General features: G+C 44.4%; 8 protein-coding genes across 12 annotated transcripts in view; 4 read left to right on the forward strand and 4 right to left on the reverse strand.

Annotated features, from left to right (window-relative positions):
* Nucleotides 1–967, forward strand: part of zmiz2 (zinc finger, MIZ-type containing 2) — a 29352-nt gene extending 28385 nt beyond the window's left edge. Inside the window, 1 exon segment of the mRNA XM_069166346.1 lies at nucleotides 1–967. This exon segment is cut by the window's left edge and continues 1481 nt beyond it. The gene's annotated coding sequence lies outside the window, so the exon portion shown is untranslated.
* A 1130-nt stretch (nucleotides 968–2097) lies between these two features.
* On the forward strand, nucleotides 2098–5069 carry ppiab (peptidylprolyl isomerase Ab (cyclophilin A)). 2 transcript variants are annotated; one of them, XR_011179104.1, is made up of 6 exons: nucleotides 2098–2237; nucleotides 3068–3098; nucleotides 4143–4231; nucleotides 4372–4544; nucleotides 4663–4866; nucleotides 5007–5069. XR_011179104.1 is itself a non-coding variant. In XM_069166444.1 (5 exons), the coding sequence occupies exons 1-5, from the start codon at nucleotides 2169–2171 to the stop codon at nucleotides 4796–4798; spliced, it is 498 nt and encodes a 165-aa protein (XP_069022545.1). In that variant the 5' UTR covers nucleotides 2098–2168; the 3' UTR covers nucleotides 4799–5069. The 2 variants fall into 2 exon arrangements, 1 of the variants encoding a protein (XP_069022545.1); XM_069166444.1 differs by having other exon boundaries at nucleotides 4663–5069.
* Nucleotides 5070–10266: 5197 nt separating this feature from the next.
* Nucleotides 10267–13242, reverse strand: LOC138208503 (dual specificity protein phosphatase 26). 2 transcript variants are annotated; one of them, XM_069166433.1, is made up of 4 exons: nucleotides 12926–13242; nucleotides 12490–12673; nucleotides 11990–12201; nucleotides 10267–11055 (listed from the first exon to the last, which is right to left on the reverse strand). In XM_069166433.1, the coding sequence occupies exons 2-4, from the start codon at nucleotides 12666–12668 to the stop codon at nucleotides 10844–10846; spliced, it is 603 nt and encodes a 200-aa protein (XP_069022534.1). In that variant the 5' UTR covers nucleotides 12669–12673; nucleotides 12926–13242; the 3' UTR covers nucleotides 10267–10843. The 2 variants fall into 2 exon arrangements, with proteins under 2 accessions (XP_069022534.1, XP_069022526.1); XM_069166425.1 differs by having other exon boundaries at nucleotides 12814–13242.
* A 742-nt stretch (nucleotides 13243–13984) lies between these two features.
* On the forward strand, nucleotides 13985–21510 carry ddx56 (DEAD (Asp-Glu-Ala-Asp) box helicase 56). Its single transcript, XM_069166412.1, has 14 exons — nucleotides 13985–14085; nucleotides 14587–14748; nucleotides 15000–15154; nucleotides 15581–15751; nucleotides 15895–15985; nucleotides 16582–16823; nucleotides 17465–17599; nucleotides 17762–17875; nucleotides 17974–18068; nucleotides 18944–19017; nucleotides 19122–19211; nucleotides 19303–19408; nucleotides 20325–20425; nucleotides 21106–21510. Exons 1-14 carry the CDS (start codon nucleotides 14029–14031, stop codon nucleotides 21184–21186), a joined length of 1674 nt encoding a protein of 557 aa, XP_069022513.1. The 5' UTR covers nucleotides 13985–14028; the 3' UTR covers nucleotides 21187–21510.
* Nucleotides 21511–21577: 67 nt separating this feature from the next.
* On the reverse strand, nucleotides 21578–39743 carry aebp1a (AE binding protein 1a). The gene is made up of 21 exons (XM_069166399.1): nucleotides 39241–39743; nucleotides 34971–35204; nucleotides 34834–34878; nucleotides 34092–34157; nucleotides 32406–32477; nucleotides 31660–31719; nucleotides 31508–31567; nucleotides 30217–30294; nucleotides 29921–30030; nucleotides 29186–29325; nucleotides 28410–28494; nucleotides 28166–28310; nucleotides 25930–26009; nucleotides 25706–25829; nucleotides 25390–25586; nucleotides 24619–24792; nucleotides 24390–24515; nucleotides 24060–24306; nucleotides 23559–23698; nucleotides 22708–22807; nucleotides 21578–22609 (listed from the first exon to the last, which is right to left on the reverse strand). Exons 1-21 carry the CDS (start codon nucleotides 39461–39463, stop codon nucleotides 22011–22013), a joined length of 3105 nt encoding a protein of 1034 aa, XP_069022500.1. The 5' UTR covers nucleotides 39464–39743; the 3' UTR covers nucleotides 21578–22010.
* Nucleotides 39744–43930: 4187 nt separating this feature from the next.
* pnx (posterior neuron-specific homeobox) lies at nucleotides 43931–46370 on the reverse strand. The gene is made up of 3 exons (XM_069160392.1): nucleotides 46331–46370; nucleotides 44452–44568; nucleotides 43931–44343 (listed from the first exon to the last, which is right to left on the reverse strand). The coding sequence occupies exons 1-3, from the start codon at nucleotides 46368–46370 to the stop codon at nucleotides 43931–43933; spliced, it is 570 nt and encodes a 189-aa protein (XP_069016493.1).
* A 2473-nt stretch (nucleotides 46371–48843) lies between these two features.
* ash2l (ash2 like, histone lysine methyltransferase complex subunit) lies at nucleotides 48844–59315 on the forward strand. 2 transcript variants are annotated; one of them, XM_069166459.1, is made up of 17 exons: nucleotides 48844–48902; nucleotides 50256–50322; nucleotides 50926–51071; nucleotides 51174–51262; nucleotides 51406–51500; nucleotides 52135–52230; nucleotides 52315–52410; nucleotides 52757–52832; nucleotides 53766–53783; nucleotides 55724–55823; nucleotides 56606–56823; nucleotides 57252–57419; nucleotides 57527–57720; nucleotides 58384–58476; nucleotides 58584–58682; nucleotides 58786–58845; nucleotides 58984–59315. In XM_069166459.1, exons 1-17 carry the CDS (start codon nucleotides 48844–48846, stop codon nucleotides 59089–59091), a joined length of 1782 nt encoding a protein of 593 aa, XP_069022560.1. In that variant the 3' UTR covers nucleotides 59092–59315. The 2 variants fall into 2 exon arrangements, with proteins under 2 accessions (XP_069022560.1, XP_069022572.1); XM_069166471.1 differs by lacking the exon at nucleotides 53766–53783 and having other exon boundaries at nucleotides 48846–48902.
* Nucleotides 59316–60898: 1583 nt separating this feature from the next.
* The window catches only part of grk5 (G protein-coupled receptor kinase 5), an 8590-nt gene continuing 2818 nt past the window's right edge, over nucleotides 60899–66670 (reverse strand). For both annotated transcript variants that reach the window (XM_069166484.1, XM_069166492.1), the window contains 9 exons: nucleotides 66453–66593; nucleotides 65281–65471; nucleotides 65167–65204; nucleotides 64213–64302; nucleotides 62734–62942; nucleotides 62473–62610; nucleotides 61697–61834; nucleotides 61480–61611; nucleotides 60899–61342 (listed from right to left, as the gene is read on the reverse strand). In XM_069166484.1, coding sequence (XP_069022585.1) covers nucleotides 61253–61342; nucleotides 61480–61611; nucleotides 61697–61834; nucleotides 62473–62610; nucleotides 62734–62942; nucleotides 64213–64302; nucleotides 65167–65204; nucleotides 65281–65471; nucleotides 66453–66593 — 1167 coding nt within the window. In that variant the 3' untranslated portion in view covers nucleotides 60899–61252. The remainder of the gene's footprint in view (nucleotides 61343–61479; nucleotides 61612–61696; nucleotides 61835–62472; nucleotides 62611–62733; nucleotides 62943–64212; nucleotides 64303–65166; nucleotides 65205–65280; nucleotides 65472–66452; nucleotides 66594–66670) is intronic.

A 66670-nucleotide genomic window follows, 5' to 3' on the forward strand; every position in this document is an offset into this window, starting at 1 on the left:
TTAAAAAAAAAAAAAAATACATACATACAATATCGCGATGCTTTTCCTTGAATACGTGCTGAGGATGATGCGAGACGAAGCCGTAAAAGAAAAGAGAAGTCTTTCGGCCCCTGAAGGCACGGCCCACATGTACAGTAGACATTTTTAATACGCGAGCGCTGAGGTTCATTGAATTCCCCCCACCCCCTCCCCTCCCCGACACCCTTCAGCACTGTGAAATATACGAAACCCCCCCCCCCCACACACACACACACCCGCCCGTCCCTCCTTCGTCGGCTCACCCTCCTCGGTGGGAGGGGTTTCGAGCATTCTGTAAATGAGCTGTGTGTCGTGGCATTTTCTGCCATTCGAAAGCTATTTGTATGTTTTTCAATGGTTTGACATGTATAACCCATCATGACGCGGGTTTGTGTACTGTATAATCAGCTGTTTTCATTAGAGAACGTGTGTGTATCAAACGAATTGTTAACCATGGTCATTTTAATGTTATTAGTTGGATAATGGATCATCGCTGGCACTGTATACATACTGTATGTTAGAAAACTATAAAGCAATTGTAAAAACTTCGAGGTCATACGTACATACGGTCAGCTGACGTCGAGTGATGCAGTTAAAGATGAAATTATTCTTAATACCACTTTTTAAAGGCTGACGTTTTTTTCTATGAAGGATTTGCGGTCCGACGAGGCGTCGACACGGCAACAGCACGTCATGCTCTTTGCCAATTTGAGCAACACAATAATGTTATATTTGGAAAATTATGGACTATTTAACTGCAAATTTGCTAGGAAAAAAAAAAAAAAAAGATGTTTTTTAATATGTAAACTATTCCACATATTTTGTAAAACATTGTAATTGACATTATTTTCTATTTATTTTTTAATCATAACCATCATTGTACCTACAGTTACTTTGTCCCCTTCCTGGAACTCTGAATCAGAATTAAAAATCACTTTATTTGACAAAATGAGTTTTGTTTTGGACATAGAAGCAATGAGTTGTGAAATGTTTTGATTTCTGTGGGCAACTGACATTTAATCTCGCCTGAATGTTCAATGTAGAAATGTCAAATTCCACTGAATTTACACCATGAAAATGATTTCACTTTTAAACCATCTGTTCGGGGCCACATTTAACGATTACTATCATCAACGATGTCTTAAGTGAGGCTACTTTATTTTGTGACCCGGTCGAGGGGTCTGAAGGTTCGAATCCAAGCCAGCTACCGGAAGCAGCTCCAACAGTTAATTCTAACGAATGATTATTTCTATTTATTTTAACTGTGTAATAATCACTTTCATCTATTTAATCTATTGTTGGTTGCTTTTTTTTTTTTTTTTTTAAACTTACTTTATTCATCAGTATTAGCTCTTTTATCGGTTTATTATGTTCAGCTAGCTTTTTATTCATTTCTGTTTCATGTTCATCTATAACCTAAAGCCAACTATTTCAACCAGCTGTATGATTATAGGAAACTAATTCTTTATTTATCCATCCTTTATTTGCTACTTTTAGCTAATTATTTTTAGGTTTTTTTTTTTTTTTTTTTTTTTTTTTTTAATTATTAAACTCTTGATCAATTATTTCTATTTCACATGTATATATTTTGCTTTGAGCTTAACTATTTCAACTAGTTAGCTGTGATTTGAGCTAACTTGCCTAAATATGATTGTTTTTAACTCATGTTTATTATTATGATCGGCTGCTATAACTATTTATTCATTACTTCGAGCTAATGACTTCAAATAATCGTTGAGCTTACAGTAATGAGAAGAAGAACACAAAAGATGGATTTATTTTCTAATTAAATCCCACGGTGTTTTGTTTGTTTGTTTGTTTGTTTTAATTGATCATTAGCTCGATCTTCCCTCGTGCCTCCAGGAAACAAAGCTTCGGGAATCACTGATGTCACTGCTGCGGGGTTGCCGTGGAGACGCACCATCAGACCCGCGGCTCGTCAAAGTTAACCCCCACCCACCTCGATCCCTATTGGTCCGCTACGGAGCCGCTCAGAAGCACCGGGGCTTGCGATTGGCTCGACAGCGGGCGTTACGTCACCGCTGGCGGGCTCGCTATATAAACGGACCCAAATACACGAAGCGCAGCTGATGCGTCGTTAGGAATCAATTCAAGTGCAGTTTGCTACCAGCGCGAGCGCGTTTGTGAACATGGGAAACCCCAGAGTTTTCTTCGACATCACTATCGATGGCGCCAACGCCGGCAAGATTATAATGGAGGTAAGATAATATCCGCTTGTTATCACTCCGGTTTATTTCCTCTACATTCAGGTTAACGTTTAAAATCAGCCCTTCCGCGTCCGTTTGTGCGGTTTCTATCGAGCACGCAGCTCTGACATGTTGCAGTGCGTCAACTTCTCTCATGCAGCTTTTCTTTTTTTTTTGGCTTCCATTTTGGCTCATTTCTCATTTCTAAATCTGTCCTTTTTTTTTCTTTCTTTTTTTAAAAATCTTAATATAGTTAATAGTAATTGCATATATGAAGATGGTGGTAAATAAATAGATAAAGGCGACTAGCTGCTCATGTTGTGAGCTGGAAACGCCCATCAGCAGCAGCAGCAGAGGAACCAGTTTTACTGTGTTGTAAATCACTGGAGGTTCAGCTTCACATTTCTGCTCAGATCAACTCCAGTCGAAATGATTTGTCAATTCATTGATAAGTGAGCAAAGAAAATTATTTTCATCCTTTTTTTTTTAGAGTCACATTTCAATAATAATATGTTTTCAGCTGTTCATTGTTTTTTTTTTTAATCAGCATTTGTGACACTAAACTTAATATGTTTTGATTTTGGGTTGGTGATAAAACAACACATTTTAAATCGATCTTATTTGATCGTATTTTTTTTTTTTTTTTTTTTTTTTTTAAATCTCACGTTTTATTAATAGATTAGCTGAACAAGTGACCCTGATATTGATCAATATTGAAAGAAGTTGCAATCGTAAACAAAATCTGGCAGTTTTAAGGCTTTTGTGTTGTCAGTGCCGCCCTCCTCTGTGCAGCTTCCCTTTCACTAACTGAACTCTATGTTTTTCTTTTTTTTTTTTGGCAGCTCCGGGCTGACGTGGTCCCGAAGACTGCAGGTAGGTGAGCTGAAGCGGAGCTGTTGGCTGCACGGGGCCTTCGATTCTGTTGGGGTGGGAGTAGTATGCGCCCCCATTAATCCTCCGCAGTATTTATTCTAAATATGGGTCGAGGTTTATACAAAGCAGGGACGCAACACACCGATGGACAGAGTCTCCCAGTGTAAACACGTGATTCAAGGAGCTCTGAGGAGGAGAAAAACAAAGGAAAGGAACTCGTCACCAGCTCTCAACCGCCACGATGCTCGTAACCTGCATCCCTGCCTGACTGCCTCTGTCCCACATAATCCATTGTTAGTTATATGACCTATTTACAATCACTGGCTGCGGGATCAATAGCCCACATGCCTCTTTTTAGTGCGTGCAGTATTTTCCGCAGGCCATTTAGCCTGTCACATACTTGCTAAAGCCAGAGGTCAGAAGATGACCTGCGGCGCAGAGGCAGCGAGAGGTTCCCTGTGTAAAGCGTTAAATGTGCCTTTTTGTCTCGTCTGCAAGGAGAGAAGTTGGAAACTAAAACCTCAGCAGCGAGGGGCAGATTACTGAACGGAGCTACCGGGCATATGGCCAAGATGCAGAGAGACGAGACAGCAACCAGAAGGAGATGGAGAATTACTGCAGAGAGGCACAAAACAACCAGAAGCAGACGCAGAATGATTCAAAAGAGACACAAACCGACTCCAAATAGATGCAGAATGATTCAAAAGAAAGTTCAAATGACCACAAAGAGACAAAGAACTAATACACAAGATGCAAAACGACCACAAAGACTCTTAAAAACGACAGAAAACTACCACACAAGACATTTTAGGGACGACGAAGATATAAAAAAAAAACTAGAAGAGACAGAAAATGAAATTGCAAAACGGTCTGAAAGAGAATTGGAAATGACCATGAAGGCTTTTTCAGTCTGAGGGGTCCATTTACTCATAATAGATATACGGAGCAGTATGACGGATACAAGGGAGGCAGGAGGGAAACTTCTTTTTAGTCATTGCACGTATCTCTCAGGAAGTGACGCTGTCTTTTTATTTTATTTGACAGAAAATTTCCGCGCTCTGTGCACCGGGGAGAAAGGTTTCGGCTACAAAGGCTCCTCCTTCCACCGCGTCATCCCTAAGTTCATGTGCCAGGTACAGTGAAGGCAAGGAGTGTTTTCCTTGTTTACACCTCTCAGATTGATTTATGTATTTATGATTGCCACATGTATATTGAGGCTGTTGTTTTGGTGGGGCGTTTTTTTTTTAAATTTATTTATTTATTTGTTTGTCAGGGCGGAGACTTCACCAACCACAACGGAACCGGAGGCAAGTCCATCTACGGAGAGAAGTTTTCTGACGAGAACTTCCAGCTGAAGCACAAAGGGCTGGGGACGCTGTCGATGGCCAACGCCGGGCCCAACACCAACGGGTCGCAGTTCTTCATCTGCACCGCCAACACCGACTGGTGAGCTCGTCCCTAAACCCCCCCCCCCCCACACACACACACGCACACACACACACACACCTTGCCTCGAGGGGGGGGGGGGGGTCCTCCCGTACTAATCGCCCGCTCCGCTCCGCAGGCTGAACGGGAAGCACGTGGTGTTTGGCTCCGTCGTGGAGGGCGTTGACGTCGTCAAGACGATGGACAAGCACGGCACGAAGAGCGGCACTCCCAAAGCCAAGGTCGTCATCGCCGACTGCGGAGAGCTGAAGTAGCGCTCCGTCGGTTCGACCCGCTCGCCGGTCAGATTGGATCCTTCGTCCCCCACGGTTCAGCTTGAAATGTGCGTATCGGTAATAAGCCACCCAGCGACACCCCCCCTCCCCCCGCCCCCTCCCTCGCCCGCCCCCCCTTCCTTAAAATGTTCGTCTGCCGTGTTTATCTGTTCCGTAACATTTTGTACCTTCTAATTTGTCTTTTCAGGACCACGTTTGTCAACAAAATCTGAGTAAAATGACGGTGTAAATAAAATAACTTGAAAGCCTGGCTCTGTGTATGTCAGTGCGAGTGTGTCGGTGTAAATTTAAAAAACAAATTAGGGCTCAGTAAATACGATTTTTTTATTTTGTATTACAGTTCACACTATTGTACCACTAGAGGGAAATATAGGCCTTAATAGTATGCATTAAATCAGATAAAATACTGTTTTTCTTAACTTTTCCTTGTACTCTGGTTGCACTGGTGAGTTTATCATAAATTGAATCTAGAAAATGGAGATTACAGGAAAAATATTAACAATTAAGAGCAATATTAGATTTGTTTACTGACGTTTTCAGATGACTTTAAGGAGATTTTTGCGTCTTTACACCGAGAAGATTAGACGCTAAACCATCAGCATATCTGATGATATTTTATCAGTGTTGTTTGTGTGATAATTTGGAAGATGATCCTTATTATGAAGCCTTATGTATGATTTTGATATTGATCGCTTGGTGGTAAATTGATGAAAACCTGCCTCAGACATCACTGATAACGGTGTGTTAGCTAAAACATTTAGTGAATAAAATATGGACTACACTGACAAGTATGTTGAAATTTTTTAAAACAAAATCAGACCTCGGGCCTCATTTAGTGATTAAATTTAAAAAAAACATTAATGAAGTAAAAAAAAAAAAAGTTTGCGTTGCAATCGGATGACACAAAAAAGTCCAAAGAAAATCAAAACCATAAAAATACATCATCAGCTTTACAGCTGGTAAACTTTAAATGCTGATGAAAGTCATGTATACTGGAAAGGTCCGGAAAAGTCTAAATGGACTTCTGGGTGCTTTTCTGAAAGTCAAGAGCAAACTTTGAAATTGGAAATATCAGCTAATATGAAGACGAAATCCTTACAGACCTAAAAAGCAAAAAATAAATAACATTTATTATTTTATTAAAGTTGATAAAAACAGAGGATGATCATGTTATGCGTTTAGAAAGCACCAGAAGAGATACTAAATCGGACTTTAGTTGAGTCTGTTTCTAACGTCAAGGTTTTGTACAAAAGAACAAAAATGAAATTATTGCAAACAAGATTAATCACAGAAAAACAGCTGAGATTTTTTTTTTTTAATTTTATTTCTGATTGAGTACAGAATTTATCAAAACAATGCTCAGTGTTGTTCACAATAAAAAGATAACAGAAGAAAAGTCTAAAAACCAATTTGAAGTACGCAGATTAAGGCATCAACATCTCCTTTTGCCAGTTTCTCCTTCAGTGAACCTCAAAGAGAGTGATACAAAAATAAATCCAAAAGAATTCAAGTTTTCCTATAGAAAGGTCTCTGTAAGAAAACAAGGAGGTTTACGGGAATAGAAACGGGTATTCAAGACCGACGACCAATCACAGCACGATAAAACCACGAATACAAAACGCACAGATCCAATACAGCGAAGGTAAAGATGCTCAAACGCGGCCCGTCCACAAGCGACCCCATTAATTCTTTGTTTTTTTAAGTTCTTCCTCTGTGTTTTCACTGAGTAGTCTGAGGAAAGCTTCTTCAGAAAGGCAAGATTTTTTTTTTTTTTTTTGCTGTCAAACGGACATCATGATATGTAACTCTGTTTTCCCGACACAAAATGTCTCCAGAGAGGGCTTTCGGCCGGCTGATTCTGGTCTTCGGGAGGAACTTCGTACCTTTTAAAATTCAATATGTCGTACAAAATGTGGAAATTTTGATTATGTCGGGATGACGTAAAAGTTTTTTTTTTTTTTTTTTTAAATGTCGGGCATAGATTGTATAAAGATGGACGACGTGACAGCTCAGCCAGAAGCGAAGTCAAAATTCTCTTTGGCTGGATGCAGTAACGGTCATAGGCTCCGCCTCCCACCTACGTTTTAGCAGACATGACTTGGTATGTGAGTTTTGGGCGGGTCAGAAAGCTCCACCCCCTCCAACCCACAACCCCCCCCCCCCCCCCCCCACTGCGCACGCTGCCTCCAAATCGAACTCGTTACGTGAGGTAATGCTCGGCATCGACGTAGTTACGTCGCGAAAACACCGTTGCCGGGCAACAGCAACAAAGGGCGGCGTGTAGAAGCCAAAGAGGCGGACGACGCGGCAGCCCAGCTGTCGGGTATCGTAACGACGGAGGGACGAGGTGGAGCCACGGTGAACGTCGTATATTTTCCTCAAACGTGACAACGACAGAAATAAAAACCCCACGCGACAAAATCCTGAAATTCCTGATGTCCGAGGTCACGGAGAGACGCGAGAGAGCTCGTGTGGACTTTTGTCGTGAACGTGGTAGACGCGGCCCCGTTTGAAGGCAACAACAACAACAACAAAATAATCACCTGTGTAAGACCATATTTTGGCTTCCCTTCGGTTTCGGCGGAAAGAAGCTGTCGCGGGGTTCGTCCACCTTTATACACACACGAGTCTACGGTATCGAGACGCGGGAACCAGTTGAGGCCCGTCGGGTCGTCTCGTTGGTCCCCAACCGGCCAGCCAGCTAGCTATGCTGCAAATCGGCAGTCAGTTACCACGCGACGCTAACGTTGTCCCGTCACCTCGTAGTTGCGTCTAGATTGTTTGGCGCTCCGCCGCGATTCAAAACACACTTAATTGAGTGAAATACACTCGATCGCTCTCTTGCTTCGGGAGACGAGAAGATCAGTTCTCTGCGTCTGTTCATTTGGAGCTGGGAGGCAACTAGCTTAGCTTTAGCTTAGCTTTAGCTTAGCATTAACTTAGCTTTAGCTTAGCATTAGCTTAGCTTTAGCTTAGCCTTAGCTTAGCCTTAGCTTAGCCTTAGCTTAGCATTAGCTTAGCTTTAGCTTAGCTTTAGCTTAGCCTTAGCTTGGCGAAGCAGCGAGTCTGCCTTATTTCAAGTTTTAAAAAAAAAAACACTTCAAAAAGGAAATTCATTGACGTCACAACTACCCGAGTTCAGGATGATGAACTGTACCAACCTGTTCAAGGACCAAATGTTTTTGATTATTCAGCTATTTTCCAAGAAAACCATCCGTCCGCAAACGTCAGCATGCTAACTCCACAGCGTTACCTGCCGAGCCGAGGAGCATCAGCTCGCTACATTATCACGCAGGTTACGTTACGGGAAAAAAAAAAAAAAAAAAAAAAAAAACCTGTCGATGAGCTACACGTCCGCTGTTCTGGAGCCGAGATGCTATTTCAGAGTTTAAGGTAACATCCGCGCTGTTAGCTTTAGCCTCACTCTGTCAGCGTTGATCTGCGCGCCTGTTTTCGCAGAGTTCTTCTGGAGTCGTCTTTAAACGTAAAAACAAAATAAATAAATACCGACAGGAGTTTTCCGCCAACTCAAGGAATTAGCATCGAGAAGGCAGTTAGCCGCAGCCGATCAGCTAGCTTCAATTCGGCTTCGCTACTTTTGCGTTATTTTTGTGCGCGTTCACACTCTCGTATAAAAAGTCCACAACTTGACATTTTTACATTTCTGTTTTTCTGCGCACGAGACACACGAACAAAGCTAACTTTCGGCCAGAGCCGGGCTGGCCGTTTCCCAAACCCGCTTCGTCGTCACGCTGAGCTGAGTTAAGCGACGCTAAGTCCATCTCCAGGTAGAAATGATCGGTTATCATCTGAAACCTCTCGAGGAAAGCAACTGAGCACATTCACAGGAATTTCGAAACGACACTTTTACATCCCCGACGGACCGCGCAAAAACCACAAATCCGCATTTTTTTTTTAACGTAAATTTTTCTGCGATAAACTGTACGATGGCGACGTTTGAAAAAAACAACAACAACAACAACAAAACGACAAAAAGACCACAAGTCACAACAATTATTATTTTTTGGTTTTTTTTTTTGTTTCAAACATGGTACTTGAGGTAATCAAAAAAAAAAACTGGTTTTAAATCTCAGCATCGGATCTTCTATCGTTTTTTTTGTTTGTTTGTTTTTTTTCTCTGGCGTGAGAACGCGAAACAAAAGAGCGACTCGTCACTGGAGCGTCGTCGCGTTCATCCGGGCAGTTGGTAGCTTTTTTTTTTTTTTTTTTGCGCAATGGCACATTTGTGGTTATTTGTCTTCCCACTTGTGCGACTGTTCTCCAAAGACTTCTTGTGCTGGCGTATTAAATCATCGCTGAAGAGAACTCCTCCGGGACAGGTAACGGTCGCCGTGAAAGTTGGCGCGAAACACCGGATGTTTTTTACCAGAGTACGATGTCGAGTCCGTAAGTCTGCGTCATTGCACACCATATATCCGATAAATTAAAAAAAAATACAATAAATAAAAGGGACCGTTTGAAATACGCTGGACTGAATCGATACATTGAAATTACTCAACATTCAATTAAAAGCAAAACAAAATAAATAAATTCCACCGTATACTGCACATTGCTATTCGCAAACAGATAAATAGTTGTGTACGGACGATACTGTAATACTCTACGCTACATAACTGTGCTGGTTTTAAACCTGGGCTGCAACCGGAGTAGAAGTTCAGGGCACTTGATGAATGTTGAAGGAGGACCTGCGCCGACGGAAACGACGAAAGGGGGGGCTGGAATCGCTGAGAAAGCATTTTTTTTCTTTTCTTTCTGAGGGCCGGCAGATAGAAACGGTCCCTTATAAATAAGAAAAACAATTGTTGATTGTAAAATATATAATCGTCAGATTGACCATATTTTTTTTGTCCCCCGATATCAAACTACATTTCACTCGTGGCACCAGGACGAATGTTAATAAAGTCCAAAATCGTTAAAAAAATAAAATAAAATCAGGACGATTGAAAATAATCCCCCAGAAACTTTAAAATTGTTTCTACTTTTCCAGAAGACACGTTTGTAACGGAGTTTAAAAAATAAATGAAATTGGTTTTGTGTCTTCTTGTTTCAGAGGAATGGTTCTGAAGTTTAATTAAAAACCCGATCTCGTCGGAGGCTTTTTTTCCCTGCGAAAGATATATATATATATATTTTTTTTTTTTTTTTTTTTGGCGGGCGGACTTTTTCTTGAGGTGAATGGAGGTCGTCGGCCCGGCGACTCCAGGAAGCAGCAAGGCTAAATTCAGCCACACGTCTTTGCGAAACTTTGGCGACGTTGCGAGGACTCGCTTGATGCACCGCGGTGGCTGGCGAGCTAATGGCTAACGAGCAAGCCCGCCGAGACTGCGCTTAATCTCTTTAGTGAGTAGTTTTGTTGTTTGTTTTGATCTGTACTTCAGTTCTTACAAATGTACAGAATTTTAGTTCCCGCCCCCCCCCCCCCCCAAAAAAAAAAACCGTCTTTTGTCTTTGTCCTTGTCTTTTGTTTTAACAGTTCATACTCCGATGGAGGAGACTAGATAAAGTGTAACGCACTGTGAAGATGCTTGCCGGCGGTCGGAGGTACGAATTTTGTCGTTAAAATTTTGACGTTGCAGCGAAATTTTGCCATTTTAAGTGCTGCTGCGACCAAACTCGACTAAAAAGATCGTAAAAGACCTTTGAGGCAAATTTGCGACTTTCGATTCTTCGTTCATAATTTCCGCTGATATTAAAAGTCTTACGCGTGAAGGCCGCTCTTCTGTATCTTAAATAAAGGGGTCTTCAGTGCTTGAGAGTTTTACTACGTGGTGCTCGTGTTTTTTTCAAAAACTGAGTGATTAAACAGAATAAAAATAATTATCTAAAGATACTGGTGTCACTCAAACACCATGCGATGCCCCTCAGAAACCCACAGGTGGCTCCGAGATTGGTCCCGTGATCTCCCTCACTGCAAGTGGCTGCTACCTCTGGGTGTGTGTGTGTGTGTGTGTGTGTGTGCGCGTGTGTGTGTGTGTGTGTGCGCATGCGTGTGTATGTGTGTCTTCAACTCTGCGGCGGCGTCTTGCGGCTCTCCCTCAGGATGCCGTCCAGGCCGTTGAGCTGGCGGAGGAAACCCCGGTTGGGGATGACGCCTCGGTGGTCCTTCACCGTTTTGATGGCCTCCACCAGCGTCAGGTTCTGTCGGATCATCAGGTAGGCCAGAACCAGCGTGGCGGAGCGGCTCACCCCCACCGTGCAGTGGACCAGCACCTTACCTGACACACAGAACAGTGTGCACTTAAACCTGCGTCCAGTTCTGTAAATCATCTCAGGACTTTTTTCTTTTTTTTGAGTCTGTTGTGTTTTGATTCTGTTCTTTGTTGTTTTAAGTCTGATTGTTGTTGTTTTGAGTCTGTTTGTTGTTGTTTTGACACAGTGTTTTGCTGTTTTGATTCCATTTGATGTTTTGAGTCTGTTTTTGGTTGTTTTGAGTCTGTTTTGTTGTTGTTTTGAGTCTATTTGATGTTGTTTTGAGTATGTTTGTTGTTGTTTTGATTCCATTTGATGTTTTGAGTTTGTTTTTGGTTGTTTTGAGTCTGTTGTGTTTTGATTCCGTTCTTTGTTGTCTTAAGTCTGATTGTTGTTGTTTTGAGTCTGTTTTGTTGTTGTTTTGAGTCTGTTTGTTGTTGTTTTGACACTGTTTTTTGCTGTTTTGATTTCATTTGTTGTTGTTTTGATTCAGTTTGTTGTTGTTTTGGGTCTGTTTTGATTTCATTTGTTGCGGTTTTCAGTCTGTTTTGTTGTTGCTTCGAGTCTTCTTTTTGTTGTTTTGATTCCAATTGTTGCTGTTTTGAGTCTGTTTGATGTTCAGAGTCTGTTTGTTGTTGTTTATGGTCTCTATGTTGTTGTTTTGAGTCTGTATGTTGTTTTAAGTCTATTTTTCGTTGTTTAAAGTCTGTTTCTTGTTGTTTTGATTCCAATTGTTGCTGTTTTGAGTCTGTTTGATGTTGTTCAGAGTCTGTTTGTTGTTGTTTACAGTCTCTATGTTGTTGTTTTGAGTCTGTATGTTGTTTTAAATCTATTTTTGTTGTTTAAAGTCTGTTTTGTTGTTGTTTTGATTCCATTTGTTGTTGTTTGGGTCTGTTTGTGTTTGTTGTGAGACTTTTCAGTCTATTTATGGGGACTTTGCACACACATTCAGCGACTAACCTCCACTCGTGAGGGCTTTGTGGATGAACTCAGCAGCAGGATAGAAGTTGACACTCATGTCGAAAGTCGGGGAGTCGTGCGCCTCGATGCCGTGATAGGTGATGTTCATCCCGGAGTAATACTCGGCCCCGCCGCGCCACTTGCTCTGCGCACAGTTGATGATGTGCGTGATGCCAAGTTTGGCCAGCTCACGGCGATCTGAAGCGATGTCTCTGCAGAGGGGAAAGGTTTTTACAGCGCGGTCAGTCAAACTGACTTAATTTTTTATTTTTATTTTATTAATATATTATATGGTTTCACAGGACTTAACAGAAACATGACAGTAGCAGGGTTCACATTGAGGGGGGAACCAGGGGGCCCACTGGATAGTTTTGCCCAGAGGCCCCTTAAAAACATGAATCCGGTCATGTTTACTCTGTACTTTTACTTTTTGTACTTTAGGTGTTCAAATTTCTGAATGCAGGACTTTCAATCTGCAGTTTTTAGGTTTAAGCACTCACTGGTCTCCGATGTAGAGTCTCGGCCACACTTCGTCCGCGTGGTTGCACGCCGTCTTGCCCGTGTAGAGGAGCCGCTCCAGCTCGGACACCGTCAGGTTCGGGGAGGCGCGCTCCGAGTCTTTCCGGCTTGGAGATCTGGAGCTGCTCCGGGACCGAGAGAACCGGGACATGAACGCCATTTAGTCTGGGGGGGGGGGGGGGGGACAAACAAAAACAAAGAAGAAAAAGAGAGATAATTAACACACAATATTTGAATAGAAAATAATACAAGCTGATTTTTGCAGCCTCTATTATTTGAAATTAGATTATATAACAAGTGTTTACCTGTAGCTTTCTTTGGGTGAATGCAGGCAGGTTGTCTCCGTGTGTTTGAGGCTACAATTAAAGCAGGTAGGCTCCGTATTTCCCCCATGAGCAGCACATTTTTTTTATTTACCTGTGTGTTGTTTGAATCCGTGTTTCAGTGTCTGTGCAGGGCGAGCTGCTCCGCGGCCATGTTGACTCATTTATTTGCTGTGGGAGGATGGATGGGCTGATGAGACAGCTGCTGCTGCTGCTGCTGCTGCTCAGCATCCACCAGACATCTTCCCCTCCAGCAGTATCACCATCCTCTCAACAAGTCCTCATGACGGAGACCCGGGACTCTACACCGACATGACTCCCGTTTTCAGGACACATTTAAGTCCACGTTCACAAAGAGCGTCCCCGGTTCCTCTGTTCGGTTTGTTCCAGTCGGTTCTTGCTGAAATGATGGTGGTTTATTTTTATATTTATTGTTCACGGCGGGCTTCGCGATCAGCGGCTGCGGTGTTTGGCGCCATCTGCCGGTCAAAGGGAGGAGATGCATGAAAACACTCAAAATGTCCATTTTCTCTGGGGCAACTTAATAAACAATGTTATTAAACACTGCCACAGTTTGTACTTCCTAAGACATAATCATGACAAAACGGAAATTGTAGGTAAAACGCTACAAAAGAAAGTTAGAAATATGAGATAAAAAAATTAAAAAAAAAAAAAAAAAAAGTAAAAACACTCACAATTCTGAGATTTGTCAAAAAGTTTAGATTATTAGATAAAAAAAAAAAGAGTGAGAAATATTGAGTCAAAAGGTCATGTTTTTGGTATGATAAATGACAAATGAGAAACATCTAAGTTCTTTGTCAAAATCAAGAGTCATGTGTCAAAATATTGACATACAAAGTTAAAAAATATGAAATAAAGTTACATTTTTTTGTCAAGATTTGAAATGATGACTTCAACACTTAATAAAAAGAGTTAAAAGATCTAAATTTGTACTTATTATATAAAATATTATTGACTAATTAGAGGTTGCTCCGTTTTTTTTCCACGAATAATACCTAAAATGAAATGCGACCACTTATTCTTTATTTTTTTTTTTTATCCACGTCAACTCGAAAATAACGTTAGATAAACGTAAATAAAGCGTATTTAGCAGATGTTTCTTTGTTTCTCGGAGGGGCGTGACGTCGCCGTGACGTCAGGATCCTGCGACACACGTGTGAGCAGTACAGAGGAGAAATGGGTGACGAGCAGCTGCAGTTTCACGAAATGGGCCTCGACGACCGTCTTTTAAAGGTAACAACCTTCTTCATGTTGTCAGTAAATCTTTATTAAACTGTCGGAGAGACTTTGAACGTTCAGTCGGAGAAGAAAAACCCGCAGAGAAGTTTGGAAAGTTGAAATAATAACGCCGTGCTAACTCGTGTTATGCTAATACATGTGACTTGAAAACCTCTAAATAAAACGTGAGAATTGTGTTTTCTACGAAAACTGTATTTTAAAGTTGACACTTATAATTGTTTTCTTTTCATTTTCTGGTGTCAGCTGTGTTTTGGTCTTTTTTTTTTTTTTGAGAACTTACGCAATTAAAGAATAAAATTCTGGTCCTGTTTTATATTTAATATTATTATTACTTCGTATATTTTAGCCCCAATGTAAAAACTTTGTATTGTGCCCACTTTTGTAGAGGAGTCATTAGTGCATTAGTTAATGACTGGATTTCTAGTAAGAGCTGCTTTTTTTTTTAAAATCTGGTTATTGATCAGTCTGTACAATCACTTCCTGTTATTGACTCAGGCGGTCGCAGACCTGGGTTGGTCCAGGCCCACTCTGATCCAAGAGAAGGCCATCCCTCTGGCTCTGGAGGGGAAGGACCTGCTGGCCAAAGCCCGGACCGGATCCGGAAAGACCGCAGCCTACGCCATCCCCGTCATTCAGCGTATCCTGACCTCCAAACAGGTGAGCGAGGAGTTTCAACTGGATTCAAGCTTTAAATCGACACGTCGGCGGTTCAGAGTGGAACACCGGATTTTTGTTGCGAACATTTCTCGTTGTTTTGTACAATAAACTGTCAGAAAATTGTGGGAGAACATCCGTTTCATGTCCCTCGATCCAAGATGCCGTCTTCTTTTGTCCAAACTGGAGCTGCTGTTCGTCCTCCTCACCGTTCGCTGTCGCGTGTTTGGTGTTTTTTCTCTTCTCCTCCCCAGAGCGTTCGAGAGCAGGACGTGAGAGCTCTGATTCTGGTTCCGACCAAAGAGCTGGGTCTGCAGGTCCAGACCATGATCCGACAGTTAACGATGTTCTGCTCGAGGGACGTCCGAGTGGCCAACATCTCCAGCAAAGCTGATCTGTCAGCGCAGAGGTCGGTGAAGGGCTCAATGTTTGTGCGGAAGTTTTAGACACTAAAAGAACTAAATGCGATGAAGCGATTTAAGACGGCTCCAGTTCTCTTGCAAACAGTTCTCAAGGCAGTTTGTTCAGCATCTCGGAGATCTTTCCGCAGTTCTTCTGTCTGTCTCGGTGTCTCGCGTCTCTTCGTGTGGTGCAGACTGACTCATGATGCTGCGATCAGGACTCTGTGGGTTCAGATCATCTGCTGCAGGACTCCTTGTTCCTCTCGTTGGTTCTTCGTGAATCTGCTTGGACCCGTCGTCCTGCTGCAGACGATCAGACGCCTCCTTGGTGGATCAGAACTTTTGCACCGCGCTGCACACGCGTGATGTTTTTCAGAGTGTAAATACGGTGCAAGCGTCGTGTTGATCTAACGAATCGCCGTGCGCTTGAACAGGCCCATCTTGATGGAGAAGCCCGACGTGGTCGTGGGGACGCCGTCCCGCGTGCTCGCCCACCTCAGCGCCCAGAACCTGGTCCTGCATTCCTCCCTGGAGATGCTGGTGGTCGACGAGGCCGACCTCATCTTCTCCTTCGGCTTCGAGGCCGACCTGAAAAACGTATCCTGGTGAGAACGTTAAAAGTTATCCACTCACTCCACGCGGCGACTCCCAAAACGTTTTTTTTTTTGTTTTTTTTGGCCTGTGACTCCTTCATTCCTTCTTTGAATGAATGTTTTCTGTTTAAAACTGTGTTCTTTTCTTTTAACAGCCACTTACCGAAGATCTACCAGTCCTTCCTGATGTCGGCGACTCTCACCGAGGACGTCCAGGCCTTGAAGGAGCTGCTGCTGCACAACCCTGTAACTTCATTTTCACATTCAGAGACTGAGTTTCCGTCACAAAAGAAACCGTACGAGCTGCAGGGACACAGGACATGATTCGAGACTAGACGTAGTTTGACACAGATTTTATTGGAGCTCTCATGCACTCTGTGACATTTAATGAAGTTACACGATCTTCATTTAAAGGTGCCATTGGTCATTTGCTCTGGTCCTGTCCAGGTTCAAATTAAAGAACACGCACACAAATGCAACTTTTGTTCAGAAGTGGCTTTAATTTTGAGGAAAAATGCAGGAAAAAGAGAAATGAGTATGTATTAAGAAAATTAACGGTGACTAGTTAATACTTGGGGGGAAAAAAAAACTGCTGACAACTGTTGAAGTCTACAGAAATTATTAGGAAAAGATGGAGAGCAGAAAAAAAAAAAAGGCCTAAAATATGAATCTACATTTTAGTTGGAGCATCTTTTACTAACTGAAAGATGAAACTATATTTATGTATGTTTGTATTTACAGCATTCGTATCTCCTGACTGTATTTATTACACACAAAAAAGGAAATGAATGAAAAGCGCTAAATCGATTTCGTTCCTCGCACCCGATCCGCCGTCCTCCCAGGTGATCCTGAAGCTGCAGGGCTCCCAGCTGCCGGACAGCAGCCAGCTGCAGCAGTACGGCATCAAATGCGAGGAGGAGGACAAGTTCCTGCTCATCTACACGCTGCTGAAGCTGCGGCTGATCCAGGGGAAGACGCTGGTGTTCGTGGGAGAAGTGGAGCGATGCTACAGACTCAAACTGTTCCTGGAGCAGTTCGGGATTCCCGCCTGCGTCCTCAACTCTGAGCTGCCCATCCACTCCAGGTGAGAGCCGAGGTCCCGTTTTTTTTCTTTTTTTTTTTTCTCTCTCGTCGTTTTTGAATTTGAACTTCTGAGCAAGTGCGACGTTCGATCAAAAAGTTCAGAGAGTGTTGAACGCAGCACAGTGATGCACACGGAGCAGCAGGAAGCAACAACCTTCACGAGGAACCGTTCCTGAGCCCACGCAGTGATTCCCACCACAGAATTATGTTTTTAAAGCAGCGCCACCTGATGGCTCGAAGATCACAGCCTCGTCCCTCGCATCGAGATTTTGGGTCAAATTTTTGGGGAACAGAAAGGAGTCGCAGGGTGTCAAATGTTGAGGGGTGAGAAACTCGGCCGTTTTTTCAACGCGCCGCGCGTTTGAGAACCCTGTTGCCATGGCGCCACAGTTCAGGTGGTTTGTGTTCTCGAAAGACGCAGTAACGGACAGGTAGCTGAAGCAAACTGACAAAGAGGGAAGAAGAAGAGCGCACGGACCAAATACAGCACGGAGGGAAGGACAACGAGGGACGGGTGAAACTAACCAGGGGGGGCGGGGCCAACAGTCATTGGAGTCATTTCAAAAATCAAAACGGGAAGCACGAAATCCCAATATTAAAAGTCCACCAAAGTTGATTCCCTTCTCTTCTGTCCCGCTGCAGGTGTCACATCATCACCCAGTTCAACCAGGGATTCTACGACTACATCATCGCCACGGACGAGCAGTGTTTGGCCGACCCGGCGGCGGCGGCGGGGAAACAGAAGAAGAAGAAGAAGGTGTCAGAGAAAGGAGGAAGGTGAGTCAGACGCTGATGTTTAACAGTCGAATACGAAACTGTGCAGAAGAGCAGCAACTTAGGTCATCGAAGAACCACACATCTTGAAATGGCGTCTGTTGACATGGTAACGACGTTGTCTCTCTCTGATTGGTCCTTTTTTTTTTTTTTTTTTTTTTAAAGGGGTAAAGACAAAGAGTACGGCGTCTCCAGAGGCGTGGACTTCCAAAACGTCTCCAACGTCATCAACTTTGACTTCCCGCCAACCGTAAACTCCTACATCCATCGAGTTGGACGGTCTGTAAACTTCAATCCACGTTTCCGTTTGGTTCTTTCATCTGATTATAAGAAATAAAAAAAATAAATAAAAATGAATTCCTGGTTTGACTTTATAGAACGGCGAGAGCGGACAACCCGGGCAGCGCTCTGTCCTTCATCTCGCACACCGAGCTGGAGAAGCTGTCGGAGGTGGAGGAGGCGCTCGCCGGAGGTAACCACGACTTCCTCTAGCCTCCTTTTAGTGTTTTAGATGTTTATTGGTTTTACATCTAAACGATGTTCATTTTTCAGTCAACCTTAAACTGTTTGTTTTCAAGCTTACCCAGCGTAGGTTTTCTTTTCAGTACGCTCAAGCTTCAATATCGCGAGACGTAATTTTTTCGAGGCGAAAAGATTACTTGATGAATCGAATCGTCAGTTGACAAAAGAAAATTGTAATTTTTCAAGTAATTTAGTGTTTAAAAAAAAAAAAAAAAAAAGGCCAAATATTTGCAGATTTCTGAGTCTCGGAAAAGAAGATTTGTTGCTTTTTGTTGTCGAAGACGTTTTTTTTGAAAAAAACTACAGAAAACATTTCTGACTTTCAGCTCGGGGAGTTTCTTGCCAATATTTTGGTGTTTCGTACACAAAAACAGTGGATTAATCGTTGATATTATAATCATTACCTGCCGCTGATCTCATCAGTTTCAGGAGTCACGTTGTTCGAGTTAATATTTTCAATCATATCAATCAACAATTTCGTTAATAAACACGATTCTTTTGAACTTTCAGCACTTTTTTTTTTTTTTTATCATCAATAAGATCCATTTAGAAGTTAGCAGCTTTCGTTTAAGTGTTTGAGATACATGTTTAACCATCCAGGTAAATATAAACATCAGATCGGAGAAACCGGGCACCAATACCAGTGTTAATTAATGAGTTTTAATGGTACTGATAAGTGAATTTTATTAGAATAAAACAGAGCCAGGCGAACAGTTTCCCGCTGCTGCTGGACAGACGTGAGCCTGTTTCTGATCTTCCTGCTTATTTTCTTTGTAATAAGTCGGTTCATAAATTCTGATATGTTTATGTTTGGTTTGCGTTTAGACAAGGCCGATTCTGTTCTGAAGCCGTACGAGTTCAAGATGGAGGAGATCGAAGGCTTCAGGTACCGGTGCAGGGTGAGTAGCCTCATTAAGTAAACCTAAAATATATATTTTTTTAAATGGTTACATGCTTCCTGTTAACACCGATGTTTTTTGTTTTTTGTTTCTCTATTTTGAAGGATGCGATGCGTTCGGTGACGAAGCAGGCGGTGAAGGAGGCGAGACTGAAAGAGATCAAACAGGAGCTGCTGAATTCCGAGAAACTCAAGGTGAGAGCCGGTCGTCCCCCCCCTTTCAAGAGACATAAAAAAGGAGGTTGTTTGGACTCGTTCTGATTGGATGCTCCCGCTTGTCACTCAGACGTATTTCGAAGACAACCCCAGAGATCTGCAGCTGCTCAGACACGACAAGGACCTCCACCCCGCCGTCATCAAACCTCACCTGAAGAACATACCGGAGTATCTCGGTAAACCACGAACGCGCAGTCGGTTGTTGGAACGGGTTTTTCGGATTCGTTACTTAACGCGGCCGCAGACAGCGCCCTCTGTGGGCCGCAACCAGTAATTACGGTGAACTTGCGGCCGCAGACAGCGCCCTCTGTGGCCGCAGCCAGTAATTACGGTGAACTTGCGGCCGCAGACTGCGCCCTCTGTGGGCCGCAGCCAGTAATTACGGTGAACTTGCGGCCGCAGACAGCGCCCTCTGTGGGCCGCAACCAGTAATTACGGTGAACTTGCGGCCGCAGACAGCGCCCTCTGTGGGCCGCAACCAGTAATTACGGTGAACTTGCGGCCGCAGACAGCGCCCTCTGTGGCCGCAGCCAGTAATTACGGTGAACTTGCGGCCGCAGACAGCGCCCTCTGTGGGCCGCAACCAGTAATTACGGTGAACTCGCGGTCGCTGGTTCGTAACTTGAGTTCTACGAGAACGTGCGCCGCCTGTCGGGAGGGCGCAAAACGATACGAAATACAGCCGTGTGATTTCAGTACGAACCAGCGACCCTATCGGTCGGGTCCAAATATTTGGGCTCGCCAGCGGACGAAGAACACGGAGGGATGCTCACAGACATCGTCACACGCGTGTGCCGTAAAGCGCCGCCCACTTTGGCAGGAGATCGACCCGAAGTTACGTTACGCAAGAACGGCCGTCGGATATGCCGAGTCGGCGCGAAAAGAGTCACCGGTCCACGTCCCGGCAAAATGATTTATTTTTTTTCCTGCTTGTAAAATAGTCGCGTAATGTTTCCGTTAAGGAAATGACAAAATTGCTCAGGCGGTCGCTTCAGTTCCGGAGTCGCGCGCAGACGGACCGACGTCCCCGCGGTGTTTTGTTTCACGAAGATCTCCGTTAACTCTCCTCGTTTTCCCCGCGACGTCCCGCAGTCCCGGCGACTCTGAGAGGCACGATGCATCCGCTGTCGGCCAAGAGGAGGCGGTGGAGGGAAAAACCCAAAGCAGAAGGAGTCGTCAAGGGCAGTTTCAAGGTGAGGCAAACGTAACGCCCCGGTGACGGTTCCACATCATTAGATACGATTCGAAGAAATTTTAACATTACAAGAACGTACGGGCCAAAGCGCTGCTAAAATTATTTTTTTTTAAAAATCAAACTTTAGCAGAAGTTTGTGACCCCCTCAGTATCGTTCCTCGCTTTTAGTTTTTTTTTTGTATTTGATTGTTAATTTGAAACTGGAGCGGAAATAAAGAGATTTCCTTCCGGTTCTGGTTCCACATTCTCCACCAGGAGTGTTTGTATTTTCTCTTCGTGAAAGCAAACTGAATATTTTTGGGATTTGTTTCGACGAAAATAAAACAAGACATTTTAAGATTTCACCGGGCGCACTGGGACATGTTTTCCGATTTCTTACAGACCAAACAACGATAATAATCAGATAATCAAGAGAGTAATCTGTAATTCATCAGTAATATAAATAAACATTAGTTGCGGTGTGTATATCAAACTTCTATCTCGTCTATTCTGTCGAATGTCTGTTCCTTCGAGTATATTTTTTTGCGCGTTTCCCGGAATATTGTTTGTTTGTTTGTTTATTTGATGCAAGAAAAGAATCTAAACTGCATATTAAAACAAAAACAAAAAAAATCTCCAGAAAACGTGCCGGTTTCACCGAGAAGTTGTTTTAAAAAGTCCTCTTGTCTGTGGTTGAAGAACATCCAGGGGAAGAACCCGCTGAGGAGTTTCCGCTACATCGGAGGCAGGAACAGAAAAGGCGAAGCGGGCAAGTCGTAGCCGCGGGAGTCGAAACCGAACGCAACGGATGACGTCGGAACGACGCGGAGACGCCTTCACCGGGAGGACGTTTTGCGTCTCCACGTTGACCCAGGTGACACGAAACACGGACAAACGTGGACTCGTGCGGACTGACGAAAATATGATAATGGGAGTGCGGTCTTGTCTCTTTTCTAATGCGAATGTTCTGGATGAATTAAAAAATGTTTATTCAAATCAAAATGTCCTCTCTAACCCCCGAATATTTGTGCTGCAGTTGCAGTTGGTCAAATTTACGCTTCAGAGATTGCTCGAGTTTGCGTCAATAACTCCCGATTGCGAGATGGCGATTTCCTGGAGGGAAATAATGTTACCATAAATTAGTACGCAGACAGATGGATATTAGAAAATAACTTCATTTTAATCGAATGCATTCAGCAGTACATAAAGGCCGGCAATCACTGTAAAGCCAAAAATGACACGGATATTCATCATAGATGATTAAGACATACCCAATCATATCTAATGACTCATGGTGTTGCTATCTGAACATACTTTTGGATTTATTGAACATGGAGCCAATTGAACAGTCGGGAACAGTCTCTGCTCAGCAGAGGCTTTTTTTTTTTTTTTTATTCCTGATCGATTCTTTGCAAAGCATTTTTTTTTTTTTTTTTTAAACATGTTTTTCTCCTGGAAGTCCAAACGTTCTGAAAGCGAAATAATTAAAAACCTGTGTATTTATGTTTAGTTTTTTTTTTTAGTTTTTTTTTTTTAAAGCTGTGATGTTGCACCACGTTGGAGTAGTTAGTAAGGTCTTTGTATAAAATAGACGTGTGTGGTAATCAGTCGATGCTGAATTCGAAAGGATAGTCCTGCGTGGGCACGGATTCAAAGATGACGCTGTCGAACGGGTTCTCGGTGGACCAGCTGTCCACGGGGAACCAGGAGTCGTACCAGGAGGTGGTCCTCTCGGCTTCAGGCGGCGGTGTCGTGGTGGTGGTGGTGGTGGTGGTGGTGGTCGTCGTCGTCGTCGTGCTGGTCGTCGTGCTGGTCGCCGGGGTGGTGCTCTGACCGGCTCGGAGCCTCTGCTGACGCAGCCGGCGCAGACGCATGATCCGCAGCCGCCGGAGTCGCTCGGCGTTCTGCGAGCGGGCGTGGGCGTCCGCCGCGTCTTCGCCGGCGCTCGGGGCGGCCGAGGTGCTCGCCGCCGTCGCTTTCACCGCGCCGGCCCTGGTGACGAGCCGGATGGGCCTCTTGCCGTTGAGCGCCATGATTTGCCTGATGCGGTCCCAGTTGGATTTGGTCAAGGTGAAGCTGCAGGGAGACGCTCCGGAGTCGTAGCCCACCATGCAGAGCCGGGTCTGGGGCGTGTAGCCGTCGGCTTTGGCCGTCACCCGGTACTCTCCGGGGTTCAGCAGCCGCCAGTAATCGCCGCCGACAGCTGAAATGAAATGTCCGGGGGTCACTTGTTAACGTTTGGTCGGCAAAATAATTTTAAAAAAAAGTTCATTATCTCTGAAATGCACGTCTGCGTCGTACCAGTTCTCACGTCGTGATGTATTCCCTCCACGGATACTGTGGCGTTAGAAAGCGTGTTTCCTTCCACGTCTCTCACGATGCCTTTTATTCCTCGATTCACCTGCGCGGGGAAACGGCACAGACCCGACGTAAAACATGAGTTTCAATGCACCAGAACCGCTGTGGACATAATTTGATAGAATCATTCAACACAATCCTGATGTACGGTCGGCGATTAATCGATCGTCAGGAAAATAATTTGCCGCTATGGCGAAAAAAAAAATCTTACGAATATTTGCAGATTTCAGCACCAAACAGAAGATTTATTACTATGAATGGATTATTTTATTTCTTTGGGCTATTAGTAGAACAAACCAAGACATTTTTAGGGTGTCGCGTTCAACCCGGCGAAATGGTTTGCCGTTTTTCGCCATTTCGTTCTTTTGGATCCAGAAGTGACCGTCATCTTTTATTGGGAGTCTATTGGATCCAGAGGTTTTTGCGAGTTCGCTGATGCAGCATTAGAGATGGGGTAAAGAACTCCGACATCCGTCGGCGCGCAGCTGCTGCTGCTCCTTGGCGTCGGAAAGGAGCCGGGGCGAGTTGGTTTGGGAATCTTGATTCGGACGCCTCCTGGGCACCTTCCGCTGGAGGTTTTTCTGAGCACCTGATTGAATACCGTTGAGGTCGACCCAGAACAATACTGCAGGGATTATACATCTCGAGCGGCCCGGGAACGCCTCGGGAAAGCGTTGCTGGGTACAGCAACGTATGGGCTGACCTGCTCAACGTGCCGCCGCCGCCACCCAACCTCGGATAACATGTATCCCAACACTTGAGGCCGAACCCTAACCTATCCGTCCGGTTCTCACTTGTTCGATGAAGGACAGCAGAGCCTCGCGGTTGTTCTCCCACTCCAGAGGCAGCTCGCTCTCGTGGGGAAACTTGTCGCAGCCCAAGAAGATGGAGAGCTCGAAGCAGTTGGTGTGCAGGTAGCTGAAGTCGTTCATACCTGCAGAAGAGAGACACCTGTTTTTAATCCTGGCGCCATGAAACCGGAGAGTTTTGCTTTCATTTGACAAGGTTTTGAGAAGTCCGAGAGGTACAACGGACATCTGGAATAAACTCGACATTAAACACTCTCATTCCCGACATCCAGTTCACTTTTTCTACGTTTTTTTTGCAGCAAATTGGTCCCGAAGTATCGGCTCTGGTGACATCCCTGCAGCTATAAAACAAGAAAATAAACAAATATATCCACAATGCGAGGTCAGTCGCGCCGGCGCTCTAGTACTGGCTGGATGTCGGACAGCCTTGAGATTTCACGGGTCAAAGAACCCCTCGAACTCCGGCGCCTCCGCGTCGACACTCACTGCCCACTACCGGCTCCCAGTTGGCTCTGTTGGCGATGCCCTGCCCTCCGGTGACATCATCGCCGTGGCAGGAGCCGCGGTAGGTCTCCGTCATGGTGAGGTGGCTGTGGGCGTACGACATCGCCAACCACCGAAACATGGCGTCGTCCGGCGTCTCCCTCAGGGCGCCTTCGCTCTGCCGCTGAATCCGAGCCCAGGTGTCCTCGTTCATCTCGGAGTTACTCCTCCAACGCCGGCTGTCGGTCAACTTGAACGTGAAGGACGGTAACGGATTATTACGAAAGGACGAAGAATCGGTGAGGTGGTGCTTCTTTTGTAAAACTGCCTTACAGATATCGGCGGACGCTGCATGTCGAACGGGTATGCGACCAGTTTTTCTCCTCCTTGCAGATTTGCTCCCAGCACAAACGGGGTGCGCTCCATCCAGGAAATTACCGCTTTGGTCTCGACCGCGAGCTAACAGGGCGGGGAGAAGAGAAACGGTTTTAAAGTCAACATTTACACTGCTTTAAAAAAAAACGTGACAAACTGGCTGCCCGGCGACCGTAACCGAACTCACGGAGCCGTTGAGGACGTTTTCCGGAAGGGGGATGTGATGGTTCGGCACGAAGCGAGGGACCCAGCCTCTGTCCTCGGCTCCCCACAAGATGCTGTTGAGATCCGGGAAGTTCTGGAAGATGTCGTAACCTTCCTCGGTCCAGTGGCCCAGCGCCCAGTTCCCCATCTCCGATCCCTGGAGGACAGCAGGGGGGAGGACCATACAAGGCGTCATTTCAAAGGTGTTACATGGAGCTGTTTGGCAGCACTACATAATTCATGTGGTTGGACTTCCTTAAACAAATTAGTCATGTCTGGAAAGACTGGGCAGCGTCTTCTATGGGTTTTATTGTGTGTTGTGTGACTGTGGCCGGCTGGGCCGATGCGTCGGCTGGTGGGGGAAGAGGCACCGAGTACTGACGTTCATTTTACAAAACAAGAATTAAACCAAAAGGCTTTAAACAACCACAAACATCAGCTTTATCCTGAGGAGAATTCAGGTGGAAGAATACATTAAGGGTCTTTAAAACATTGGAACATTGAGATGTCTTAAATACAGGCAGATTATGGACGAGGTGCTGAAAGTATTGGTCAGATTTTGAGACGCAGTATTTGCTTTGACACCGTTGACGGTTTTGTAAATTACAATATGTTGATTTTATTTATTTTTTTTCCCCCCCATCATGCTCAAAATAAAAACAGTTATTTCGCCGCAGTCCATGAGAGCCACGCTTCATTCGAAGACATAAAGGCCGAGCTATCCATCACCACGATACGCCGACGCTCGTCGTACCATCTCGTAGGCCAGCTCGTAAGCGTCGGGGTTCAGCGACGGCACCAGGTGAATCCTCACTCCGTCCACCAGGCGGCGCACTCGCGGGTTCTCATCGTTGTACTCTTTGCACAGAAACTGCATCAGCAGGAGGAGAAGCTCGCGACCCAGCGCCTCGTTGCCGTGGAGACCGGCTGTGTAACGGAACTCCGGTTCCCCTAGAGGCGACGCGATTTAAAGGGGACAGTACACGGTTTTATCAGTTCGATGAGGGGATTAAACCGCCAGATCAAGTGGTTTATAAATGTTTATAAGAGAAGTTTAACGACGTCCCTACCTGTCTCGTGCTCCCCGGGGTTGTCGGAGATTTCCATGGCGTACATCTTCAGGCCCTGCGAGCTTTTACCGATGTTGTAGATCCTGGTGATGTTGGGACACTCCTCGTTTATGACTTTCATCATCTGGACGAGACGAACGAAAGGGGAAAATTGGATTTTCACTGCTTGGAGAATTGTCGGTTCATAATCTTTGACGTTCTGCATTCAGAGTGGAAAACCCGACCTGTCTCATATCCTTGTAGTTGTGGTGTCTGAAGTCCAGGTCGTCCGATGGGTTCACTTCGTTCTCGCTGCGGTGGGTGCCTGAGGAAGCAACACGCTGATGAAACGCGAGCAGTGTTGGAAGGAGTCTTAGATGCAGATAAGTCACTCTAAAAAAAAAAATACTCCGTTTCAACTAAAATTCTGAATTTAATTTAAAGAATAATCCCGTTAATGTGTCTATTGTGTATAGCAGTTCCGGTTGGCTATTTTCCGTGTTTGCTTCGTAGTCTGTATTTAAAAATGGACGTAGCCTCCGAGTCAGCAAGTGAAGCCAATGCAGACGTGCCTTAAAGTGCAAAACCGCTGAGGGCCACTAGGGGCTGGCTCCAGTAGACTCCCACTCAAAAGTCATCAACTTCTTTGAAACTCAATAAATGGATATGAAATGAATGAAAATAATTCCAGCATTGATTAGATATTAGGCCTAAAACGCTGCTATCTTTGGGGGTGTGTCTCATTATATGTAGGCGGAGCATAGTTAGTCAGATCCACCCGTTGCTCCTCCCCAGCCCAAATATGGACGGGCTCCACAAAATAAAGGATAAAGTTGGCAAAATGTCCGTTCCAGGTGGCAAATTTCTGTTTCCTTTCAGACAGGCTGAAAATTTGAAATGATTCATGTAAAATTCTCTAGCTTTTCGTTCCAATATACACCGTTTTGTTTCTTCGAGTCTTTACAACGGAGGTGGAGAGTGCACAGTGACCCATAGAAATACGGCAGTGTGAAATAAACTTGTATCCAAGCAAAGGTACAGAAGTATTTGCAAAATATACTTAAAAGAATCAAAAGTAAATGCAAAGTGCATGAAGGTGAATTTATTTTTATTTTTAAGTTTTCAAATTTATATGTTGCTGAGTATTTAAATCTTTTTTACGACCTGTTCTTGGGTTTTGTTTTTAAAATAAAAAAATCTTTAAAGTTGCTAAAACCTCAGCTGTCAGAGAAGCAGTACCTCAAAATGGTACAGTACTTCAGAAAATGTACTTATTTACTTTCCAGCGCTGCGGAAAAGACTTTCTGCCGCTGGGAAAACGTGCGTCTCCCTAAAAGCTGCTACTTCTATTGAATGATGGAAACGATTAGCAGTTATACTGTACTTCAGTTACGTAACACACAATTTAAGGCCCGAGGTCATGAGGTTCGTGTTGTGAAATAGACGTTTGTGTATCACCGCTGTTGGGTGAAACCGTTCTCGCTCAAAGTTTGGCTCGCCTGGTGTTTTTTTCTTCCAGTGGACGGTGACATATCGCTCTGAGGAATGAGAACGTTGTGACTCACAAGGTCATGAAACTCTTTACAAAACTCTCCACGGGTTCTTAGAAGTCTTGTTTATTCAAGATATGTAGCAGGGCTGGATTACCAACTGGACAAAGTGCAGTGCTTATTAGGAAACACCTAAAAAAAACCTGGTGGAAATGAGAAGCATAAGAATGCAACCAACTATTTTTTTTTCACCATCAATGTGTTCGGCAACTATTGTGCTTAATATTCAGTTGATTTTTCTGGGTAAAAAAATAAATACAAAAAATTGTGGAAATACCAATCTATATTCCCTGAAGCGTAATTTAACATTTATAAAATGATATATGTAAAATACTATCAGAGAAAACTGACAAAACTTTCATAAAATTCACATTTTGGTAGCTGATATTAAAGAACTTTAAGCATTATTGCTTTAAGGTCCCATGTTTTGCACTTTTCTGGTGTTTTATTTTCAGTCTTGATCTTCATCAGATGAGATTTTTTTTATTTTTATGTACCAAAAACCATATCAGTGGAGTTTTATATCCTCCTTGAAGCTTCTCCCTGCAGCTCCACCAACAACAGTTTTTTGTTTTTTTTGTGTCCGTGTCTTTAAGAATGACCTTTTTCGTCTAATTGGCTGAGTCTTTTCTGATTGACACGCCCCGACCAATCACAGGCTTTCTCCGGTCCTGTAGCTTGTTAGCTCCGCAACAGAATGACCACAGTGTTTTTTTTACTACATAAAAGGCTGAGGGTGGTCTTATGACATCATCGAGAGTTTGTGACATCACGTTATGCAACATGAGACCTTTAAAAAATATATATATATATTTCAACAATTAATCAAGCCCCTAGATGTGAGATTTTTCTCGTGTGTGTGTGTGTGTGTGTGTGTGTGTGTGTGTGTGTGTGTGTGTGGTGCGTTGAGGATGTTTTGTGTGACACTAACTGGGCAGCTGACAGGCCAGGACCTCCACTCTGAGACAAAGGCTGCCGTTCCAGCTCTGAGGCAGGATGCGGATGTAACGCGCCACCACGGGCGCATTGAACTGACTCATCACCGGCGTGTCCTTATCCACGTTCCCGTAGAACAGCTGCAGGAGAGGATCGCAAATGGGAGAGGGGGGTGGGGCGTTAATGCCGGGGTCTGTTTTGGGTGCGTTTATAAGGTGTTCGTTTAGTTTTCCACTCACCCATTCGGCGTAGCCGTCGTGCAGCACCGTCCAGTCGCGGCTGTCGTTGCTGAACGCCACGAAGTAGGACGACACGAAGTCCTCGCTGAAATGCAAACGGCAGCAATGAGTCCATTGTCTGAAAGATCGCTTCCACCAGGATGTCAGGAATTAGAGTCGTTGCGACAATTAACGCCTAGCAGTTGTGCGGCTTCGCCAACCACTCGAGCCATAACCCATGTAGGTATTTGACTCACAGTGACCTTGACCTTTGACTCTCCAAAATCGAAACGGTTCACTGCTGAGCCAAAGTGGACATTTGTGACGAATTTGAAGAAGTTCCCTCGAGGCGTTCCTTACAAAATTGCGTTCGCAGGCGTGCGTTCAATATGTGCCGAAAGTGACCCTGACCTTTGACCTTTTAAACACCAAAATCTTATCAGGTCATCGTTGGTGCTCGGTAAACGTTCTGGCCAAATTTGAACAAATTGCCGCCGGGCGTTCATGATATATTGACTTCACCGGAAGGGGGACGGACAGGTGAGGGGAACGGGAGGGTCACAGTGACTTTGACCTTTGACCTTTGACCACCAAACTCCCATCAGTTCGTCCTTGAGGCCGAGCGAACGATTGCGTCACGTTTGAAGAAATTCCATCCCGGGCGTTCCCGAGATATCTCGTTCACGTGAATGTTTTTGAAAATTGGGGGAGGGGAAGGTCACGGTGAACATGACCTTTGACCTTCGCCGGACGGACGAACCCAAAAAAAAAAAAAAAAAAATGCTCGCAGGACTCACTTTTGCTCGGAGTTTCTCCCCTGAGTGATGACGCCCGTGAACTCCACCTCCCGCCGGGCGTCGACCTCGAACCAGTGGTTCCGCTCCTCCGGCTCGGCGCACCAAGCGCCGCCGAACAGATCCTCGTCGTTGTCGGAGCCCTGGAAACAAACACAAGGTTTTTTTGGTGTTTTTTTTAATTCCTGCGGGGTAAAGAGAGACTCCGGCTTTGCTCTCGTTTCCCCGAATCGCTACAACGCAGGTGGCGAGTGTGACGTTAGCCTGACCCACAGAAACACGGTAAAACTTTTCCGATTTAAGCAGCTCCTTCAACGGCAGACTGCTGCACCCTCAGTGCGGAAAAGAGCGCCACCTAAAATAACGTTGCACCCGACGCGTTTCCATTTATCCCAATATTTATTTTCATTTGATTTGTTTTTTGTGTATATAGTCTGCGTGTGTATTTATTCATAATTTTTTTTCTAAAAGAATTCTTTTTATCCATCTTATTTTATGTGTACGTATTTGCAAACTTTTTCATACTGCGCGCACCCTTTTTTTGTGTTTCTATGCCCGCTGTGACGACTACATTTCCCCAAAGGTGGGATTAATAAAGTCCCAAATCTAAAAACGTGAATGGGCCAGAGGGATCCTTTTAAGTTGGGAGCGTGTTGCAGTTTACACGGGAGTCTTTGAGGATTTGTTTTCGGTTGGGCGTTCATCGCGTGACGCGAGGCAACGCGGGCCTCCGCATACCTGCATGTTGAGGCGTCCCCTCTGAGCCACGAAGCCATGGTGAGACTGAGAGGAAGCCAGCAGCTGGTCGTCTTCCACCCGGTGAGACTCCAAACCCAGAGGGGGACAATCTGAGAGGTGAAGAAGCCAAAAAAAAACCACAAACGAGTAAGAATCGGTTTCGAAACGCCAGACGCTGTGAAACGTCCTTAAAAACAAACGGAGTGATTTAACAGATGAACGCAAACCTCCGATTAATCTTTAATTTAACGAGTGAGGAAATGAAAAAGAATTAAAGAAGCAGTAAATCCTCTTACTTTTTGGTTCAGCCGGCACCGAGATCTGCTTCAGCCTCTCCTCTTCCTCCTCCTCCCACTGCTTCCTCAGCCGCTCGGCTTCCAGAGAGTGAACGAGAAAACAGTGTGTGTGTGTGTGTGTGTGTGTGTGTGTGTGTGTGTGTGTGTGTGTGTGTGTGTGTCAGAGCGCGTCAGAGCGGGGACCTCGCTCTCCCCGGCCGAGCGTACAAAATATTTCCATATGTGCTCGTACGGGCGTCTCGAATGTGGGTCACTTCAAGTGTGTCTGGAAACACGGCTCTCAAAATGTTGCGTAAGACTTGAACCGGGTCCTCGCATCGACCCGACATCACCCATGAGCTTTATATAACCTTATATAATCTTTAACTGAGCAGCTCGTGTCTTATTTATTAATATGCTTAAGAACGAAACGCGGACGGCAACGATAAAAGGAAAAGTCTAGTGTCATTCTGCTTCAGCGGTTATCAAGAATTCCCATCAAAAGACGCAATTCATTACGTGTTAATCCGTCTGCTTGTCCTCTGCGGCTCTCGGCCCGAGCGGCAAACAGCGGTGACGTCACCCGTCGGTTTGTGAACGGCCGATGTGGTTCTGTCCGTCGCCGTCTCGCTATTTCGGGGCGGTTTGGAGCAGGAAGTGACCACATTCGGACGAGCCGGGGGAGGAGCGAGCGGTGGATCGAATTGGAAACCCGACGATACGAAGTCCCGCCCAGCGATAGCTGTAACCTGACTGTTTTTTTGGGGGGGGCGTGTCAATCAAATAAGACACGCCCCCCCCAAAACATGTCTTTTTTTTAAGTTTCCTTTGAAGACGTAAACCTTTAAAAAAACTCAAAAAACATGTAGTTGTATTTTCAAACAAGACTGAAGGTCACGATGTGTTTTTGTGCTAAATGCTAACGTCAACAAACTCACGAAGACAATGCTGACATGCGGGTGTTTAGCAGGAAGCATGCTAACGTGCTAATCGGCCCTACACAAAGTCAACGGGCTCAATTCTAACGATCTAAGTTAACGGCCTGACGATGTAAGTGCATTTAGCTCGTGTCCAATCAGATTCCCGTCATTGCATTCTGTTTCAGTTAATCGTAGGTGTGTTTTGGGCCGTGTCATCTCCCGTTTAAAATTCAGGTGAGCGTGCACCTCGGATTGCTGTTACAGCACCAGTTAGCATTTAGTGCTCATTCATTTTTTTTTTTTTAAAAAGGCCGATATCCGACAGTATTTTAGCTCACGACCAGAAACCCCCCCCCCCCCCCCCCCCCCCAAAAAAAAAGTCAAAGAAAAACCTTTTTCTGCCTTCTCCTTCCGAGCCCGCTCCTCCTCCTCTTCTTGTTTTTTAGCTGCCACTGCGGTTTAGAGAATAAAACAGACAATCACTCGTGCCAGGATCGAGACCTGCAGCTCGCGGGATAGATTACCAATGGGAAAGAAGACGTACGGTCAGCGTAGTCGTACTCTTCGTACCAGGGGCCGACGTACGGGATGGAGGTGGTTTCCTCTGAAACGGAAACAAACAGCTTTGATTTTTATTTATTCCACGAGGAACGCATGGACACAATTACGCACGTAAACACGAAGAATTAAAGTAAGGAGAGTTCCCCAAATATGAATCATTACCTCAATAAACATCGCTAAAGTCAGTTGGATCTTTAACATTTTCATATTTTTCTAAAGTAATTTTCCTGTTGTTCAAAACTACATTAAATTATTGATACTGGCAGATTTGGCAGATTTTGTGAACCAAATTTTCATTTAGGGGCTGAGAAACAAAAATTACATCAAACAATCTGTAGTTAAAGCAGTTACTATAAACCTCATCCGGCCAGATTCATCTGAAGTATAAACCAGAATTTGAGTCCATATCAACAGAACCAAAAACAAGATCAACATTCATTAAAATGTTTCAAGCTTGCTAAATCCATTTTGACTGATATTTATCTTTGTCATCATACAATATATATATATAAAAAAAAGTAGGAAACCGCTTTTATATTTCCAAATAAACCTGAAAATATTCAATTTGTATTCAATTCAAAACTAAATGCAAAAATAGAAAACATTTTCTCTCGTGGTCGTAGACTTTTGGACACCACTATATTTTTGTGTTAATCTACCAACTAGCTGTATATCAAAAATGAAACATGCATCGCAGACGCAGCCCGACACTGTTTAACAGAGGGTTACCTGGTATGTAAATGATGACCTCAGTAGTTGTGCCGTCTTTCTTCTTATCGATGTGTCCACCAGGCAGCTCATCTGTGAGGGACACAGCACACATAATTTATCATCATCATCATCAGAGGTGTGAGATAAAGGTTCCCTGATGTAATCTTTGCCATCAAACAAACTATCTAGTATTCCAGGTGTCGTCTCTTGATCAGCATCAGCACGAGCAGAGAAACATCAGATTTTGCGGTCAAAACTCTGTAAATGGTCAACAGAGACTTTTGAAACGCTACAGAAAAGTCTACGGCGATGAAGCGACGAGCCGGGCGAGGTGTTCTGAGAGACGTTCAACGTTTCAAGAGGAGGCGGAGCTTCACCGTCCAAGACCGAAGAAGACGCTTCAGGTCAGGAGACACCGGGTGGGTTTTCTTTGACGTCGGTGGGGTCGTGTCACCGTGAATTCGTCCCCCCAGGGTCAGACTGTCAACACCGAGTTCTACTGGGACCTTCCGAGGCGTCTGAGGGGAAAACATTCGCTGTGAACCACCTGAACTGAGGCGCCATGGCAACGGTGGTTCTCCAACATGGCAACACTCTGTAAGCGGATGTGTTGAAGATTTTATTTCCCAAAATTTTGGCCCAAAATCTGACGCAAGGGACAAAGACCGAAAACGAATATTGGGATGTCTGTGGTCTTTGGGCCCTCAGGCGGTACTGCTTTAATAACAGCCACAATTCAGTAGTGGAAATTACTGCATGGGCTCAGGAACACTCAGGTGTAAGCGGGTGTGTTGAAGATTTTCTGTTCCCCAAAATCTTGATGTTTCTCTGCTCCAGTTTTCAGGTCCGCGGTGAAATCACAAAACGTTCACGTACCGGCGGTCACGTTGACGTGTGGAACTCAGGTGCTGGATGTCGATCAAGAGACGACACTCGGAATACTTCCTCATGAAGGTCGTTGCTTCCTGCTGCTCCGTGTGCATCACTGCGCTGCGTTCAACGGGAACACTCTCTGAACTTTTTGATTGCTTTTCATAGTTCGCAAAAGAGACACCGAAACTATCAGAAATCGTTTTTAACCGCTCTGAAACAGGACCATAGTGCTAAAAGTTAAAGACTTTCTTACTGACTGAGTGTCATTTGGACGCCATGTGTACATCTGAAGACTCCAAATGTCCCTTGAGGAGAGCTGCCAGGGCCACTTCACGCACAAATAAATCTGTAGCTTGGACAGTTATTTTTTTTTTATATCTTCCTCAGCTTTCAGGCAGACCGAGCCACAGGCGGTTATTTGAACATTTACCAACTTCAAAGACCCGTCGCTCCGTTTCTACATCAACCGGAGAGTTTCTGACACTTTCATGAATAAACGTTCGATGTTTCATTTAAAGAAAAACAAAAAACTTTTTTTATGCTCACCGTCCATCCATTTATATTAGGATATGACTTTTTATTGTAGAGTCAAACCGGAGGAGGTTTATTGGTCGTGCTTTATCCAGCAGTCTCTTCTTGTCGAACACATTTGAATAATAAATCTGTTTAATGGAGAGCAGCAGTGTTTTTGCTGCTACTGTTCCTCGACATGCAATCTTCCTTTTTTCTTTTCTTTCTTTTTTTTACGGCCCACTGGAACCTCTAAGCTCTGTCATAAAAGGCTTCATAAAAATCTTTGGCCCTGAATAAAGTGACGCTGATGAAACCTACGTCCGGCGTCCCAGTAGTCAGCGTCAAGAGTTTTCGTTGGAGATGTCGGCTCCTTGGAGACGTCAACTGCATGAAAAAAAAAAAGACAGGCGGGAGCAGAATTAGTCATCAAGTTTTAACTGCAAAGAAATGATTAAGACGTAAGAAGCTGGTGAGGATTTTTGTCTACAATGTGGACAAAATTAAAGACGAATATTGTAATTTATTGCTGTTGTTGTTGGAGTTGTTCTCCAAACCTTCTGTAATATAAAGTCTGATAAAGCAACTTTTAAAACAAGAAATAACTCAATCTGATTGAGAACCACTATGCCCCGCCCACCTATAGCGGAAACCTGACGGCACCACAGGCCTGTCAATCAAACAGACACGCGCCCAAAAATGCCACTTTTGAAGGCCTAATTTCTATTTAATGCTGAAATTATTTTCGGTAGGAGCACCAGAAAACTAATAAGAAGGAGTGGCTTTATGGAATTACACTATAATGACTCGTGGAAAACATTTATTGACATGGTATTTAATGAGAGATGTTGAATGGGAGTCTATGGAGCCGGAGGCTTTTTGGAGTCAACCTCTAGTGGCACTTGGTGGTAGTGCAACTTAAGGCACTTCTATATTGGCTTCGCTTTTTAAATTTGGAAGCTATGCCCACTTTATTTAGTCTATAGTTGTGACGTAAAATTGGGTCATGGGGTTATTTAGAGTGAGTCGCGGATGTGTGTGTGGTGGAACTTTTTTTTCTCACTGAGGTCTGGTTCGACAGGCTCCTTCGGGGTCATAGGTTGAATCACTGCAGAGATCAAATATGAACAGAGAAAGGATTTGTAATACTCATAAAGATGAAAGTTACACCTTATATTAATGCATCTAAAATGTACGTACGCGTTTTCCAGCCCAGCTCCATCAGCAGCTTCTTCTCTTCCTCCTCCATTGAAGATCGCCTCACGCCCGGCTGCACCGTGGTCGTCTGCGGTTTCTTGGTGGCTTTGGGCGCCTTCGGCTTCTTGGTGGGTTTGGGTTTCTTGGTGGGTTTGGGGGCTTTTGGTTTTTTGGTGGGCTTCGGGGCTTTCTGCTTCTTCGCTTTGGCCTCTTTCTCCGCTGCCTTCTTTGCCTTGGCTTCAGAGAGGAGGACAAACACTCGGTCCTTATCGTGTATGTATACATGTGTGAAGGACACACAATAAAGCAGCTGCGTGGCTCCTTTAAACGGTTTATTGTTGTTTTACATGAACTGTAAACGCCGAATGTTCCTCTTCAGTTCTTCTTTATAGTCTGCTTCTACTGTTTGCAAAGCGTCAGTCTGCACCAATAAAACCAGTTAAAACTCAGACATACAGACACACAAACGCAGCAGGACCTGGTTCTATGGATGTGTTAGTGAATGGGCCGAATGGACAACCCGGTATCACGGCTAATCGTGTAATACACACGCTCGTCCACTAGAGGGAACAAAAATGCCTTTTTATTTGTTCTCAAGACCTCCTTTGCAGCAAGACGGTCACGTGACATAACCTATATTTACATACGTGTTATTCCAATCTGGTATCACTGCAAATCGTGTTATACATACACTTGTCCACTAGAGGGAACCGTATCACCGTCACGGCTGGAGCTCCGTGGTAACAACATGGGAACTCTTTTGCACCGTATGCTTTGTTTCAAGTGTTTAAGTCGTAAACACGCCGTTGCTAGGCAACGTGGACAGCGTCTAGAAGCCGCAGAGGCTCACAATTTGTCAAGCTAACAGGGGAGTAACGTAATGCAGGAAATGAAAAGGCACAGAGGGAAAAGATGAGGCCGCTGAGAAGATCAACATTTTCCTCAGACGTAGATTGTTATCTAAGTTACGAAGACAAACTTTACGTGACTAAAATTACAACATATTAGCTTAGCATCCAACCAAACCTGAACTTCCGTGACCTCTGATTTATCCGTTAAACGTCTGCTAACACGTCACAACTCATGAACCCGAGGCTCATAGAAATGTTTTTGTTCCGATGTCAAGAGGGCCCCGTTTACACGGACTTTTCTTGTGTTACACGGTAAATACGACGCCATTTGAACGCAGCATTTGCACCTTGAGGTTTTGAGTCCAATAATTTAGTTTTATCCAAAGGCAACTGGAGTTTTTTTTTGTTTTTTTGAAGATGCCTCTCATCCAAAAAGGTCGAGGACGGAAACTAAAAGAATTGCCTTTGGATAAAAACTTAGATTGACCTTCACAGACACGTTAAAACGATGAATTAATTGCATGCTCAGTAAACTTCACCCACATCCAGCTTTCATTTCTGAAACTGAACAGAAGGACGGAGGCGATCTCAGAATCAACCGGACTCAAACTTCAGTCGTCTTTTCGATGCGGAGGTGTTGAGTTCCTCCTCCTGACACTGATCACAAACTGCTTCTAAACTCGAAAGGCGGTTTTAAATTGAGTTACGAGGAATATTACAGAGAGGAGATCTTCAAAGAGTTCAGTGTTTTGAATCCACGACCATCATCCGACGCCGACACAGAGGGACGCTTGTTTTCCTTCTGCCAGACGTGCTTCTTGATGTTCCACCGGTACGTAAACACAACAGTCCATCTCAGCCAACCCATTACTCAGCATCCGTCTGCAGGGCGGCCGCTTCTCATTAGTCACCTGCTCCCTGCGTCTATGTAAACGTACTTAAATTCAAATAAAGTAGTCAATTTATGTTCCAAATCTGACCTCAGAAACGTTCCTGTTTTGACACAACTATTCCTGCAAATAGGGACTTTAGTGAATAACGTGCCTGGAGCTGATTAACAGTCTTGGTTTGAGGAGTAATAAATCTATATTTACAGTCAAAGTATCTAATCCCCAGCATCAAGTACAAATCCATCTTTAATGGAACGTGTGGATTTAAGGAGTCAAGTCATTTTTATTTGCACATCAGACAGGATTCGAATAAGTCAGACAAATCCAGCCATTAAAAACAAATTAAGCAGTAAACAAATAAAGTAACTTTGAGCCTAAATAACACACGAGGATATCAATGAGCTGTGGTTAATGCTGAAAAAAAAATCAAATAGTACTAAAAAAAATGGGCCTAATCTGGAGATGCCACTTAGAATAAATCGATTTTCACTCCAGATTTGGAGGGAGAGGATGTTTCAAAGTTTCGGCGCTGCCACTGAGGAAACCTGGTCGGCCCTAAAAAGAACGGTCTGAATACAGGAACTACTAAAAGCTGCTGGTGCAAGTTACCTGAGCAGGCGATGAGGGGTTCAACAGATCAGAGTAGATAAGACAGGGCTGCTCTATTTAAGCACCAACACACAAACCTCCATCCATTTAATGCCGCTAATACGAAACGACACAAAAGGGATCGGCAATTATTTACAGCTGGGGGCCGACAGGGAAGTAAAACCATGAAGAGTTTGGCATTTTTTGCATTAAGATTTTTTGCAAAATTGGGTGTTATCGACTAATTCCATCTATCAATTTTCTGCCGACCTTGGTTCTCCTCAGCAACTTATTCCAGATCCTCCTGGAGGATCCCCGAAGCGTTCCCAGACCGCATGGGATATATAATCCCTCCAGTGTGTTCTGGGTTGACCCGTGGTGTCTCCTACCAGCTGGACGCGCCGAGGAATCATCCTAATCAGATGCTGAACCACCTCAACATGAAGGAGCTCTACTTCGGATGTCGGAGCTCCTCACTCTATCTCTAAGGCTGAGCCCGGCCGGCCTGGAGAGGAAACTCCTGTCAGACGCTTCTTATCGTTGAGCTCACTCTTTCGGTCGCTACCCAAAACCCGTGTCCGGCTCCGCTGCTCTTGACCGAAACCGACGCCTCACCCTTCAACTTCAACTTGAGGCAGGAACTCCATCCCAACCTGAAGGGAGCAAGCCACCCTTTTCCAGTAGAGAACCAAGTCTGAGGCCCAAACGCAACCAATCTATCCTGCCACCAAACGGCCAGCCCATGTTAGGATGTCAGGATCGGTGAAAAGTCCTCACGTGCACCAGTCAGGACTTTTCTAGCAGAACCAACAGCACCCGGGTTATTCATGTTTGACCCACTCCAACATCCGAAGAATTCAAACAGTCCAAACTCGAAGTGATGAAAGCTGAAGTGACCTTCTCAAAGTTTTTAAAAGACAGGAAGTGCTTGAGCTGAACTAAAACTCTGAGATTGAATCTGCAGGTCTGTTAAAGAAGCTGTAAAACAACCTTTTTGCACAGGAACTCGTCATAAATGAATCCATCCACGCATCCAATAACTGCCACCAAAACAAATAAAAGTCTTTCCTTTGATCGGTCGTACAAATCTGCGCAGACCCACTCGGCTGCATCTGAACTCGACTGTCAAACTTCTACTATGCAGATAAAGATTCTGCACGCTCAGCAGATCCCCTCGCCGCACAAACAAAAGCCTGACAGACGAAAAACTGTTGCGGTTCTGTTTTTTTTTTTTGTTTAATTACGGCCTTGCATGTAACCCAAATCCTCCACACATGAAAAACTCGCGGTTGTTTGTTTTTTTTGCTTTTTTTTTTTTGCTTCATGCAGCGGAAAAGTTAACATTCAGCAACACGAGTGGATGAGTGCTACTGAAAGCGGGGCCCTCTCGTAAAAACCTCAAACGCCTGCTCACCGGTGGGAAAGATCGTAGTGGAAATATTTCTGCTGTCTCTCTGTGTGTTTCACAGATGTTCGTCTGCTAAAGTCAGAACCAAAGATCTTCTGATCGTTGCGTTTTCACAAAAACAAGGTGAAACTTTTCAAGAGTTGGCAGAAGAAAGCAGCGGTGTGCGGTCCGACTGCCAAGAAACTGTCAGACCACCAGCTGAATCACTGCAAGTTTTCCGTCCCCCGTCATCGCTGAATCACTGGCATACTTTCACCAAAACAAAAACCCGTAAAAAAGGAAGAAACTGGAAACCTTTTTCGTGGCGCCAAAAAGGTCAGAAAACTGTCTGAGAAGAAGAAATGTGAAGTGAAGCTGGATGTTTTCTTGCCTCTCAGATTGATTGCAGCCTTTCCTGTCTGAGCTTCCTCCTGCGTTTTGGCCTCGAGCTCCGACTGAGAGCTCAAAGGGCCAGAAAAGGTCAAAGAAAAAAAAAAAAACTACAAAATCACAGATCGACATCACCTGAACATCTGCGACCGAGCGTCCCGACTCACCTGCCTCTATTTGCTCGGGTGTTTTCTTCTTCTTTGGTTTTGCCTGCTGCTCTTCCACCACATCAACCGGCTGGTCTGACATTTCGACGTCCCCTCCTCGGGATCCTCTCACCTGGAGCGGACTCTTGTTCTGCTTGGCATCTTCTTCTTCTTCTGCTCGTGCACAGACCAGGAAGCAGCACAGGGTCAGACCGACCCACAGCGCCAGCACCTCGGCCCGCATCTCCCTCCGATTGAACCAACGCAGACTCCAGAAGTCCTCCGGGAATAATCTCAAGACTGATCAGTAAAAATAACTCCCAGTCTCACCAACATCTGACCTGCAGATGCAGCTTCGTCTTATCTCGGGGGGGGGGGGTCCTTTAAGAGGTCTCGGAGGACATGAAAGGGACGAGAACAAAAGGACGAGCCTGCGGAGGGTCTGGACGGCTTCCTCCCCTCTGATGGAGACTCTGAAGAAGAAAGTTTCAAAGCAGCGTCAGTGGAGGAAATACATCTGTCTGAAGTGGATTTTTGAGCAGCAGCAGAGCTACACACCTCCCGTCTTCTTCTTCCTCCTCCTCCTCCTCCTCCTCCTCCTGCATTCTCCTCAGTCACATCTCTCCCTCATGGCCCTTCACCCCCTTTTTTTTTTTTCCCCCCCCCTCACCCATCTCCGAGCAGGAGGGGAGGAGCATCTACCACATGTGACATTCCTGCGAGGGAGGGGAGGGGGGAGACAAAGACGGACATAAAATTAAGTGAAGGTTTCGGAGGACAAGAGAAGGACTTTGGTTCGCGGGTGTTTCAAGGTGATTTAAGACAAGCCGAAGCTCCACGTTGACTCTGAAAGGAAAAAGACAGAAAACTTTTAGAGAACTTAAAATGTGGACAAAAAAGTAAAAAAAAGCTGAATGCTGCTGTTGCAAATCTCCGGTAAACTTTCGACGTGAGACTTTTGAAAACGTCTTCGTGCACGTGAAAATTTTAATCCGTGAGCAACCCGGCAGAGTGAGCTCGCTCAGACTGCAGGTGAATCAAATCGGATATTTATGACCGACATGTTCTGCACTGTTATTTAAGTGAGCGGATCAGATTTGTCCGGACGTCACCAAACCCTATCTCTGCGTGGGTTGCTGTGGTAACGACGTACGCGTCGCTAACCCTTACGTCTGGGCACGACCGGTGGGGGGGTGGAAAGAAAGCTGGAAAGCCGGAGTTTGGGGCGGAGCTGATGGCAGTAGTGACCCCCTCAATTGTCCTCTAGGAAAATCCAGATGTTCTGATCATATACTTGTTTCTCTGCTGCGCCCTCTAGTGGAGTCCTCCGGTAGACACGCAGAGCACAGAGGAAAGGGGTGCGACCTCAGTGTCCAACCTCCTCCAGGTCACCGTTCGGTTCGCGAACGCTCGTTTTGAAGCTTTCAGTCTGGCTTTTCGGTCGTCGGATGCATTTAAAAAAAAAAAAAAAATAGTTTCGGGTGCCGTCCGCATTTTCCGAGTCGAGTTGAATCGTAACATGTGGTTGAAAAGCATCTACAACGAGCTGAAAACACAACTCGTCTTTTAGCTGCCGACTACTTTCTAAGTTTCAGTTTCGAAAATACCTCGCTGCCGCCGGTCGATGCAACGACTAAAAATAGACCTGATTAGCTGCAGATTTCTGTCACCGACACTCGATGATTTGTGCAGCTTTAAGCATATTTGCCGTTTAATTTTCGGTCGCAGCTTCACCTTCAGCTTCGTCCAGATTCGTCATGTTCGGATCTGGGTCGAAGTCCATTAACTTTTATAGGAACCTGGAAAACAAAAGTTCAAACATCAGTCTTTATTCTGACAGCAATGCCTCAATGAAGAAATTGCATAACCTGTTCAGATCTACATTTCAGTGAGCAAAACAGCGTTAGTCAGAGCAGAAGAACTGTTTCCAGATGTGAGTATTTATTCCTGGGTGAACTAACTGAGTCATGTTGTAAAGTCAGCGGAGGGACATTCCTCTCTGCCGCCTCATCTTTGCCTTCAGCAGATCAGAAACACGTTTCTTTCTTCTTCTTTTTTCTTTTTTTTTTAAATCAACTTGTTCGGCCGAGTGAAAGAAACATTTCCCCAATAAAAACAAGTGCCGGTGCAAAACGGGCTAAAAGACAGGTGTCGACACAGTGGAGCTTTGAGCCGTCAAAACAATGCTAACATGCTAATATGCGAACATGGATCTGTGCAGCAGACTTCTGGGATGCTTTTTGATGTTCGAATGAAACAAATACCAAAACCGAACCAGGAATTTTCTTTTCTTCGCTCGCCAACCGGTCGGGTCTGGAGTTTTTCTTTTACTGTTGAAAGACAGTTTTTACTTCCAGCTGTTGCTCATATGGGAATTATTGAATCTTTGGGATCCTCTTTATAATGTTTTAATGTTCTTTTGTGAGAACTTTTCTATGTTGGGTACCCTGAGACGACCACGGTTTGTGAACTGCCGTTTTGAAGCCTCGAGTTCGGATTTCAGCCGTCGCCATCTTGTGTTTTGGACGTAGAAGCGACCATATTTGGACGAGCTGGGGGAGGAGCTAGCGGTGGTTCTCACGCGATCTCCGAGGACACTACGCCCCGCCCACTGATAGCGGAAACCTGACTGCACCACGGGCCTGTCAATCAAACACAGACACGCCCCCCCAAAACATACTCTTTACTGTTAATGTCTAATCGATGATGCAATTATATTTCAGAAGAACCACCAGGAAACTAATGAGGACTAAATTTAGCCAATGGAGTCTATTGGAGTCTCTAGTGGCACTCGGTGGTATTGCACTTCAAGGCACTTCTGCGTCGGCCTTATTTTTCAGACCCAGATGCTACGTCCACTTTTATATACAGTCTGTGGCCGTATGAGGGTTGTTGTGCTCAGGTGACGTTAGCATAGCATCCTGTGTGTTGCGCAATCATCAGGTCTAACTTTTTAATTTGTTTGAGTCAGACCTGTAAAACTAATGAGATCAGCCTCAGCTGTGTTTTTACTGCTAATTAGAAAATAACATGCCAAACGATATTACGTTAGCATTTAGCTCAGAACACTGTAGCTTAGATCTTAGTGTTGCTCTGAACTCGATGCGTTTGTTTTAGAGACTTTTAGTGACAACTTATTTCTATAAAACAGACAGCTGTGATATCGGAGATGAACTCTGCTACAAAACATTTACTTTATGGAGACAGTAACATTAAACTCCTTGATGTTTTTATGTTCTCAAACCTGTTAGTCTTGAGTTTTATCAGGCAGACTCAATGGAAAATATTAACATTTGTCTCCATCAGATTTGGACTCACTTCTCAGTGTGTGTGTGTGTGTGTGTGTGTGTGTGTGTGTGTGTGTGTGTGACAATAGGCTCCTTTATCTGCCTCACTCTGCTTTAGCTTCCATCTGTTTCCAATACGTCATCGATGGAGGAGGCGTCAGATCTGTTTTTCTTCAACAAACCGGCCAGAAAAAAAAAAACTAAAATCAGCAGCTAATGAAAACATAATATTTTATCGTCTCAGAGTTCATTTAAGATACTGTATTAGGAAACATCTTGATAGAGTTGAGAAACCTCTAAATTGCAGTCAGTAGAAAACGTTTTGGTATTTTTATGATGATTTATTTATTTAAACTAAAGACTTGTGACTGATTTGTTTCCTTTTCTATAATGGAGGAACATGTTGGAGAGTTCAGAAGCCCCTGAAATCTGTGGGTTTAAATTACATACAGATGTGCTCGGGAGCGTGTGTGTGCGTGTGTGTATGTGTATCTTTCTATATTTCAACATTTAGTCTGGTCTCCACTAATTTAAAGGGCAATCTGAGGGTTTAAACTTGGTTTTAGGTTTTAGGTTTTAGTATGAAACCTGAGTTTCTCTAGTTTCAAGTGCTGCATGACATTTTATAACCATGAAATATGAGTGGGAGGCTGTTTAGGAGTATCAGGCTGCGTGCTCATAATATTATAACGTTTTTATTTAGCTCTATAAGAGGACAACTATCTCCTGAATCACCGAATATCAAAGGATCGACTGCTCAAAAACATCTTGATAAAGTTTGGATTCCCAGCAGTGAGATAAGTCGGAGCAGAGCCAGAACAAATGAAGCATCTGTCAAAACATAAATACTGTTATTAACCAAAATTTGTCTACACAACTTCAGAAACACACACACATACATGCAGATCCTTCTAATTATGAACTAAACCATTAATTAAGGACAAAAACGTTTTATACCGAAACTCTTTTAAGAGACATTTGATCATATTTTTTTATATTTTAGATGAAAACAATCAACACATTTATTAAAAACGTAATTTTGGATTGTACAATAGAAATTCTCCCCTGCTTTATGTGACGATTAAATACATTTTACATGTGTATGCGGTGCAGCTCTGTGAGACGTTTGACGTCTCCTGAAACTTTCATTTCACAACATTTGTTCGTTTTCAGGATTTAACTATTGTGTTTCCTGTGGCGCCACCGTGCGGCTGACACGTGACATTCGTAGTGAGAAAAAAATGAATACAAGAAACAAAAGGAGCTGCTATAAAAATGTTTATTAAAAATAAATTATGGCATAATTACATTAGAAAATATTTAACACTTTCAAAGTCTCTTTTTTTGGCACTTTAACAACCTACTTGAATATTGTTCTGCTGCTGGTGTCAACATGTTTCCAAGTCTCTGGGCGCTTTTACGCATCATTGATAGTAATGGTGGAAAGGCACCAGCGGCAGGGGCGCGAACAACTGGAGCGGCGCGCGCTGCTGGCAGTACAGCGGACTGAAGGACAGATGAGGGGACGTGAAGCCGTGCTCGTCCTCCTCGGCTTCCGTCCCCTGCTGCTGCTGCTGCCGCTCCTTCTTCCACTTGGTCCGTCTGTTCTGGAACCAGATCTTCACCTGCGTCTCGGAGAGGCGCATGGCCGCCGCGATGCTGTGCCGCTCCAGCACCGACAAGTAGTGGCACCTCCGGAAGCTGTGCTCCATCACCTGCAGCTGCTGCAAGCTGAAGGCGGTGCGGATCCGCCGGTTCTTCTCCCTCGAGCTCGGAGGCTTCTCCGGCGTACGGCAGCTCTCCCCTGCCGGGGGATGCTGCTGCGTCCCGGCCTCATCTCTGGGATAATGAGCCCCTAACAAAAAAAAAAATAAAAAAAATAAACCATAAATATATAAGTTTCAAAGGCACAATTATTTCTAGATTTGATGCGTTTTATTCTCACCTGCATCCTCAACACGGATTATTTTCCTTGTGAATTTTGTTGGGTCCAGAATATCCTCCACAGAAAACGGCGTCCGGTGGATGAGCGGGAGTTTGGCTGCAGCCGGCTGCATGTCAGCTCGTTCAGATGCAGGTAGAGAGCAGCTTCAGTGCGGGATCTCCTCCTGGTCCGGGGTTTATATACACACACGGCCTGTGCTCTGCGTGCTTAAAATTTACATTTCATTCAGAAAAGTCCTGCAGGAAACAATCGCAAACTGCGTCTTCCGCACAGACACGCTCCGGCCCCGTGGGACCTCCGTGCCGCCACTTCAAAATGTGAATGGAGGGGGGGGGGGAGCTGGTTATTTATTGCCGGGCATCTGGTTAAAATGTGCCCTCTTTCTCTCGCTCCGTGTTTTTCATTGTGGCTCGGCTTGTCATTATTTGCAAATGGGAGATTTTACGCTGGTAGGACACGTGAACGCCCCTTGTGATGCAAATTTATGGACTCATCAAAGGGAAAGTTTTTTTCTCCCTCTGCGTCCCAGTTTCCAACAGTACCATTTGTCCTGCAGTATCACAAAGCACAGAGCTTCAATTAGAAGCACACAAACAAGTTTATGACGCTGTTGGCCATCTGATCTCTGCAGCCTCTTCACAGTCCTGCTGCTGGAGCAGTTAACACCAAGAAAATCAGTTTTTTTTTCAAATTTACTTTGAAAAAAATATAAAATTGATGTTGCAGCTGATGGAAAACAGTTGCACCTGTTATTTAGTAGTTTTGACTCATTTATCAGGCAAAAAAGATTTTTAAAGATGAAGATTTTCTACTTTTTTCTATTTTAGATAATTAACACTGGAATATTTCTGGTGTTTTAACTATTGGCCTGATGAAAAAAAAAGTAATTTAAATACATCTTTTGGGTCTCTGGAAACTCTTTTCTACAAGTTATCCAAAACAGATCCAACAATACTGATGATGCAGTGCCACATTGGAATTCCAGGCACTACATTGTTGATGTTTTTGATTATATACTGGACATAAAAGGTTGTGGTTTTTTTATAATTTTATTATTCACTTTAGTATTTAAATTCAATTTGCTTTAACACAATGTCTCCTGCATTTTTTACATTTTTACATCTGCAACACATGAAACAAATCACAGGCCATTTCCATAAAAAACAAACCTTTTATTTTATTGTCTTTGACTGTGGAGCAGGTGCTAATAAAACTAATTCAGCTATATTTGATTTTTTTAAATTTAACTCTTTCCAGAAGAAAACGATCCCAAATTTAAGAAATGTTTAGTGAGTTTTGAGTTTTTAGAAACAAGACACACATGTAGAAAACACAGAGGAAGTTGTTAGTCAGCGTAAACATCATTTCTCACTTACTTTACTGTTATTTAAATGACAAACACCTGACAGGTTTAAAAGGACTTCAGGCTGCAAACATGTCTGGAGACGTACAAGTCGTACCTCTCACGGCAAAGCGTGAAATAGCCACGCTTTGAGCTTTCTAGATGTGAAAGTTATATGTTTTAAATCAGGGCAAAATGTAAAAAAGACACCTTGGTCCACTTCAGGAAAACGTGTAACTTTCACACCTAAATTGCGCAAAGCGTGGCTATTTCACGCTGTGCTGTAGTTGATCAAAGTCTCTATTTTTTTTAACGTTTTGCCGTGATACCAGGTTGAACTGGATTGTACTTCCTCTCTCTGCATGTGTTTTTATTTCCTCCAATAGCTCCATTAACTTCACCATTCAGGTAACAGTCCCATCTTTAGCCCCACATTACGGCTCATAGTTTCCTAATGTGCCCGTCCTCTCAGCGGAGCCCTCGGGGGAGGTCGAAGAGTTGTGAAGACGGCAGCTGCTCGCGGCCTCAGACACCTACAGAGCTGCTGGTATTGAAGGGACAGGAGAGGACGGCCCATCAGGACAATTAGCAGATGTCATCAGAGGGCTTGACCCTCTCTGACCTCTGTCTTTGTGTGTCGGGACGACAGGGAGATGGATGGACTCAGCAGGGATAAAAGATAATGATGATGATGAAGAGGAAACACGGAGACTACAAGTGTTTTGGACTGTTTCACATCTTTTGTTCTTCAGGCTTTATTGAGTATGAGATAAAACAGTAGAGATGCTTTGCGTTCAATCAGAATCAGATTTATTGTACAAATTCCTTCAAAGTCTTAAATATATTATATAAGTCCCGACAGATATGGAGAGAAACAACCAGGAGGAGGTGGTTCTAGTTGTAGACTGGTTTCAGACTAGTTTTAAACTGGTTCCAGACTTGGTTTAGGACTGATTTTGGAGTTGGTTTTTAACTGGTCTCAGATGTGGTTTTGGTCTACTTGACTTGACTAGGTTTAAACCGGATTTTGGCTTGGTTTAGGATTGACTTTGGAGTAATTTTGGACTAGTTTTAAACTGTTTTCCAGTGTGGTTTTGGACTGGTTCTGAACCCAGTTTTAGACTACTTTCGAATGGACTTTGGACAAGTTTTAAACTGGTTTTGGACTTGGTTGAAGAATGATTTTGGAGTGATTTTGGACTCGTTTTTTAAACAGGTTTCAGATGTGGTTTTTGATTGGTTTTGAACCCAGTTTTAGACTGATTTTGGACTTGGTTTAGGACTGGTTTTGGACTTGGTTTAAACTGCTTTTGGACTTGGTTTAAACTGGTTTTGTATTTGGTTTAGGACTGATTTTGGACTTGATTTAAAGTGGTTTTGGACTTGGTAAATGATGCAATTGGTGACACTAATCTTGGGTGGTTCTAAGTTAGAATGAACCCAACTGTTGATGCCACCTTCAATGCTTCTCTGATAGATTTCTTTTATTGTCTTCTGCATTTATTCGATCATATTTTTTCTCCTCAAAGTGACAGACAGCTGCACCTTGAACAAACCAACATTTAAACTATACACACATCTGCCCAAGATAAGATATTCCTATCACTTCTAAACAGTTTAGAAATGAGACCCTCTGTGTTAAAGTCTCTGTACCTCCTTCATTGTTCTTTCTATATTGATGTAAAAAAAACTCACATCCAGGCTGAGACTTGGCCCAAAGTTTGTGGAGTTCAGAAAAACAATGATCTCATAACTCCCTCTCACTGTCCCCGACGTCACAGATGTGTCTCCATTGGAAGAGGAAAGGGGAGGCGAAAACAAGACTATTATGTCCCTCACAATGCGCTTAAAGGCATTTATTGCAGCACTCTGGGGTGCTTTAAGAATTCCCGTGCTCTTTTGTGAGATATCCGCCGGCACACTTGTCTTTTGTGCCCGACTGGTGCTGGAACCTCTAAATAACTTTCAGGGGAGTACGTGGGGTGGTCTCACGTCATCACAAAGCTTCTTCTGCTCCTCTTTACTTTGTGAGACATAAACGCAGAAGTTAAAAAGAAAAGAAGAGATTTACACGTTTTAAAAAAATCAGGCGTTGGATGTAAACGTGAGGAGATCAAATCATTGGATTGATACTTTTTTTTTTGTTGCAAATCTGCCACATTGCAATACACATCTGCTTTTAACAAGAAAGCAAAATAACTTTAGGAAAGAAAATAACATCTGATATGAAGATATTCTTTCATAAAAACTTTTTTAATTTTACTTTATTGTCATTCGGTGGCTGAATACAGCAGCTTTTAGTTATTGTTGTCCAGAAAGAGTGATGGTTGTTAAAAAAATATAAATAATATATTCATATTCTTTTAAAATACTGTGTGTTTTTATTCTTCTGTGTGTTATACTGCCTTGTTTTTCATTTAATTTTTTGCCTTCATTACTTTATGTTTTTTCCTTAATGTAAAGCAGTTTGTTTGAACTTGTTGTTGAAGAGGGATACACAGATAAACTTGCCTCATCTTGCCCCGAGTATTTTTATGTGTATCAAAACAAGACGTTTTTTTTTTTTTTTTAGATTGAATGACTTATTTTGGCTGAAAAGGAAACAGGACCTTATTTTCAGAGACTGTATGGTCCAAAAAAAAAAAAAAAAGTACAACTAAGGCAAATAATATGTTAACAGAAAACACAATGGTGGAGATGTTATGACAAAATCTAAAATAGTCATTAAACAATTAAAGGTGCCATAATCTTGAAAAGGAAGCAAGGACGTTTTAAAACAGTCAAATAAACAAACGAGGGGAACAAAATGGAAGATAGGAGGCATTTAAAAGACAAACAAACGACTTGGCTTGGCTTTTCCATCCATTTTAACATTAACGTCTTAAAGTAGTCGGCAGAGTAGGAAACAGCAACTCAGGCCGGCGTCACTGACGCTGAATTAAAACAGTTCCCTTGTGAACCTGCGGCGTCGCTGTTGCTGAAATCCCAACCGGAAGTTGTAGTAGTCATGAGCAGTCTCGCGATGTTTTTTGTTTTCATTGATTTAAAATATGGCGTCTGAAGTAGAGGCGGGTAGCGCTGCTGCAGCAGAACCGGAGTCCGGAGAAGGGTACGTCTGCTTCATGCGACATCTTTTTGAAAGTTACAACGGTGTACGATATACCGCGGGTCATCTGTGAAAATACGACCTCTGTTTACGGTTTGGTTTCGTCATAAACGCTGTTAGCGAACAGGCTAGCTAACTGACGGCTGGCTAAGTAGTCACACACAGACCGACTCTTACCTGCCTTTTATCAAGAAGAAACAAGCTCTACATCAACAAACCTGACAGTTTTAGATCGCCCCGTCTCACACTTATAAAGTCCGCCCATCATGATGTAACACTTTAGGAGCATAGATGCGTTCCTTATAACACCAGACCCCGTTTGAATACCGGCAATTTTAGCCAAGCTATAAACAGTAACGAGAAGCAGGTGTGCAGATACCAGTTTACAGAAAATATGAGTTGCTCATGACAGGAAACATCCGCCTCTTAATGCCGAGTTGAGGTTTGGGTATTTAACGTTTCTAAACCAAATCTGAAGCCTTGTGACTGATGTGCATTGATTGCTGTAGTTCGGCGTCGGCAAATCAACTCAAAATTTCAGTTTTTTTCAATGGAGCCTGGTTGAGACCAGTCACAGCTCCTCTCTTGGTATGGAAGGAAAATAGAAATGTCCTGTACGGTTACAAGTACAGCCAAAGCCGTATGTTAGCTGACCGCCGGCCGATTTTTTTTTTTATCGCCTGATATTTACCTATCACAGTTATAGCTCTATCAAGTTTGTGAATTTTGTATGTTTCTGCATAATAAATATGACACTAAAACATCATATTTTCACTCGAGTCCCTAAAGCAGATGAAAGAGAAAACCAAAGACAAACAGTATTGTTCAATATTACTTATCTGTAAGTGGCAAAAAATATGTGAACTTTTATGAGCGGCTAATTTAAAGGCGATATTTATGCAGAAATACGGAACATTTTGCAGGATTTCCAAACTTTTAAGCACCAAGATACATGTTGGCAGATATGACAACAGTTTTTTTTTTTTTTTACCAGAACATAATGTAGAAAAAGATGCTCGGTGGTTCTATTTTTTTAAATTTTATATATATATATGTCATTATTTATAATTAATACATTCCCAGTGAAGTTCACTGTTTCAGAGCACTGATGTCAGTGTTGACGATAAACTGCAAAATATCCTATAAGCGTTTAATAATCACATTTGAAGGGTCATTGCTAAAAATGCGTTTTATATTTCCTGTGTGTACATAAAGAATATCGTTCGATTCCTGTAGTTTTTACAAACGTACTATGTTAATATTTCCTGATTTAATACTTTTTTTTTTTTTACCAGTAAACATGAAGTCACCAGTTGTTTGCACGGTATTCATCTGATTTGTTTGTTGACTTTTCAGAGATGCTACGTTTGGGAAACTCCCCACCAGCATTGACACCGAATCATCCAACGGCAAAGAGGGAATGGTAACAATACTGTAATATTATGAACATGTTTTTTTTTTTCTTTACTTGTTTTTCTTTTCTTTTTTAATGACATTGCAGCAGGGGGTGTGCCACAATATTATCATTTTAATTACGATAAAAAAAAAAGAAAGATCATATCAATGTGATGACAATGTGAGAGTATAACTTTACATGACGCACTCTGCAACAAAAAGCAAGTCTGAAAGTGTCTACTGTCTTCTTTTTCTTTTTTACTGAGTATTCGAAGGCATACAACTGTAAAGCTTATTTTGCAGCAGTTGTCTGTTTTTAAGATAAATAATAAAATAGTTTTCATTATTATGTCAAGAATATTATTGCAGAAATATGCTGAAGTATCTTGATATTATGTGAGGACCATACCGCCCACTGCTAGTTGCAGCTGACTTACATATTTTTTTTATTACGTGTCATGGTTTTTTTTTGTCTCGATGAGTATTATTTCATGGCGGACGGAAGCGCATTTTTAAATCGATAATTGCAATGACAACAGTCTGAAATTAGACTGAGACCACATCCACCCCGAGTCCTCCGGGAAACACATCGAGAAGCCGTTTCTGTAACGGGACTGTGTTTCGTCTCCAGGAGACGGCGGGCGAAGGCTCCGAGGCCGCCGACGCTCTCACCGGGTCCGGAGACGAGGAGAGCGGGAGGCAGCTGGGCGAGGTGGAGCTGCAGTGCGCTCTGTGCACCAAGTGGTTCACCGCCGACACGTTCGGCATCGACACGGCGTACGTACGCTCACCGAGAGGCGCTCTTATTCAGGGAGATTAACTGTGAAATATCATGACGCAGTCTGTGACCATCCTCCTCCTCCTCTTCCTCTTCCACAGGACTTGTCTGCCTTTCATGACCAACTACGTGTTCCACTGCAACGTGTGCCACCACAGCGGCAACACATACTTCCTCAGGAAACAAGCCAGTAGGTGTTTTCTCTCTCTCTCTCTCTCTCTCTCTCTGTGTGTGTGTGTGTGTCTCTGTGTGTGTGTGTGTGTGTGCGTGTGTGTGTGTGTGCTGCCTACGTCCCGTTAGCTCGAAGCTAACTGTTTGCTGTTTGTGTTTCAGACCTGAAGGAGATGTGTCTCACAGCTCTCGCCAACCTGACGTGGAGGTCCAGGACACAAGAGGAGCACCCAAAGACCATGTTCTCCAAAGACAAGGTGGGCGCGAGACACGTGTCCTCCTGTTGGTGCTGACGTGGACGGATATTTAGAGACGCAAACCCTCGTTGAACGAGTCAGAAAAGCAATCGGCAACATTTTTGTGTTTTATCTTTTTTTTTTTTTTTTTTTTTTTTTGCTTATCTTAAAGGAAAAAAACACCAAAAATACAGTTTTATTTAATTATTTGTTGTTTTTCGCTTTATACGTTAATTAATTAATAAAAGAAAATACTTGCAAATTGATCAATAATGAAACACATTTTTAGTTGCAGCTCAGCTGCTCTTTCAATTAAGATGATTTCACAAATTGAAGCCAGATTTTTACACCAAGAAGCATCAGCTCTGTTCATAAATATTTTTTACAGACGAATCCACCAGATTCACATAAATTTTGTTGAATTACTAAAATAATCTGTTTTAATCTGTTCCTCCAAGAACATTACATATAAATAAAAACAAGATTATTCAAAATATAAATACACATACTCGTGCACCGATGTTAAATTTTAAATTGCTATCGTTTGGGATTTTTTTTTTTGTGGTAAACAAAAAGTAGCGCGTGTCGGCGTCGGCTGCGTGAAACATTTTTAATTTCTGGAACTATGTATAGAGTTTGTTTCGTCTGTTTGCAGGACATCATACCGTTCATTGAAAAGTACTGGGAGTGCATGACGACCCGTCAGCGGCCGGGGAAGCTCACCTGGCCCAACAACATCGTAAAGACCATGGTAATGACGTGGAGTCTGGTGGGCAGCACACCGACCGGTACACAGCCTGGTACACGGTAATTGTACTTTTTGTTTCATTTCCAGAGCAAAGAGCGAGACGTGTTCCTGGTGAAGGAACACCCGGACCCCGGAAGTAAAGACCCCGAAGAGGAGTACCCCAAGTTTGGCCTTCTGGACCAGGTATTTACCTCTCGGGTGTTGTTCTGTTTAAAATCACGCAAACCGAAGGATGTACACAGAGGTTCTCTAAATTCCTACCGCAGTGAACGCAACTCCCGTGTGGCCAAAAAAAAAAAAAAAAACTCTGAAAAGTGTCTTTTATTTGTGTTTATTAAAAGATTTAACGAATAAAATCCAGTTGTTTTTTTTCCCTCTTCGATTGGGACCTCACACGGCCAAGTTAAAACTCAGAACATAACCGGACCCTGTGTGAAACTTTTAATTTGAAATGGAAGTAAAGTCTCGGCGTCAGAAGCGCTGCTGTTTGTACGGAGTATAACTCCAGCTGCTGTCTCTCTTCTTGCAGGACCTGGGGACCATCGGACCCTCCTATGACACACAGAAACTGACCTCGGCGACTCCCACAGCCGGTGGGCTCAACGGTAAGAACAGAAATAAAAAAAAAACGATGAATATCTCGACTAGAAGCAGATTACACCTGTACTGTATCAAACGACGTGCCGAGGAGGGGAAATGTTTCAGGCTGGTTTCACACCTGGGCGTTTGGTTCATTTGGTCCAAAACCGACGTTAAAGTTGAGAACCTCTTTGGTTTCTTGGTTCCGGTTCCTGGTCCTGAAGACATAACGGATTATGAGGCTCCTTTTTTTTTTTTTGATCCACTTAACGAGGTGTTGTCGTCACAATTCAAACATAATCACAGTTAAGCACTATTACACTCCAGTGTTATACCGCGATTTTACAACAAGTTACCGATAATGAATAAAACATGAAATCTAAATGTTTTCATGTTGTGGAGCAACTCGCTCTCAAAATATATAATTGTGTTACTGTGATCTACGTTTCCGTGGCAACACACGGGGCGTGACTAAGAACTGGAAAACAATCAGTCGCATCAGTAGACTCTTACGTATGCAATGTTGACTTATCCAGGAAGTGGTCCGACCCTTAGCAACGACCCTAGCAACGGAGAGGATTTCCAGTTCGTTTTATTGCTTTCGAGAGATGGTTTCTCAAACTGAACAAAATACAGCACATAGAAACACTAAACTGCTCAGCCAGCTCAGTCTGGCTGTAACTAAGATATCTGATGAAAACAGATATCCATGGACTCGTGTGTTTTAAATTTTTTTTAGCACCGTGTCGTGTTAAAACCAAACCGGTCAAGCCGGCCGGATTTAACTGGACTTAAAAAAAGAAAAAGAGCAGGTGTGAAAACATCCAGTCGAACCAAACGGGTGTGAAAGCAGCTTCACGTCAGTCTTCAGTGTGAACCCCCCCCCCCCCCCCCCCACCCCCACCCCCTCCCCCCGAGCTCGGAGACATGTGGTGACCGTCGTGTGCATTGTGTTCCAGGTGGATCTTCTTTCTCAGGTGAATATCGTGGCAGCTGATCAGTGTGTTCTGTGTGTTGTGACCCGTCTGGATAGAAGTTGGCCCTGAGGTTCCAATCAGACTTCAGTCCCCCCAGCCCCCCCCTCCCCCTAAAAAGAGAAACCAAACTGATCCCCCCAAAAAAAGCATCTTGCGGGCAACTTCATCCACGTCTAGCTGTGACCTCCCCGTCTGCTCTCTGCATCATCTGTCTGGTGCACCCCCTCCCCCCACACCCCTCCCTCACCCACACCTACCTCTCACCCCCATCAGTTGTTGCGCCCTCCCTCCCACCCCCCCCCCCCACCCCCTTTCTGGCTTGCTGCTGATGGGCTCTAAAAATCGCCCGATATCTCCCGACTGAAATGATGCTCGGCCGCCCCCCCTTCCGACCCGTTCGAGAGTCGAGCACCATTTTTGATTTGCTGTCGGCTTCCAACCAACACTAATTAGCCTCATCCTCTTCTTCCTTAATGTCCAGGTTTGTGTCAGACAATCAGAGCCATAAAGTTCTGTTTACATTTGAGGATCCAGAATAAGATTAACAGAAAGTTAACCAGAAACTTTTAATAGTTTGTTTAAAAAACAAAAAAACAAAAACAGTTTTGTAGTTTTTCAAGCTGGAAATGCTCCTTTTTACCTGAATTTTTCAGGTAAAAAAATGCATCCCCTGGGAGTTTGAGAGAAAATAACTTTTTCCAAATATCTGATAAACTAAACAATTAAATAATAATAAATGTTGTTAAGGTACAGCCTTATGGTAGCCTGTGATGATCAGATATTTAAAAATCAGCAGGAACAGCATTTAAAAAAAAAAAAAAAAAAAAATCTCTTTACATACATGTATAACAACAATAACAACAACAGCACCAGCAACAACAACACTAACAATGACAACACCACCACCAGCAACAACAATAACAATACCAACAACAACAACACTCCCAAGAGCCCCACCAACAACAACAACAACAATATTTATTTATATAGAGCTTTTCAACACGTTACAACGCGCTTCACAACCATTTTAAATAAGAGGAAACGAAGTTCATAAAATATTTTGATGAAATACAACAAAATACGATAAAAAAAAAAACCCACAATTAATCTATAAAATAGTCAAATCTATGAAAAAAAAAAAAAAAAAGCCGGTCTGCATTCGTGAGATTTTAAGCGCGACTTTAAGAAGACCGCACGTTAGCTCCCCTGACCTCCACAACTCGACGCCCAAACCCATTTAGTTTTAAGGTCAGATATCGATCGCAGTGGGATTCGCTGCGGTAGCTTTACCCCCCGACAGGACGACGCGGCCGCGTCGCGCCGAAGAGGCTGATAGTGTTTGGAAGATGCCATTCAAAAACAAATTCCTGCCTTTTTGTGCCTGCTGTCTCCCCGTGTGTCCACCAGACGCCTAATAACCTGCTTTCACTGCGTGCGTGCGTGCGTGCGTGCGTGCGTGCGTGCGTGCGCGCGTGAGCGCGTGCGCGCAATCAGTGGCAGTCGTAGCGTTACAAAGTGTGATCAGAAAGTTCCGAGTGTTTTCCCCTTTCCATCGCCGTGCTGGCGTTCAACGGGAACAAAACTCTGAACTTTTTGCTCGCCCGGCTTAAAGCTCATGCGAGTCGGTACAACAGCCCGGCAATAAATCCCCCCCCCCCCCGTGATGAGATCCGGAGGTCGTGTTTGGGTCTACTCGACAAATATAAATGAGGAGGAGCCAATCCGATTCCAACCTCCACGGACACGCAAAGCGTTCATTTGAAGGAGGATTTACCGCAGGACTGTTGGACTATCAGCTTGTTATGGTGTCCGTTCCCTTTGCCACTGACCGCCCGCCCGTCCGTCCGTCCGTCCGCGCGCGTGTGTGCGTGCGTGTGTGTGCGCGTGCGTGTCTGTTCGCTTGCGTTCAGGTGTGTAAATCTGTCTCGTGCTCTCACCAGGTGCTTTGGCCCCCGGCCCCGGAAAAGGAAGAGGAGCCAAACGTAAACAGCAGCAGCAGCAGGAGGGCGCGGCTGCAGGAGCGGCGAAGAGAACCCGAAGGTACGAACTGAGCAATCCACGTTAAAAAAAAAAAAAAAAAAAACCAAAAAACGAGAACCCCTTCGAGAAAAGCTCGTTCACCTCCGAATGATCGATAGAAATGAATGCAGCTTCCGGCGCCACGTTCCTGTGCTTGCGTTTGACGCGACGTTTCCACGTGTTATTTATCACGTTACAGCAGGTTCGTTAGCTTTGGATTTTTTTTTTTTTTTTTTTTTTTTTTTTTTTTTCCCCGTCTACTCGTACACTTCTCACGCCTGAACATCTTTTCCTGTTCGGCTTTGTATTTCTATAATTCTGTAATTTCTATAATAATTTCCTAGGAAAGTCAACAAGTTTTTTTAAGTAAAAAAAAAAAAACTCGGGCTTTTTACTTGACGCTGGTTTCACCAAAGCTTCCTCCGGGTTCAGTTTTTTTTTTTTTTTTTTAGTCGACCTCGTCTGTAATTTCTAGAACACATCAGACCCGCAGCTGTGGAAGAAGCCCCGCCCCCCTCGCACAGTTCACTGATCCACCGCAGCGCAGAGCCCGACTCTCTCAAACCCGCTGGAAAAATTCAATAGTCTGAGACTGAACCGACGTGGTCGGGTCGGGTCCGACGGTTCCGGTTGGGAATTAAAAAACTCGTACGTGTTCGTATGCATATTTACGTACCACGTACATGTTAACCCTCGAGGAAAGCTCATTTTTTTAAAAAGAAAGAAAGGAAGGAAGGAAGGGTGAAAATGTTGGCGACTCCCTTAACTCGACTTGTGCTCCTCTTCCTCCTCCGTCAACGCAGCGACCCGCTGTTCTCGGCCCAGCGGCTGCCTCCTCACGGTTACCCGCTGGAGCACCCGTTCAATAAAGACGGGTACCGTTACATCCTGGCGGAGCCGGACCCTCACGCGCCGGACCCCGAGAAGCTGGAGCTGGACTGCTGGGCCGGCAAACCCATACCCGGGGATCTGTACAGGTCCTGTCTGTACGAGAGGGTGCTGCTGGCCTTACATGACCGAGGTACTCGGGGGGAGGGGGGGGGGGGGGTGATGATCAGTGTGTTCTGTGTGTTGTGACTCGTCTGGATAGAAGTTGGCCCTGAGGTTCTAATCAGACTTCAGTCGCCGTCGTCCCCCCCCCCCCCCCCCCCCAAAAAAAAAGAAACCAAACTGATCCCCCCCCCCCCCCCCCAAAAAAAGCATCTTGCGGGCAACTTCATCCACGTCTAACTGTGACCTCCCTGTCTGCTCTCTGCATCATCTGTCTGGTACCCCCCACCGCCACCACCGCCACCACCACCACCACCACCACCACCACCCCTCCCTCACCCACACCTACCTGGGGTGGAAAAGCGGCTGAACTCTCAATCGAGAGCTTCGTGTTCCGACAGTTTTATTTATATTTTTTGGAATGTTGATTCGGAGACCGTTTTATGTTTCCTGTTGCAGCGCCTCAGCTGAAGATCTCCGACGACCGGCTCACAGTCACCGGGGAGAAGGGCTACTCGATGGTCCGAGCCTCCCACGGCGTGCGGAAAGGCTCCTGGTACTTTGAGGTGTCCGTCGACGAGATGCCCCCGGACACGGCGGCCCGACTCGGCTGGTCTCAGCCTCTCGGTCAGCGGGTGCTTCACGCTCGTAATTTCGGCCACCTGAAAGCGTGAAGAGGGCTTCACATGCCTGTGTTTTTTTTTTTGTTTTGTTTGTTTTTCGTGATATCTCAGGTAACCTGCAGGCTCCTCTGGGTTACGACAAGTTCAGCTACTCGTGGCGCAGTAAGAAGGGCACGCGGTTCCACCAGTCGCTAGGGAAGCACTACTCCTCGGGCTACGGCCAGGGAGACACGCTGGGCTTCTTCATCGAGCTGCCCGACGGCACGGAGACGGCCAAGGGTCTGCCGGACACCTACAAGGACAAGGTAACTGCCTCCTGTCCTCTCCCACCTCCCCGGGCCAATCGCGCCCCCCCCCCCCCCACCCCCCCCACCCCCGTTGCACTGTCACAGTTTGAAGTAGAGGTCGAGCATTTTACCCGGAATGGATTCCACCCCCATCTGAGAGCTCGTCTGCTCAGACCACGTTCGGAGGTTTGGTCGGACCTTGTCTGCAATTGCTGACGGACATCAGCTGTGGAAGAGGCCCCGCCCACCCCCCCTCCCCTCCCCTCCTCTCCCCTCGCACAGTTCAGTGATCCACCGCAGCGCAGAGCCAGAGCCTCTCAAACCCGTTGGAGTAAATCAATAATCTGAACCGGACGCGGTCGGGTCTGACGGTTCAGGTTGGGAATTACAAATTCGCACGCGTTCGTGTGCATGTTTACGTGTTTATTTGCAACGCACAGCAGGGAAGTGAGATCCAGTCACTTATTGCAGCTGTCCGGTTGTGATATTTTCCAGGTGTGGACGGCCTCAAAAACACCCGTCTAAAGAGCGAGTCACCGTGAAGACACGAACGGGTCGCACTCTTTTATTTATTCGTCCTCCGTGCAGGACTGTTGCGTTTCTGACACACACTTCTTTGCTTTTATTAATTCGCTTTTATCCCGCTTGGTCAGTCGACATTTGTCCCTTTTCTCTTTCCAGGCGCTGATTAAGTTCAAGAGCTACCTGTACTTCGAGGAGAAGGACTACGTGGACAAAGCGGAGAAAAGCCTCAAGCCAGTGAGCCCCACCAAGGTCAGAAAACAAAAAAAAAAAAAAAAAAAACTCTCCTCCAAAATGAAAGTCCAGCAAACCTGTGGATGTTCGCTGCCCTTTGACTCGCGAGTCTCGTTCCTTTTCAGATGATCTTCTATAAAAACGGAGTGAACCAGGGAACGGCCTTCGAAAACCTGTTTGAAGGCATCTACTTCCCTGCGATCTCCCTGTACAAGAGCTGCACGGTCGGTACTCCTTCTGCGTTTTTTTTTGTATTTCATTTTTTTTTTAAAAATCTGCTTTTAAGTGTTTCCTACTTCGCTAAAGTTTGAATGCGTCTCCGTTCAGGTGTCGGTTAATTTCGGACCTCATTTCAAACACCCTCCGAAGGACGTCAAGTACCAACCGGTGAGAGCGTCCGTCCTCAAACGTTCACCTCCTTTTTTTTTTTTTTTTTTGTGACCTCACAAACCCTTTAGATCGGCCGTCTCTGACTGTTTTTTTTTTTGTTTTTTTTTTTTAAATCCCCCCCCCTCCCCCCTTCAGATGAGCGACATGGGCTGGGGAGCCGTGATCGAACACACGCTGGCCGACATGCTGTACCACGTGGAGACGGATGTGGACGGACGACGCAGCCCGCCGTGGGAAGGATGAGCGCCAGCTGAACTCAGTACACCTCTCCACCCTCCACTCCACCCCCCCCCCCCCTCTCACTCCTCCCCTCCTCCTCCTCCTCCTCCTCCTTTCAGTCCAAACACGGCTCCGCCTTCAGGCAGTAAGAAAATCACAAGCTGTAGGTCGAAGCAGCTGCTCCTCAACTTCCTGACACATTCATTTAGCCCGACAGGAAGTTTAAAACCCGACAAATTGTCGTCGTCCCCCCCCCCCCCCCCCCCCCCAAGAACGACTGCACCCAACGAATAATGGACGAGCGCCATCGGGAGACATTCCACGCCAAACTTTTCACGACTATGCCGACTTGCTTTTGGTGCTCCCGCTTCAGGCGGGAAGATATTGAAGGTGTAATGCTGCAGAGAGAGCCGTACTCGACCGGGCTGTCGGTTTGAACACGCACGCGGGGTATCATGGTGAAAAATCCTCCTGATGTCCCGCGCGTTCACGTTAAACTGACACACGTCAACCGAGTCGTTCTGCAGACGGCAGCCGATTCTGCAGTCTTTAGTGTTCTCTGTCCTTTTGCTAATTTTATTTGTTTGACGATGTGTGCCAGTTATTTACTGTTTTATACTCTGGGTTAAATAATAAAAAAAAAAAATAAATGCTACACGGACGCAGTTGAATTGATTAATGAAATCTGTATGTCAAACAAAGAATCGTGCTTTGTGATATTACAGCAGCGGTTCCCGACTGTGACGTCACCATCGAGTTTCGAAGCCTCCGGTTCGGCATTTTGACCGTCGCCATCTTTTTTTCTTTTTTTTGTTTTTGTTTTTTTTTAGTCAGAAGTGACCGTAAATGGACGATCTGTAGAGGAGCGAGAGGAGGATCCCAAGAATGCTATGCCCCGCCCACCTATAACTCCAACCTGACTGCTCCGTAGGCCTGTGAATTTCGCTAATGACACCATAACGACTTGTAGAAAACATTTACCGACTTTGTATTTCAGGAGAGAAGTTTTTTTTGATGGGAGTCTTATTGGAGCTTAGTGGCCCTTAGTGGTATTGCACTTTCAGGCACTTCCTTTTTATATACGTTGGACTTGCAAACCAGGTCAAAAATTCTGCTCTGGTCAGTTCCGGTCTTGTTTTACTGCATTTGGTAGAAGCATGACCACCTTCTTTTTCTTTTTTTTTAAAAAATTTTTGCAGATTAAAATCCTGACAAACGACTAATTGTCCGTCCGTTTTCTGCCTTTGATCCGAGCTCAGGTCTCGGTGGCAGCAGGTTAGCACAGACTTCCCTATAACAAGCGACATTTTCCAGCTTCTTTCTAGTAGAACCCCGAGGCATATATATATATATATATATATATATATATATATATATATATATATAATAATCCCTCCACTGTGTACCTCGGGGTCTCCTACAAATTAAGACGTGCCCTGAAGACCTCCAATGAGTGAAGCCCAGAAAGCAGCAGCAGCTGCAGCTCTTCCTTGAGCTCCTTACCTGTTTGTAAAGTCCGGCCAACCTGCAGAGGATTTCATCTGCGATCTCTTCCTTTCGGTCACTACATGACCACGGCTGAGGGTCGGAGCGTAGACCGACCAGTAAATCGAAAGGTTTGCCTCACGGCTCAGGTCGGCAAAAACGGTCCGGTACAACGCTTACTTTACTGCTGACACCTTAACTGTTTTAGGATTTTTCAACAAGTGGAAGACCCTCCTCCCCTTCCCCTCCCCCCCCGCCTTCATCAGAGTGCGAGTAGTTCCTTTTTTCTTTTTCTTTTTTCAATATCTCTCAAGTGAACAAGTTCAATCATTTCGGCTAAAACAAGTGATGAATTCAGTTTTAATGTTCTGAAGTAGGTCTGGATGTTGTCGTATCTGAAACCACAGTTCAAGCGCTAGAAAAAAAAAAAAAAAGCTGCTTACATGAATTCTGTTTTCAGAGTGATGTATTGGTCCGGATGTAAAATTATACTTTTTTTTTTGTTTGTTTTTTTTTTAATCCTGAGAGCAGATGAAGAAGACGGCGTAAATAAGCTGCGAGTGAAGGGAGAACGGTACAAAAACAAAAAACAAAGAAACGAATGCTATGCTTTGATTTAAAAGGGAAGAAGTCCCGTTTGCTGCCGCACTGGAAGCTTGGTTTCAGTGTCTGTAAATCAGTCCCGTGTGCGGGACGGTCCTCAGAGGAACGAGCTGACGAGCTCCGACTTCATGTAGTCGTCGTTGGACACCAAGTTGTGCCTGCTCTCGTCTGAATCCGCAGGAGGGTGCTGTTGAAAGGAAAAAGAAACGTTCAGCTTCCAACTGACCCCCCCCCCCCCCCACACAAACACACACACACACACACACACACACACACACACACACACACACACTCTCCGAGAGACCTGTCGACGGTTTTCCTTACATGTCTGCGGAAGAGTCGTCGCAGCAGGCTTCGTTTGGGGCTCTCGGGTGCTTGGGACCAGTCCAGGTCCGGAGTACGAGATCCATCCGGGCCAAAAACATTCAGCTCCTGGAAACATCCCGTCTCTATTACCTACACAGAACGCAGAAAGACGGTGAGGGTTGGAGAGGCTGCTGTCGGGAAAGGTGGCGCGACGTAAACCGCAAAATGAACTCGCCTCGTTCTGCCAACTTATGGGAGCGCTGCCGGTGTTGAACTTGGAGTAGAAGTTGTCGTCCACCTGGTCCAGAGTGACTCCCCTCACGGAAGAAAACTCTTCGATGTCCTGCACATCGGTGCAGTACACCAGTCTGGGCTGGAGGAGGACAAACACATCGCAGCTTGCGGTGAGCGCAACCCTGAATTACTTTTGAATTTGTTTATAAAAAAACCCCACCAGATTTAATCGATATTTAATAATCCATCAGACTATTTGTGTTTCTTAATGTTTTAGTTCCTTCCAAAGAAGTATAAAAAGCAGCATTATGTCTGGTGTACATTTTTTTTTTTTTATGTAATAAAAAAAAACAACCTATTTGTTTTAATAAGTCCGCTGGGTGTTGTAATTCCCAGTTTGACCTGAAGGTGGTGGTGTTGTCTCGCTGTTCTGGTGCCCGAAACTCAAGACACGAGGAAGCAGGAGTGCATCAGTTAGGCTTGTTGTCGCGGTGACATGATGCCACTGCAGCTCCTTACAGATGTAGTTCAGAGTTAATCAACAGAGCATCGTCGTAGCGAAAAAACATTTAAAATTTTTTTTTTTTTTAATGTCTATGTTGAGGACCAGCGTGAAAAATACTGGTATTTTCCAAAGAAAGAGATCAAACTCGTCCTCGCTGCGTAACCTCCACCAGTAGATAGATCTCATCCTTTTGAACCACTGGCGCGGACGGCTTTAATTTTTCTGCGTCTGTACCTTTTTCGAAGTCGAAGTAAATCATGAAGGGTACTTGCATCGGGTTTAAACGGAGCCTCAACAAGTCCCGCCTCCAGCATCCGGAAGTTGATCTTTTGGAAGAACGGATGAGACTGTACTTCTATCCCTCCGCAGCCCAGGGAGCCCAGCCTCTGCTCTGGGTCTTTGGTCAACAGCTGCAATGACGGAAAGCTTGTTAATAACGGGAAGGATTAAGCGGAGTTTTAAATTTAAATTTTTTTTTTTTTTTTTACAATTCTCAAACTGTCTTGTTTTTTTTTTTTCTCCGAAGGACTCACCGAGGAGCACAGGTCTTTCACCACCTCGTCGAACTTGTCGCCGTACTCCTCCACCTCCGTATGAATCCTGCGCTCCATCTCGGGCTCTTTCAGGTGCTCTCCTCGGGCCCTGAACGGCGGCCGCCCCGCGGTCATCTCGTAGATCAGACAGCCGAGGCCCCACCAGTCCACGCTCGTCCCGTAACGCCGGTGGCCGATGACCTCGGGGGCTGCAACCAGGAAGCAAATCAAATTTCATTTCATTTATTTTTTTGTTGTTGTTGTTTTTTTTTTTTTTTTTTTTTAACGTGTCAATCGCCGTTTCCTCATCGCTTCACCGAGATCTGATAGTTTCACGTCGCGTATAATCTTTTATTCCCAGAGTCGGATTCCATTGCGCTTCACCACGCCTTCGAATATCTGGTTTCCTCGTATCCTTTTTCAGCCGGTTGAGGAGCTCGGAAAGGATAGCTGAAAAACATTTGAAGGCTGCAAGCAGCTGAGCTTCCGCGTCAACCTTTCCGACATCAGTTTCTGAAGCGTTTCAGACCCTCCGAACCGTTATTGCGTCGACCCAAAACAAATTGGACCTCAACTCGGTTTAGTTTTCTTTTCAGCGTCGAACCGTTGGAAGTCGTTGGCGAGATGAAAGTAAAGAAGATGCTTCCTGAAAAATACCGAATTTGGCTCCTTTAGAAAACAACTCGGAAGTTATCAGATGTCTTAAAAAGTCCTTTATTTTTCTTCTTCTTCTTACGACTCCTGCTGGCGGCGAGGTCATCTTTACGCATCGCGCCCTGCTTTTTTACTATTGTTAGGTTTGCGTGTCGTCGTCGTCGTGTTTGTCCTGTTTTGTTATTCTGCCGTCCTGGTCGGGTCTCTCTCATAAAAAGGAGGTCGCTGACCTCGGTGAGATTTATTTGGTTGAATAAAATTTGGACATTCCGTCACCAGGCCAGGTCCAGATCATTTTACATGACATTACATTTAGCTGACGCTTTTATCCAAGGCGACTTGCAATAAGTGCATTTCAACCATGACGATCAGAACAACAACAATCAAGAAAGTACAATTTTCTTCAAAAAAGCTAAACTCCAAAGCGCTATAAGTAAGTGCCATTTTAAGTGCTACCTATTCAAGGTAAAGTCTGAAGAGGTGTGTTTTTAGTATGCGGCGGAAGATGTCTCGACTTTCCGCCGTCCTGATGTCGTTGGGGAGCTCATTCCACCGTTTAGGAGCCGGGACAGGACATTTTGGTTTAATCAATTGAAAGGCTAAGCTAAGGAATTTCTCTTATTCACTGCTGGGACGTTCTGGGAAAAAAAAAAAACCCACTGGAATAACAAATGATTCTTTACCGCATTTGTCCCTGTTGATTTTGCATGATACCGTCATAATTTTGCGGTTTTGCGTGGGATTTAAAAGTCTTCGACGCGGTTGGTGAATTCAGCAGGAACCCTGGTAGACTTTGACTCCGGCGATGTGACTTTCCATACGTACCCATGTAGCCCAGCGTGCCCACTCTGCCTTTCACCAGACTCCCCTCAGACAGCTTCACAGCCAAGCCCAGGTCAGAGATGCGGATGTGTCCTGAGGGGGAATAAACGCCAACAAACTGGTTTCATAGTTGATTTTTTTTTTTTTTTTTCCCCTTTTGTTTGTTTTGTTTTGTTTTACCGCTGTGACGCACTTTCACTTGTTTGCCCGCGGGCGGGTTTTTTTCTTCTCTGTCCTTGCAGCTGCAGTGAAGTGGAAAGCAGTCGATCCGGCGCCGATACAATTAGGACTCCTCCAAAAAGTAATTTCTAATTGCCGACACGTCACGTCAAGGTGTTTGGTGGTGTACCAACAATGTCCCCAACAATGAAGAAACAGGTGCGGAGGCTTCTAAAAATAGGTAACATACACCCACCTGATTCCCGCAGGCTCTGTACTTCCTCAAACGGACCTTATTTACACCCATTGTCAAAATACAGTCAACCGTTTCCTCCTCCAGAACTGGTACTGTTATCATGTTAATCATTCAGAACTAATTTCCGAGCTAAAAATAGACGTGGCGGCCAACTATGTTAAGCATCTACTGTGTTTACTGCGGCTCTGTGGCAAACTTAAAGCAGTGAGGGAATTCAACGTGAAACATAAAAAGGCACCCGAGACGCAACGGAAACGTGACATAAGAAGCATTTAGATCAACCGTTTCCTCCTCCAGAACAGGTACTGTTATCATGTTAATCATTCAGAACTAATTTCCGAGCTAAAAATAGACGTGGCGGCCAACTATGTTAAACATCTACTGTGTTTACTGCGGCTCTGTGGCAAACTTAAAGCAGTGAGGGAATTCAACGTGAAACACAAAAAGGCACCCGAGACGCAACGGAAACGCGACACAAGAAGCATTTAGATCAAAAACGAGTTCATTCAAAATTCGAAATCAATGACAAAAGCAGAACGTACCGGTGTCATCCAGGAGGATGTTTTCTGGTTTCAGATCCCTGGAAGATCAAACGCGGCGTTAGAAAACTGTTGGGGGAAACCAAGCCGGTACGCGACGGGTGGAAACGCGCTCACCTGTACACGATGGACTTCTGGTGGAGGTGTATTAAACCGAAGCACACCTCGGCGGCGTAGAAGCGCACTCTGTCTTCGTCCAGGCCGGGAACGCCGATGTTGTAGATGTGGAACCTCAGGTCGCCGCCGCTCATCATGGTCAGCACCATGCAGAGGGTGTGTTTGGTCTGGTACGCGTACGCCAGGTTCACCTGAACGGGAGCCGACGCTACACGTTTAGGTTTCGTTGACGTCGTCACAAAAACGTCCATTAAAATATTAGGAACACTTTTCCAATGCAATGAATTGCATGACGACTTCAATCCTGAACGCATGAAGTAGAATTATCATCCCGTTGAAAGGCTCTGTCGGTCATTAAACGACCCGAGTCAGCGGTTATCGGGCGATCAATCGCTGCGCAGCGATACGTCCGGAGCAGCGCATTATAATGTTGGGGGGCGGGGGGGGAGGAATAAAAATAAAAATAACTGGAAAAAGTTGAATCAAATTTATCAATCTGTCAAAATCAGTTTTCTTTTCTTTATTTTTGAGGTTTGGAGTAATGGGGTGGGTTCGTTGTCGTTTCATAAATTTGTCTACGCTCTACTCTCTTTTTTTTTTATCTTAAATGAAGGCTTTCATGAAACAGCTGGCAACTAGTTTTTAACAGATGTTCTTTAAACGGTAAAGAAAGTGCATTTTTTGGGGGAGACTATTTTCAGCAGCGGATTAATACACATTTAAGGAAACACTAACCCAACTATTTAGCATTCATGAGCAGTAAAGAAACTTTTTTTAAAAAAATGTTTAAAACACTGTAAGGACATTTTCTACAACATTAATTATTCATATAAAAAAAAGTTTTATCTGTTTCTACAGCAGCCTCCAAACGAGGAGTTCTTTTTATTGGTTTAAAATGACATATAAATAAACATTCATACCTGCTTACAGGTAGATTATAGTGCAGTATGAATATTTATAAAGATGGTTCGTGCTCGGTTTTCTCCTAAAACAGCTGACTGTAGCTTTGCAAACAGAAGTAAACAGAGCAGTGGCGCTCTGTGACACGAAGGAAGAAGCAGGCTTCGGTTATGTGGACCGTACTTGTTTGTAGGATCATCATGATGAAGAATCTCCAGACTTGGAGGCGTTGGAAGTTTTTTTTGTTTTTTTTCTGACCGCAGTGACCTCACCACAAATCGACTGTCCAGCCCCTCCAGAATCTGTTTCTCGTTCAGAGCCATGGCCTCGCCTCGCCTCTTCTTCACGTGCGTTTTCTCCAGCTTCTTGCAGGCGTACATCATTCCTGTGGATCGCACCTGACATGCCCACACCTGGAGACGCAACACAACCGGATCACACGACGGAAACGTTGTTGTCTCGCGTGACTGTCTGTCAGTTAACTCTGTCA

Source organism: Embiotoca jacksoni, unplaced genomic scaffold (assembly GCF_022577435.1).
Source record: "Embiotoca jacksoni isolate LCO1_2020_lvr unplaced genomic scaffold, fEmbJac1.0.p SCAF_10, whole genome shotgun sequence".
Taxonomy (NCBI): Eukaryota; Metazoa; Chordata; class Actinopteri; family Embiotocidae; genus Embiotoca; species Embiotoca jacksoni.

What these genes read in the sequence shown, in the direction of transcription:
- aebp1a (XM_069166399.1), bottom strand. Translation starts at nt 39,463, where the DNA reads ATGCGGGCCGAGGTGCTGGCGCTGTGGGTCGGTCTGACCCTGTGCTGC. An exon ending in GGGGACGCCTCAACATGCAG is followed by an intron (nt 29,326 to 29,920) that starts GTATGCGGAGGC and finishes GTTTGTTTCCAG; the next exon opens with GGCTCCGACAACGACGAGGA. An exon ending in CCTGGCCTGTCAGCTGCCCA is followed by an intron (nt 26,010 to 28,165) that starts GTTAGTGTCACA and finishes TTGCTTCCTCAG; the next exon opens with GCACCCACCGCAGCGAGAAC.
- pnx (XM_069160392.1), bottom strand. Translation starts at nt 46,370, where the DNA reads ATGGGCCGTCCTCTCCTGTCCCTTCAATACCAGCAGCTCT. An exon ending in CCTTCAATACCAGCAGCTCT is followed by an intron (nt 44,569 to 46,330) that starts GTAGGTGTCTGA and finishes CATCTGAACGAG; the next exon opens with CTGACATGCAGCCGGCTGCA. An exon ending in AATCCGTGTTGAGGATGCAG is followed by an intron (nt 44,344 to 44,451) that starts GTGAGAATAAAA and finishes ATTATCCCAGAG; the next exon opens with ATGAGGCCGGGACGCAGCAG.
- ppiab (XM_069166444.1), top strand. Translation starts at nt 2,169, where the DNA reads ATGGGAAACCCCAGAGTTTTCTTCGACATCACTATCGATGGCGCCAAC. An exon ending in TCCCTAAGTTCATGTGCCAG is followed by an intron (nt 4,232 to 4,371) that starts GTACAGTGAAGG and finishes TTTGTTTGTCAG; the next exon opens with GGCGGAGACTTCACCAACCA. An exon ending in TGCACCGCCAACACCGACTG is followed by an intron (nt 4,545 to 4,662) that starts GTGAGCTCGTCC and finishes TCCGCTCCGCAG; the next exon opens with GCTGAACGGGAAGCACGTGG.
- ash2l (XM_069166459.1), top strand. Translation starts at nt 48,844, where the DNA reads ATGGCGTCTGAAGTAGAGGCGGGTAGCGCTGCTGCAGCAGAACCGGAG. An exon ending in GAACCGGAGTCCGGAGAAGG is followed by an intron (nt 48,903 to 50,255) that starts GTACGTCTGCTT and finishes TTGACTTTTCAG; the next exon opens with AGATGCTACGTTTGGGAAAC. An exon ending in CCATGTTCTCCAAAGACAAG is followed by an intron (nt 51,501 to 52,134) that starts GTGGGCGCGAGA and finishes GTCTGTTTGCAG; the next exon opens with GACATCATACCGTTCATTGA.
- LOC138208503 (XM_069166433.1), bottom strand. Translation starts at nt 12,668, where the DNA reads ATGGCGTTCATGTCCCGGTTCTCTCGGTCCCGGAGCAGCTCCAGATCT. An exon ending in AGACTCTACATCGGAGACCA is followed by an intron (nt 12,202 to 12,489) that starts GTGAGTGCTTAA and finishes TCCCCTCTGCAG; the next exon opens with AGACATCGCTTCAGATCGCC. An exon ending in CAAAGCCCTCACGAGTGGAG is followed by an intron (nt 11,056 to 11,989) that starts GTTAGTCGCTGA and finishes TCTGTGTGTCAG; the next exon opens with GTAAGGTGCTGGTCCACTGC.
- ddx56 (XM_069166412.1), top strand. Translation starts at nt 14,029, where the DNA reads ATGGGTGACGAGCAGCTGCAGTTTCACGAAATGGGCCTCGACGACCGT. An exon ending in GTATCCTGACCTCCAAACAG is followed by an intron (nt 14,749 to 14,999) that starts GTGAGCGAGGAG and finishes TCTCCTCCCCAG; the next exon opens with AGCGTTCGAGAGCAGGACGT. An exon ending in TACATCCATCGAGTTGGACG is followed by an intron (nt 17,876 to 17,973) that starts GTCTGTAAACTT and finishes TTGACTTTATAG; the next exon opens with AACGGCGAGAGCGGACAACC.